The 71,646-nt window shown below is 45.4% G+C and overlaps 3 protein-coding genes across 7 annotated transcripts in view; 2 read left to right on the top strand and 1 right to left on the bottom strand.

Moving 5' to 3' along the window:
- Positions 1-6,546: 6,546 nt before the first annotated feature.
- Positions 6,547-13,026, top strand: LOC118374110 (NLR family CARD domain-containing protein 3-like). The gene is made up of 9 exons (XM_052492511.1): positions 6,547-7,031; positions 7,190-7,354; positions 7,463-7,540; positions 7,845-9,627; positions 9,717-9,890; positions 10,032-10,205; positions 10,344-10,517; positions 10,600-10,646; positions 10,825-13,026. The coding sequence occupies exons 1-9, from the start codon at positions 6,761-6,763 to the stop codon at positions 11,352-11,354; spliced, it is 3,396 nt and encodes a 1,131-aa protein (XP_052348471.1). The 5' UTR covers positions 6,547-6,760; the 3' UTR covers positions 11,355-13,026.
- A 4,429-nt stretch (positions 13,027-17,455) lies between these two features.
- Positions 17,456-51,153, bottom strand: LOC118374116 (protein transport protein Sec24C-like). 5 transcript variants are annotated; one of them, XM_052492525.1, is made up of 21 exons: positions 50,992-51,153; positions 43,806-43,981; positions 43,424-43,504; positions 42,392-42,509; positions 42,117-42,283; positions 37,955-38,563; positions 37,666-37,805; positions 31,751-31,990; positions 31,503-31,641; positions 31,291-31,406; positions 30,987-31,111; positions 28,192-28,383; positions 26,324-26,534; positions 25,995-26,165; positions 25,805-25,901; positions 25,436-25,720; positions 24,896-25,014; positions 19,636-19,815; positions 19,325-19,510; positions 19,138-19,227; positions 17,456-19,019 (listed from the first exon to the last, which is right to left on the bottom strand). In XM_052492525.1, the coding sequence occupies exons 2-21, from the start codon at positions 43,960-43,962 to the stop codon at positions 18,879-18,881; spliced, it is 3,564 nt and encodes a 1,187-aa protein (XP_052348485.1). In that variant the 5' UTR covers positions 43,963-43,981; positions 50,992-51,153; the 3' UTR covers positions 17,456-18,878. The 5 variants fall into 5 exon arrangements, with proteins under 5 accessions (XP_052348485.1, XP_052348472.1, XP_052348480.1 ...); XM_052492512.1 differs by having other exon boundaries at positions 24,863-25,014; XM_052492520.1 differs by lacking the exon at positions 50,992-51,153 and adding an exon at positions 50,440-50,575 and having other exon boundaries at positions 24,863-25,014.
- A 4,916-nt stretch (positions 51,154-56,069) lies between these two features.
- The window catches only part of LOC118374111 (synaptopodin 2-like protein), a 20,019-nt gene continuing 4,442 nt past the window's right edge, over positions 56,070-71,646 (top strand). The window contains exons 1-5 of the mRNA XM_052492536.1: positions 56,070-56,312; positions 61,818-61,969; positions 63,243-63,467; positions 63,568-64,016; positions 70,978-71,646. The exon at positions 70,978-71,646 is cut by the window's right edge and continues 4,442 nt beyond it. Coding sequence (XP_052348496.1) covers positions 56,211-56,312; positions 61,818-61,969; positions 63,243-63,467; positions 63,568-64,016; positions 70,978-71,646 — 1,597 coding nt within the window. The 5' untranslated portion in view covers positions 56,070-56,210. The remainder of the gene's footprint in view (positions 56,313-61,817; positions 61,970-63,242; positions 63,468-63,567; positions 64,017-70,977) is intronic.

Genomic DNA, 71,646 nt, shown 5'->3' on the forward strand with positions numbered 1-71,646 from the left:
ACCTCTACTAGGCAATTAGTACCGGGTGGTGGACTATTCACCTCTGCTAGGCAATTAGTACCGGGTGGTGGGCTATTCACCTCTACTAGGCAATTCGTACCGGGTGGTGGGCTATTCACCTCTACTAGGCAATTAGTACCGGGTGGTGGGCTATTCACCTCTACTAGGCAATTCGTACCGGGTGGTGGGCTATTCACCTCTACTAGGCAATTAGTACCGGGTGGTGGGCTATTCACCTCTACTAGGCAATTAGTACCGGGTGGTGGGCTATTCACCTCTACTAGGCAATTAGTACCGGGTGGTGGGCTATTCACCTCTACTAGGCAATTAGTACCGGGTGGTGGGCTATTCACCTCTACTAGGCAATTAGTACCGGGTGGTGGGCTATTCACCTCTACTAGGCAATTAGTACCGGGTGGTGGGCTATTCACCTCTACTAGGCAATTAGTACCGGGTGGTGGGCTATTCACCTCTACTAGGCAATTCACAATTAGTGTCAGTACTTCAGTCTGCCCTGTTTTCTCATGACTGAAAATAAGACGGTTCTGTCAAGTTATTCGATGAAGGAAACAGAGGAAGACTCCACACCATTATTCGATGAAGGAAACAGAGGAAGACTCCACACCACTCTCTCACTTTAGCATCTTACCTAGCTATTTTCTCCTCTCATTTTGCTCTTTTGTAGCTCTGTGAACGAAGTGTGTTTTCTGTACCTGTTCGCTCCTCTCCCTGCTTTACAGACGCTCCCCGCACCTTGGCTGCAAACCTTCTAATTTGGTGTCCCCTGCGAGCACAACCCATGTGGAATTCTGGGTCTCCGGCGGCGTTTGGAACTGCAGATCTGCGGTCAAGTACTCTGTGTTCATCTCAACCTCTGCTGCCCTTCAATCCCTTGACTTTTTGTCCCTGACGGAGACATGGATCACCCCAGAGAACACTGCTGCTCACTCTTAACCAGACTACTTGTTCTCTCATAGTCCAAGAGCATCTGGTCATTGAGGTGGTGACACAGGGCTACTAATTTCTCCTAAGTGGAGATGTTCTCTTTTCTCCCTCTCTCACCTGTCCATCTGCTCATATGAATTCTATGCTGTCACTTGCCCACTCAAGTTTAACATTGTTGTCATTTATCGTCCACCAGGTGCCCTTAGAGTTCCTCAATGACATTGACCCGTTGATAAGCTCATACTAGGCGACTTCAACTTCCCGGTGTCTGCCTTCAAGTAATTTCTTTCCAGCTCTTTGCCTCTTTTGACCTCACCCTTTTCCAGTCCCCTTCCAATCACAAGGCAATACGCTTGACCTCATCTTTAACGCCCCTCCAGATCACTACTTCATTTCCTTTTCTGTCTCCCTCTCCTCCAACCATACCCACTCAGCCCCTATCCAGATGGTAATGCGCCGTCGTAATCTCTCTCTCTCTCTCTCTCTCTCTCTCCCACTACTCCCACTCACACTACCTCTTCTGTCCTATCAGCTGTCCCTTCTGTTAGATCCTTCTGTCTCCTGATTCTACCTCTCCTCTCCTCCCCTATCCTATCACCCTTCTGACTCCTGATGCTGCCTCTCCTCCCCTATCCTATCACCCTCCTGACTCCTGATGCTGCCTCTCCTCCCTTATCCTATCACCCTCCTGACTCCTGATGCTGCCTCTCCTCCCTTATCCTATCACCCTCCTCCCTCCTGACTCCTGATGCTGCCTCTCCTCCCTTATCCTATCACCCTCCTGACTCCTGATGCTGCCTCTCCTCCCTTATCCTATCACCCTCCTCCCTCATGACTCCTGATGCTGCCTCTCCTCCCCTATCCTATCACCCTTCTCCCTCCTAACTCCTGATGCTGCCTCTCCTCCCCTATCCTATCACCCTCCTCCCTCCTGACTCCTGATGCTGCCTCTCCTCCCTTATCCTATCACCCTTCTCCCTCCTGACTCCTGATGCTGCCTCTCCTCCCCTATCCTATCACCCTCCTCCCTCCTGACTCCTGATGCTGCCTCTCCTCCCTTATCCTATCACCCTCCTGACTCCTGATGCTGCCTCTCCTCCCTTATCCTATCACCCTCCTCCCTCATGACTCCTGATGCTGCCTCTCCTCCCCTATCCTATCACCCTTCTCCCTCCTAACTCCTGATGCTGCCTCTCCTCCCCTATCCTATCACCCTTCTCCCTCCTGACTCCTGATGCTGCCTCTCCTCCCCTATCCTATCACCCTTCTCCCTCCTGACTCCTGATGCTGCCTCTCCTCCCTTATCCTATCACCCTCCTCCCTCCTGACTCCTGATGCTGCCTCTCCTCCCTTATCCTATCACCCTTCTCCCTCCTGACTCCTGATGCTGCCTCTCCTCCCTTATCCTATCACCCTTCTCCCTCCTGACTCCTGATGCTGCCTCTCCTCCCCTATCCTATCACCCTTCTCCCTCCTGACTCCTGATGCTGCCTCTCCTCCCCTATCCTATCACCCTTCTCCCTCCTGACTCCTGATGCTGCCTCTCCTCCCCTATCCTATCACCCTTCTCCCTCCTAACTCCTGATGCTGCCTCTCCTCCCCTATCCTATCACCCTCCTCCCTCCTGACTCCTAATGCTGCCTCTCCTCCCCTATCCTATCACCATCCTGCTCCTTGGCTGAGTAACTCATTGCGAGCTTACAGAATGGGGCTGCCAAACTCTCTCTATTATAAACTATAGGGTTATATTATTATATTCCTCTGTGCTCTGTTAGCTGTTATAAGAGAGATGCTCCAATTTAGATGGAGATTCACACCTGACAAACAGTCACCAATCCTCCCTCCCTCCCTCCCTCCCTGCCTCCCTCCAGGTTGGTGCCCAGAGGTTTAGTGTCAACATGCCTCATAAGTTCAGAAACCACAACTACAAGGCCCCTTACCTTCTGTGACCATTGTGTATCTCTACTATGGGGACTGATGAAGCAGGTACCTGCAATGCAAGGGTGTGTGTGTGTGTGTGTGTGTGTGTGTGTGTGTGTGTGTGTGTGTGTGTGTGTGTGTGTGGTTCCTCCTCTACCTCGCAGGACAACGGAGCAGCGAAGAGGACTCTCAAAGACTTCAGCTTCATCAAGGTCTTGGGGAAAGGAAGCTTTGGAAAGGTGAGGAGAAGGAGGGAGGAGGGAAAGAGGAGGAAGGGAAAGAGCTGATGGTCGTGAGGAGGTGTAAAGTATCTCTCTTCCTCTCTCTCTCTCTGCCTCGTTCCCTCCTTCAGGTGATGTTAGCAGAGCTGAAAGGCAGTGAGGAGGTGTAAAGTATCTCTCTCTTCTCTCTCTCTGCCTCGTTCCCTCCTTCAGGTGATGTTAGCAGAGCTGAAAGGCAGTGAGGAGGTGTAAAGTATCTCTCTCTTCCTCTGACTCCCTCCCTCCTTCAGGTGATGTTAGCAGAGCTGAAAGGCAGTGAGGAGGTGTAAAGTATCTCTCTCTCCCTCTGACTCCCTCCCTCCTTCAGGTGATGTTAGCAGAGCTGAAAGGCAGTGAGGAGGTGTAAAGTATCTCTCTCTCTCTCTGACTCCCTCCCTCCTTCAGGTGATGTTAGCAGAGCTGAAAGGCAGTGAGGAGGTGTAAAGTATCTCTCTCTCTCTCTGACTCCCTCCCTCCTTCAGGTGATGTTAGCAGAGCTGAAAGGCAGTGAGGAGGTGTAAAGTATCTCTCTCTCTCTCTGACTCCCTCCCTCCTTCAGGTGATGTTAGCAGAGCTGAAAGGCAGTGAGGAGGTGTAAAGTATCTCTCTCTCTCTCTGACTCCCTCCCTCCTTCAGGTGATGTTAGCAGAGCTGAAAGGCAGTGAGGAGGTGTAAAGTATCTCTCTCTGACTCCCTCCCTCCTTCAGGTGATGTTAGCAGAGCTGAAAGGCAGTGAGGAGGTGTAAAGTATCTCTCTCTTCCTCTGACTCCCTCCCTCCTTCAGGTGATGTTAGCAGAGCTGAAAGGCAGTGAGGAGGTGTAAAGTATCTCTCTCTCTCTCTGACTCCCTCCCTCCTTCAGGTGATGTTAGCAGAGCTGAAAGGCAGTGAGGAGGTGTAAAGTATCTCTCTCTCTCTCTGACTCCCTCCCTCCTTCAGGTGATGTTAGCAGAGCTGAAAGGCAGTGAGGAGGTGTAAAGTATCTCTCTCTGACTCCCTCCCTCCTTCAGGTGATGTTAGCAGAGCTGAAAGGCAGTGAGGAGGTGTAAAGTATCTCTCTCTTCCTCTGACTCCCTCCCTCCTTCAGGTGATGTTAGCAGAGCTGAAAGGCAGTGAGGAGGTGTAAAGTATCTCTCTCTTCCTCTGACTCCCTCCCTCCTTCAGGTGATGTGAGCAGAGCTGAAAGGCAGTGAGGAGGTGTAAAGTATCTCTCTCTCTCTCTGACTCCCTCCCTCCTTCAGGTGATGTGAGCAGAGCTGAAAGGCAGTGAGGAGGTGTTTGCAGTGAAGGTGTTGAAGAAGGATGTGATCCAGCAGGATGACGATGTGGACTGCACCCTGACAGAGAAACGCATCCTGGCCCTAGCTAGGAAACACCCCTACCTCTGCCAGCTCTACTGCTGCTTCCAGACCCGGGTACACACTACACACTACACACTACACACACTACACACACACTACACACACACTACACACACACTACACACACACACACACACACACACACACACACACACACACACACACACACACACACACACACACACACACACACACACACACACACACACACACACACACACACACACACACACACACACACACACACACACACACACACACACACACACACACACACACACACACACACACAGGGTCATATACAGGTAACCTCTGCCCTCTAACCACAGTCCACATGTTCCTGTGGTTAGGGTCATATACAGGTAACCTCTGCCCTCTAACCACAGTCCACATGTTCCTGTGGTTAGGGTCATATACAGGTAACCTCTGCCCTCTAACCACAGTCCACATGTTCCTGCACCGCAACGGGGTCATATACAGGTAACCTCTGCCCTCTAAACACCTCTCTCTCTCTCTCTCTCTCTCTCTCTCTCTCTCTCTCAGGGATCTGAAGTTAGATAACATATTGTTGGATGCAGAGGGCCACTGTAAGCTAGCAGACTTTGGCATGTGTAAGGTGGGCATCATCAATGGAGTCACCACAACCACATTCTATGGCACGCCTGATTACATAGCGCCTGAGGTGAGCTGAGCTGGTGGTACTCTACTTTTTGTCCCCTAAGATTTATCTAAACTGCCCCTTGTGTCTGACGTGTGATGGCATTTGTTAAGGGAATTTTTTTATCAATAATGACTAATTATGTATACATTTCAATCAGGACTGACTAATCAGAATACTGTTATGTTACTGTATATGTACTAATCAGAATACTATTATGTTACTGTATATGTACTAATCAGAATACTATTATGTTACTGTATATGTATGAATTTTCTTTTTAATCCTAGTACTGAATATAATGTGTGTAAATATAATCAAGAATTAGAACAATGACTGTCTGTACCATGGTAGAAATGAATGAACTCATAGCCAGACTGGCTAGAATGCTTATCTACACCAGCTGTCCTAAGCTCAAGTCATATATCATCTTAATAGGGGAAGACGATGTGAGAACCATACAGCCTTTGTATTAGAGCGGAGATGGCACGGGTTGGTACTGAAACTAATGACGTCATTTTCAGTTTATAACCTGTGGTAAAATGTGTAAGGAGCAGTACTCTCGTGAATAAAAGCTGCTGTTTGACTTTAAGACTGGGCTCTGTCCATTTTTATAAAATAAGGGTCATACAAATCCTTATGAATTGACAGAGTGTTTCATTTTAATTGGGTGTTAAAACATAGAGGAATTTAATTCCTACAACAGCATTGCAGTGTTTTTAGATCCTCGGATGATAGAGATAACGAGTGTCTATCTGTCTGTCTGTCCGTCCGCCCGCCCGCCCGTCCGTCTGTCTGTCTGTTTACAATAAACACTCAACTGTCAACACAAAACGACCTCTCCCATTTTCTCTAACTGAGCGTGCTCGTGCACATGCGTGTGTGTTAGTGTTGTCGATGTGTGTGTGTGCGTGCGTGTGTGTGTTTAAAGGTGCTGTGCAGTGGTCTTGAATTCCATGTAGAAATCCTTTAATAACATCACTTATCAACCAGTGTTTGTGCAAACCACAATATGGAGCAAATGCATCATTTGTAAATTTCTCTCGCAAATAACACTTTAATTGTATAAAAATGAATTGTGCACAAATAATGACATTTTTGGGGTTACAACAGTTGCACTAACCTCAGGTACTCTCAGAGTAAGAGTACCACATGATGTGCTCTCCAGAAGTCAGAGGGGGCTCTGAGTGCATGTGAGGACATGAAGACTCACGTTTTAACAAGACATGGTCCAGTGTGATGAAATCACTGTGTGTCAGCGCGCAGACACCAACCAAACATCAAACCACAGAAAAGACAGCTTCCTGTTTTGATGTGCTGCATGCCACAAAGCAGATCACACAGGAAACTGCTGCTTCACTAGCTGGCACTGTATGACAGAGTTATAAAAGATAGAAAGAAATGAGAGAGAGAGAGAGACAGAGAGACAAGAGAGAGAGAGAGAGAGAGAGAGAGAGAGTGAGGAAAATGCAGTTATAGACATTTTGGAAGCTAGATCGAGAAATAGTTTGGCAGATGACCTCTGTCTACACACAAAGCTCACATTTGTAACATGTCAGTGTCTGATGGAAGATTTTGGTTTGATTTGATTCTTTCTGTAACTTTCGGTGACCTGAGATGGCGACATCTGTTCCTGACCTGCTACTGGCTATTCTAGAGGAGCTGGTAGGAAACGATCTGAAGACATTTCACTGGTACCTGGCTCAGAGTGTACCAGATGGCTTTCCTCTCATCCCCAAGGGCCATCTGGAGAACGCTGACAGGCAGGACACAGTGGATACGATGGTGAACATCTATGGCCACGATGTAGCTTTGAAGATCTCACTGGAGATCCTGAGGAAGATGAACCAGAAGGACCTCAGCAAGATGTTAACAGTGGATCAGCAAGGTGGATATACCATACTCACACCGACACTGCTTAGTATTACTTGAGAAAACAAATACACAGAAAAAAAATCACTTGGATTTGACAGAAAACTATATAAAATATTATGTATGAAATATATTTTTTAAATTCTCTAAAATGTTCTCTCTCTCCATTTGTAGAGGCTGAGGTTGAGGTAGCAGCTGCCTCAATTCGGGTTCCAGAATCTCCTGTCTACATCACTTGTACAGCTCAGACTGGCGGCCATGTTGTGGCCCCTTCGCTCTCCGGCTGCCACATCGGGGGTCCAGTTCACTTCAACATCAGAGTCAACTCATTAGACGAAGGTAAGTCACCTACATACTCAACACTGGACGGAATGTTGTAGTTCTCAAAATAAATCACCTTGTGTAAATGTGTAAAACTACTCTCTGTCCCTCTCCCCTTACCCCCAGATCCCATAGTTCCATCTCAAGCTACACCTGCCCAATTTACCATGTTTCCACCTGAACCTGTGAATACAGAAGACAATGGTAATACTGATAGAAGGGGTGTATGGCTGTGTTTCTGTAGATCTGTATAGAGATGGTTGTTCGGCAGTGGTAAGAACAAGGAAACGCTTCGGAACCAAAGTTGTTTTGGTAAGAAGAACCACAACTTGGCAGCGTTGTCCAGTATCCTGTAGTTTACAGAGATTAAAATTAAACAACCCTTAGTCTTCATTATTATACTGCAGTCTCTAAATAGTTTCAGTTTTTAGGATAATCCACAGAACTGTCTATTTAACATTCACATCAACCTTTGTATATCGCGTTTGTCCCTTGTTTATTTGACCAGATGAACGAATTGAGAGTTGTCAAAAGAAACTCAAACACAATCTGCACAGTAGGTTCGTCAGTGTGTTTGAGGGACTGGCCAGCCACGGGAACAGAAAACTTCTCAACCAGATCTACACAGAGCTCTACATCACAGAGGCTGGAAGTACTGAGGTCAATAGTGAACATGAGGTGAGACAGATTGAGACGGCATCCAGAAGAACAGCCATACAAGAAACACCAATCCAATGCAACGACATCTTTCAGCCCTTCCTTGATCAATCCATCAGAACTGTGCTGACGAAGGGAGTCGCTGGCATCGGGAAAACCGTCTCAGTGCAGAAGTTCATTCTGGACTGGGCAGATGGAAAAGCCAATCAAAATCTCCAGTTGATATTCCCTCTTTCATTTCGAGAGCTGAATTTGGTCAGAAAGAAAAGATGCAGTTTGATCGAACTTCTCAATGGCTTTTTTACGGAAACAAAAGAAACCGAGATATCAAACTACGACAATTATCAGGTGCTGTTTGTCTTTGATGGTCTGGATGAGTGTCGACTTCCTCTAGACTTCCAGAACAATGACATTCTGTTTAAAATAACTGAGTTAACCTCAGTGGATGTGCTGCTAACGAACCTCATCAGGGGGAATCTGCTTCCCTCCGCTCAACTTTGGGTAACCACCCGACCTGCAGCAGCCAATCAAATCCCTCCTGAGTGTGTTGACAAGGTGACAGAGGTAAGAGGGTTCAATGACCCACAGAAGGAAGAGTACTTCAGAAATAGAATCAGAGATGAGAACCTGGCCAGCAGAATCATCACACACATAAAGACATCAAGAAGCCTCTACATCATGTGCCACATTCCCGTCTTCTGTTGGATCTCGGCCATTGTTCTGGAGAGAAAGCTGGAGAAAGCAGGGAGTGGAGAGATGCCAAAGACCCTGACTCAGATGTACTCACACTTCCTGGCTTTTCAGGAGAAAGACATGGATCTCAGGCTTCAGGGAAGAGGAACACCTGACCCTGACTGGATGAGAAAGAGCATCATGTCCCTGGGAAAACTGGCTTTCCAACAACTGGAGAAAGGTAACCTGATCTTCTATGAGGAAGACCTGAGAGAGTGTGGCATACACATCGGCCAGGCATCGGTGTACTCAGGAGTGTGTACTGAGATCTTCAGTGAGGAATTGACCTTATGCCAGGGAAAGGTGTTCTGCTTTGTTCATCTCAGTATTCAGGAGTTTCTGGCTGCCCTGTATGTGTTTCTCACATTCATCAACGACAACGTGAATCTATTAGCCAAACAGCAATCATTTCTGAGACGTTTTCCATTCGGAAATTCATCCTCAAACAGCTTCTACAAAGCAGCAGTTGACAAGGCCTTACAGAGTGAGAATGGACACCTGGACCTGTTCCTCCGCTTCCTTCTGGGCCTCTCACTGGAGTCCAATCAGATTCTCCTACGAGGCTTGCTAACTCAGAAAACCAGTAGATCACAGACCAACAAGGAATCAGTCAAGTACGTGAAGGAGAAGATCAAGGAGAATCCCTCTCCAGAGAGATGCATCAATCTGTTCCACTGTCTGAATGAACTGCATGACCATTCTCTAGTGGAGGAGATCCAAAGCTACCTGGGCTCAGGAACTCTCTCTAGGGCCAAACTCTCACCTGCACAGTGGTCAGCTCTGGTCTTTGTGTTGCTGACTTCAGAAGAGGAGCTGGATGAGTTTGTGCTGAAGAAATACTCCAGATCAGAGGAGGGTCTTCTGAGACTGCTGCCAGTGGTCAAAGCATCCAGAACAGCCCTGTGAGTACAACATCAGAAATCATCAGACATACACTCTCTTCTCGCTCAGTCAGGTAAAGACTTATGTGTTTATGTATTCTATTTCCTAGACTGAATCAATGCAAACTCACAGAGAGATGCTGTGAAGCGTTGGCCTCAGCACTCAGCTCACACTCCTCACACCAGAGAGAGCTGGACCTGAGTCACAACGACCTACAGGATTCAGGAGTGAAGCTTCTCTCTGCTGGACTGGCAAGTCCACGGTGTAAACTGGAAACGTTAAGGTCAGCATTTCTGTGGTTTTACACCATGATCATTATTTTCACAATTAATGTAAAATCTGTGTTGTCTAGTATATTTTAGGAAAGCATCGATGTTTGTTTGTTATGTATGTCCCCTATTCATTTGATATATTTTCATTCTAGACTGAGGCGATGCAAACTCACAGAAATATGCTGTGAAGCGTTGGCCTCAGCTCTCAGCTCAAACTCTTCACACATGAGAGAGCTGGACCTGAGTGACAACAACCTGCAGGATTCAGGAGTCATGCTGCTCTCGGCAGGACTGGGCAGTCCGCACTGTAAACTGGAGGTTGTAAGGTGAGTATATATATGTAATAGTATATACATGTAATATATGTATAATATAATAATAATATTCATTTTAATATTGATAATATATATTCACCACTTTTAGAGGCAGCTAAATGTAAAAGGATGTTCTCTTTTCGTTTAAAGGTTGTCACTATGTAGTGTCACAGAGGAAGGCTGTGCTTTGCTAGCCTCCTCTCTCAACTCCAACCCCTCACACCTGAGAGAGCTGGACTTGAGCTATAATTACCCAGGAGACTCGGGAGTGAAGCTTCTCTCTACTGTACTGGAAGATCCACACTGTAAACTTGAGAAACTTAGGTAACAATTAATTTGGAAAACAAGGCTATTAACAGTTTGGGATTGAGTGAATCACAGCCCTGTTTTACTGCCTCTCTGACAGTGTGGAGTGCTGTGCTGAGTTCAGGATCAGACCAGGACCACAGAGATGTGAGTATGTACATTTTGTGTGTGTGTGTGTGTGTGTGTGTGTGTGTGTGTGTGTGTGTGTGTGTGTGTGTGTGTGTGTGTGTGTGTGTGTGTGTGTGTGTGTGTGTGTGTGTGTGTGTGTGTGTGTGTGTGTGTGTATGCGTGCGTTACTTTACTATGAGTTTCATAATTTTTTCAGATGCCTGTGAACTCACACTGGACCCAAACACAGCACACAAAGAGCTCTCGCTGTCTGAGGAGAACAGGAAGGTGACGCGAGGGAAAGAGCAGCCGTTTCCTGATCACCCAGAGAGATTTGACTACTGGAGGCAGGTGCTGTGTCGGGAAGGTCTGGACGGGCGCTGCTATTGGGAGGCAGAGTGTAGTGGGAGGGCCCTGATGGGAGTATCTTACAGAGGGATCAGCAGGAGAGGAGAGGGACATGACTGCTGGTTGGGACGAAACGCTGTGTCCTGGAGTCTGAACTGCTCTAATGACAGTTACACAGCCTGGCACAACGACAAGAGCACTGGCATAACCACCCCCTCTCACTCTAACAGAGTAGGAGTGTATCTGGACTGGCCGGCCGGCACTCTGTCCTTCTACAGTGTCTCCTCTAACACACTGACCCACCTGCACACGTTCCACTCCACGTTCACTGAGCCCCTCTATCCAGGGTTTAGGCTAGGCTGGGTGGACTCGTCCGTGTCCTTGTGTCAGGTAGAATAGGCTCCCTGGAGAAACACCTGAGATTTCAGGGAGATTTACACTCATGCATTTGTGTGTAACATAGTTTAGAAAGGGATTATATTAATGCAATCTTTTACAGTTGCTACATCTATTTTTAGACTTTTAAATGAGTTATATATACCCAATGATTATTGAAGATTATAAACCGGGTGGTTCGAGCACTGAATGCTGATTGGCAGAAAGCCATTGTTTATCAGACCGTAAACCACAGGTATGACAGAAAAATACTTGTTTACTGTTCTAATTACATTGGTAAGAAGTTTATAATACCAATAAGGCGGGTCTGTGGTATATGACGCAACTCCTCGTTGCGTTGTGCTTTAGAACAGCCCATAGCCATGTAATATTGGCCATATACCACACCACCTCAGGCCATATTGCTTAAATATAACTTATAGATAGATGCCTCATGAGCTTTCTTCAATTGTCAGAAACCAAGAATATGATCTTGTTTTACTCCTTTGTTTGTGAACAAATGCAAATGTAAACAAACACTGTATATCCTCAAAACGTGGTTAATACTACACTGAACAAAAATATAAACACAACATTAGTGTTGGTCCCATGTTTCATAAACTGAAATAACAAATCCCAGAAATGTTCTATGCGCACAAAAAGCTTATTTCTCTCATTTGTTTTGCACAAATTTGTTTACATCCCTGTTAGTGAGCTTTTCTCATTTGCCAAGATAATCCATCCACCTGACAGGTGTGGCATATCAAGAAGCTGAATAAACAGCATGATCATTACACAGGTGCACCTTGTGCTGGGAACAATAAAAGGCCACTTTAAAATGTGCCGTTTTGTCACACAACACAATGCCACAGATGTTTTGAGGGAGTGTGCAATTGGCATGCTGACTGGAGGGTTGTCCACCAGAGCTGTTGCCAGAGAATTGAATGTTCATTTCTCAACCATAAGCTTCCTCCAACATCGTTTTAGAGAATTTGGCAGTACGTCCAATCAGCTTCACAACCGCAGACCACGTGTAACCACGCCAGCCCAGGACCTCCATCAACCTTACTGATTTCTTTATTTGAACTGTAACTCAGTACAATCTTTTTGTTCAGTGTATCATCTTGATATCATGGATGTTCAGTCCCTGTATCCATAGCTCCTAGCCCCACCCCTCAGCTGTTTACCAAATTAGTGGTGGGATAGCCACTCTGTCTTTCAAACTGCAGATTGCCCCTTTCACTGATAACCTTTAAATCTGTATCCACATTTGTGCTTGAAGCACTCTAGACCTGACTGATAATGATTTAAGGTCCATTCAGGTGATGATGAATGTGATGATATTTATCGATACATGAATGACAATCGGATTAAAGTACAGACTTTTAAACAAGCAAGAGTAATACTTTTCTACAGTAACATTTTTTATTGGCTAGTGTTGGCTGTAGTAGCATGGGACAGCCAGCCCCGTCACCCAGCTGTCATTACCCAGGTGCCTTCAGAATGTATTCACGCTCCTTGACTTTTTCCACATTTTGTTGTGTTAAAGCCTCAATTTAAAATGGATGAAATTGAGATGTTGTGTCACTGATCTACCTACACACGACACCCCATAATGTCAAAGTGGAATTATGTTTTTTTTTATTTTTATGTTTACAAATTAATACAAAATTAAAGAAATGTCTCGAGTCAATAAGTATTCAACTCTTCTGTTATGGCCTAAATAAGTTCAGGAGTAAACATTTGCTAAACAAGCAACATAAAAAATTGAATGGACACTATGTGTGCAGTAATAGTGTTGAACATGATTTTTGAATGACTACTTCATCTCTGTACCCCACACATACAATTATCTGTAAGGTCCCTCAGTTGGGCAGTGAATTTCAAACACAGATACAACCACAAAGGCCAGGGAGGTTTTCCAATGCTTCACAAAGGTCACCTATTGGAAGATGAGTAACAAACAAAGTAGAGTATGGTGCAGTTATTAATTACACTTTGGATGGTGTATCAATACACCCAGTCACTACAAAGATACAGGCGCCCTTCCACTCAGGGATGTTATCATGAGGCCAATGGGGATTTTAAAACAGTTACAGAGTTTAATGGCTGTGATAGAAGAAAACTGAGGATGGATCAACAAGGTAGTTACTCCACAATACAAACCTAAATGACAGAGTGAAAAGAAGGAAGTCTGAACAGAATGAAAACATACTAAAACATGCATCCTGTTTGCAATAATGAACTAAAGTAATACTGCAAAAAGGGAAATAAAATAAGTTTTTGTCCTGAATACGAAGAGTTATGTTCTGGGCAAATCCAACACGACACATCACTAAGTACCACTCTTCATACTTTCAAGCATGGTGGTGGCTGCATCATGTTATGGGTATGCTTGTAAACGTCAATGACTAGGGAGTTTTTTTTAAATAAAAAGAAACAGAATAGAGCAAAGCACAGGCAAAATCCTAGAGGAAAACATGGTTCAGTCTGCTTTCCACCAGACACTTGGGAGACAAATTCACATTTCAGCACATTTCAATAACTTAAAACACAAGGCCAAATATTCACTGGAGTTGCTCACCAAGATGACATTAAATGTTCCTGAGTGGCCTAATTACAGTTTTGTCTAAAATCAACATGAGTATCTACGGTAAGACTTGAAAATGGCTGTCTAGCACTGATCAACAACTAACTTCACAGAGATGAAATAATTGTTTAAAAGAATAATGTGCAAATATGAAATATGGTACCATCCAGGTGTGCAAAGCTCTTAAAGACATGAGAAACATGAGCAATGGACCAAGAAACATGAGCAATGGACTTTAGACCAGTGGAAATATAAACCATTTAACAATCAATGTTATGGTTGGAGTATCTGTTATAAGTACTGTATCTAAGAAAGTGAATTTAAGTAGGACCCTCCGGTTATTCTCTTCATATCATCGTCTACCACACTGCTTTCATCACAACTCTGGGATCGTCGACACGGCAGACAAGCTGTCCTCAGAAGTCCACTCTTCCAGAACGAGTCAAAGAAAAACAGACAACTAAGAAGGACATTGTGACCTTTTGTGGACTATCGGAGACTTACACCTGAGAAAGAAGGAGAAGGCCACCCGAAATAAGGCCCAATTGAACCCTCCTCACCAAGCGGAACCCACGAAGGCCTGGGTCCAACAGAGATCTCCGACGATCCCTGAACGTAAATACATGTATTACTTCTTACCCGTAAGAGCGCCAGTTCGGGGCAAGGTATTAGGGTTACTGTGAGTGTAGTTCCCAAATGTATCCAAGTGTTGCTTCTCTCTCTCTTTAACTCTACATCTGTGGTAACATGTATCAAAGCATTGTAGCTGGGGATTTTAACAAGGCTAATCTGAAAACAAGACTCCCTAAATTTTATCAGCATATCGATTGCGCAACCAGGGGTGGAAAAACCTTGGATCATTGTTACTCTAACTTCCGCGACACATACAAGGCCCTGCCCCGCCCCCTTTCGGAAAAGCTGACCACACTCCATTTTGCTGATCCCTGCCTACAGACAGAAACTAAAACAAGAGGCTCCCATGCTGAGGTCTGTCCAACGCTGGTCCGACCAAGCTGACTCCACACTCCAAGACTGCTTCCATCACGTGGACTGGGATATGTTTCGTATTGCGTCAGATAACAATATTGACGAATACGCTGATTCGCTGTGCGAGTTCATTAGAACGTGCGTTGAAGATGTCGTTCCCATAGCAAAGATTAAAACATTCCCTAACCAGAAACCGTGGATTGATGGCAGCATTCGCGTGAAACTGAAAGCGCGAACCACTGCTTTTAATCAGGGCAAGGTGTCTGGTAACATGACCGAATACAAACAGTGCAGATATTCCCTCCGCAAGGCTATCAAACAAGCCAAGCGTCAGTACAGAGACAAAGTAGAATCTCAATTCAACGGCTCAGACACAAGAGGCATGTGGCAGGGTCTACAGTCAATCACGGACTACAGGAAGAAATCCAGCCCAGTCACGGACCAGGATGTCTTGCTCCCAGGCAGACTAAATAACTTTTTTGCCCGCTTTGAGGACAATACAGTGCCACTGACACGGCCTGCAACGGAAACATGCGGTCTCTCCTTCACTGCAGCCTAGGTGAGTAAGACATTTAAACGTGTTAACCCTCGCAAGGCTGCAGGCCCAGACGGCATCCCCAGCCGCGCCCTCAGAGCATGTGCAGACCAGCTGGCCAGTGTGTTTACGGACATATTCAATCAATCCCTATACCAGTCTGCTGTTCCCACATGCTTCAAGAGGGCCACCATTGTTCCTGTTCCCAAGAAAGCTAAGGTAACTGAGCTAAACGACTACCGCCCCGTAGCACTCACTTCGGTCATCATGAAGTGCTTTGAGAGACTAGTCAAGGACCATATCACCTCCACCCTACCTGACACCCTAGACCCACTCCAATTTGCTTACCACCCAAATAGGTCCACAGACGATGCAATCTCAACCACACTGCACACTGCCCTAACCCATCTGGACAAGAGGAATACCTATGTGAGAATGCTGTTCATCGACTACAGCTCGGCATTCAACACCATAGTACCCTCCAAGCTCGTCATCAAGCTCGAGACCCTGGGTCTCGACCCCGCCCTGTGCAACTGGGTACTGGACTTCCTGACGGGCCGCCCCAGGTGGTGAGGGTAGGCAACAACATCTCCTCCCCGCTGACCCTCAACACGGGGGCCCCACAAGGGTGCGTTCTGAGCCCTCTCCTGTACTCCCTGTTCACCCACGACTGCGTGGCCACGCACGCCTCCAACTCAATCATCAAGTTTGCGGACGACACAACAGTGGTAGGCTTGATTACCAACAACGACGAGACGGCCTACAGGGAGGAGGTGAGGGCCCTCGGAGTGTGGTGTCAGGAAAATAACCTCACACTCAACGTCAACAAAACTAAGGAGATGATTGTGGACTTCAGGAAACAGCAGAGGGAACACCCCCCTATCCACATCGATGGAACAGTAGTGGAGAGGGTAGCAAGTTTTAAGTTCCTCGGCATACACATCACAGACAAACTGAATTGGTCCACTCACACAGACAGCATCGTGAAGAAGGCGCAGGAGGCTGAAGAAATTTGGCTTGTCACAAAAAGCACTCACAAACTTCTACAGATGCACAATCGAGAGCATCCTGGCGGGCTGTATCACCGCCTGGTACGGCAACTGCTCCGCCCTCAACCGTAAGGCTCTCCAGAGGTTAGTGAGGTCTGCACAACGCATCACCGCGGGCAAACTACCTGCCCTCCAGGACACCTACACCACCCGATGTTACAGGAAGGCCATAAAGATCATCAAGGACATCAACCACTCGAGCCACTGCCTGTTCACCCCGCTATCATCCAGAAGGCGAGGTCAGTACAAGTGCATCAAAGCTGGGACCGAGAGACTGAAAAACAGCTTCTATCTCAAGGCCATCAGACTGTTAAACAGCCACCACTAACATTGAGTGGCTGCTGCCAACACACTGACTCAACTCCAGCCACTTTAATAATGGGAATTGATGGGAAATGATGTAAATATATCACTAGCCACTTTAAACAATGCTACCTTATGTTACTTACCCTACATTATTCATCTCATATGCATACGTATATACTGTACCGTATATCATCGACTGCATCCTTATGTAATACATGTATCACTAGCCACTTTAACTATGCCACTTTGTTTACATACTCATATGTATATACTGTTCTCGATACCATCTACTGTATCTTGCCTATGCTGCTCTGTACCATCACTCATTCATATATCTTTATGTACATATTCTTTATCCCCTTACACTGTGTATAAGACAGTAGTTTTGAAATTGTTAGTTAGATTACTGCATTGTCGGAACTAGAAGCACAAGCATTTCGCTACGCTCGCATTAACATCTGCTAACCATGTGTATGTGACAAATAAAATTTGATTTGATGATTTGACCACTGCGCCACTTTAGACTATCCCTACTTTTGACCAATCACAGACCAAGGGGCATATTCGGCTACTGACTTCAACTTGCTGACGCATCTAGAGTCTACTGTAATCGTAGTACCAACAAGCCAATAAGTACAGGGATGGGAGGAGCATGGCATTGTGATTCAACAATAACTTTATTAAGGAGTCAATGACAAATACAAAACCAAAGAAAAGGGAAACTTAAAATCCCAGTCAGAAAGAAGGGCCATTCAATAGAGACGGGTTGAGGGTAGAGGGCAACACAAAATCAGTGGTAAAGACAAGAAAATAAACAATCAGAAATGAAAATTATTCAGTGTGCACCTATCAGCAGACCCTTCTTTTCCTCTGTAGAGAAATTCACCATGATCTGCCTTCAGAAACACACACCCCCACCCCCCACCATAGACCTAAAAAAAAAAACAGGAGTGCTTTTGTGCCAAGCGTGAGTGTGAGAGAGAGTGGCAGCAACTGATTTGGACCAACAAACCACAGCATTTGAGACAGGTTTTTAAAATGGAGGCTTTAATTCTGTACTACTGTACTACTGTGCTACAGCACAGTCCTTAGGGTGACAACTCAGAGACAGCTGTATTTGGAGCATCGGGTCGTGTTCAGCAAGGGACAACATAGCAAAACGTTCTGCTACGAAAAAGAGAGAAAAACAAAAACATACTTCCTTGTTTCAAATAGTTTCTCCAGTTTCATACCTCCTGAACATGACTCCGTTATTCTCTGACTGACCTCAATATTGAGAAGCACTGCCAGTAACTCCCTCCCCCACAGACAGGACAAATACAGGCAGGAATCATTGTCAGAATGGTCTCTTATCAGATGCACACATTAGTAAAAACATGACACACACACACACACCACCAAATCGTCTGTACTGTGTGCCTGTGAGAGTCATAGTGGGACCCAACGCTGGTTGACCCTGTGAGTCTGTCAGAGGTGAAAGTTCAAACCCTCACCAGTCTGGATGATTCAATGCATAGACATTTAAATTGGGAGATGAACCTCTATCACCACAGATTCTCTTTATATACTCCTGCCCCTTCTCTCCTATTGCCTTAGTAGTGTTTCTAAAAGTCACGGAGCAGCACACACACAACATACAGGAGGAAGTGAGAATAAAGACAAATAGAAAAATTATTCTAGAGATGGAAAACAGCATTTATTTCTGTCTAGTTTGTGCCATCTTCCTTAGTTCTACTGGGTGTTTCTACCACAGGCCGGGGGGGGGAGGGGAGGGGGGTACAGCTACAACGGGCTTCAGTGCTAGACAGAACACCTAGTACAAATCCACAGCAGTGCTCTCCCTCACACACACACACTCTCTCTACCTCCTCCGTTGGCCAGTGGATTAGCTTCAGTTGTTTTAGAGCTTGATGTTTGGAATAGTTTAGAGTCATATGACACATGGAATCTGCCACGAGGCTGTGTATATGTCTCTGGCCTCTCGCTGACAGAGGGAGAGGGGTTCAGTTTATTAGGTAAATAAAAGAAAGCTCTTCGGAGGGGCGACAGGGTCAGGTTTGAAGAATCAGAGGTCAAGGGTCCTAGCTGAGCAGCTGGCGGATTTCCTTGTGCATGTGACACAGGAAGTCGACGTAGGAAGCTCCTCCGCTGGCGCTTTTGTCCTCGCATAGGAAGTGTTTAAAGATGAGCTCCGCCTTGTCCTCCTGCTTCACCACCATCAACTAGAGACAAGCAGAGAGAGATGTTAACACACATTATACTCTAACTACAACACAGAGAAATATAGAGATGGAAAGATACAAAGAACGAGAGAGAGAGCAAGAGAGGTAGTGAAGTGACCTTCATGTATCGTGATCGTTGTGATCTGAAGGAGTCGATGATCTCTCTGAGTCTCTGGGAGAACGGGTTGTCCAGCTCAGGCAGACTCGTCTGGAACGCAACGCACGCATTTAGGAGATTGCTAACACACATATTCTTAGAGGCAGGAAGATTATTTGTATGAAGTTGAGAGGTGTGTGTGTCTCACTATGTTGGGGTCTATCTGGCTGAAGGTGGGCGTGCCGAAGATGTTGCTGAGCAGCTCCTGCTGGGCATTGGCTCCCACCCACAGGAAGAGGTAGAGCCCCGTCTCCAGGAGGTAGACTCCGCCCTTTGACAGGCGCTCCTCCGAGTTACGCACTGCCATTGGCAACGACCCTCCATCCAACTTCACCTGGGATGGAAAGAGATTGGAATATACGATTTAACATTGATGTAATATGGTCTTACATGTTTGCTCATGCTTTGTCATGCAAAATGAGGCTGATTGAAGTGAAGAGCGAGAAGCGTGTGTCTCACCAGGGGAAGTAGGCGGGGATAGAAGAAGACGTGGCTCTCTGATACGTCCATACAGCCGAGCAGCTGTCTCAGGTAGGCTCTGTCGTCTACGGAGACATCAGCTCCCGGTTGCAGCACGTCGCTCTTCAACACACAGTTCAAATAGACCGGCAGCAGCTTCATACACTCTGGTAGGATCAGCTACAGGAGGAGAGAGGACAGAGGAGGGGGAAGGGTATGAGTGTGTGTAGCAGTGTCATGCCCCACTCAAATTTGTCTTGTTAACATTTTCAGATGGTAAATTAATTACTAAACTTTGGTTTTTAAGCTCATGTTTTATCAGAATTATTTATAAAAAGTTCTGTCAGTGGTATTTTGCACAGGGGGCACACTGACTGGACCAGACAAAAAGCCCCCCAGCCCTCAAGTGAGCGCACCAGAGACTGTGCAGACCGTATTGTCAGTGGAGGAATAAAAAATTAAAAAAAGAGTGTAGAGTGGCACTCAAAGCATTTCATTTCATTTTAGCTGCTGGAAGTCAGGGGGTATGTTTGTAAATTCATTTGATATACAGTACCCTTCAGAAAGTATTCACACCATGTGACTTGTTACACCTTTTGTTGTGTTACAACCTGAATTTAAAATGGATTAAATTAAGATTTGCCACAATAGTGTCGCACATGATTTTTGATTTTCTCTGTACCCCACACAGAATTATCTATACTGAACAAAAATATAAAACAAGACAACAATTTCAAAGATTTTACTGAGTTACAGTTCAAATAAGGAAATCAGTCAATTGAAATAAATGAATTAGGCCTTAATCTATGAATTTCACATGACTGTGCAGGGGCGCAGCCTGTGGTGGGCATAGGCCCACCCACAGGGGAGCCAGGCCCAGCCAATCAGAATGTGAGCAAAAACTCAGGGGCTTTATTACAGACAGAAATACTCCTGTCTCATCAGCTGTCCAGGTGGCTGGACTCAGAGGATCCCGCAGGTGAAGAAGCCGGATGTGGAGGCCCTGGGCTGGTGTGGTTACACGTGGTCTGTCGGTTGGTCGTACTGCCAAATTCTCCCAAACAACGTTGGAGGCGACGTATGATAGAGAAATTACCGTGAATTTCTCTGGCAACAGTTCTGGTGGACATTCCTGCACCCAGTATGTCAAATGCGCACTCCCTCAAAACTTGAGACATCTATGGCACTGTGTTGTGTGACAGAACTGCACATTTTAGAGTGGCCTTTTATTGTCCCCAGCACAAGGTGCACTTACGTAATGATCATGCTGTTTAATCAGCTTCTTGATATGGCACACCTGTTAGGTGGATTTTTTATTTACCTTTATTTAACTAGGCAAGTCAGTTAAGAACAAATTCTTATTTTCAATGACGGCCTAGGAACGGCCTAGGCACAGTGGGTTAACTGCCTGTTCAGGGGCAGAATGACAGATTTGTACCTTGTTAGCTCGGGGATTCAAACTTGCAGCCTTTCGGTTACTAGTCCAACGCTCTAACCACTGGGCTACCCTGCCTCTAACCACTGGGCTACCCTGCCTCTAACCACTGGGCTACCCTGCCTCTAACCACTGGGCTACCCTGCCTCTAACCACTGGGCTACCCTGCCTCTAACCACTGGGCTACCCTGCCTCTAACCACTGGGCTACCCTGCCTCTAACCACTGGGCTACCCTGCCTCTAACCACTGGGCTACCCTGCCTCTAACCACTGGGCTACCCTGCCTCTAACCACTGGGCTACCCTGCCGCCCCATGGATTATGTCGCTAAAGTAGAAATGTAAAAAATGTAAAACATTTCTGGAATATTTTATTTCTTTAAACACAGGACCAACACTTTCCATGTTTCTTTTATATTTGTGTTCAGTATATAAAGTCCCCCAGTCGAGCAGTGAATTTCAGACACATATGTAACCACATACTAGGGTGGTCTTACAATGCCTATTGGTAGATGTCTGGGTGGCTGGAGGAAACCGCTCAATGGTGACTTTAAAACAGTTTCAGAGTTCAATGGCTGTGATAGGAGAAAACGGAGGACGGATCAAGAACATTCTAGTTACTCCACAATTTTAACCTAATTGACAAGAGTGAAAAGAATGAAGCCTGTACAGAATAAAAACATTGAAAAACATGCATCCTGTTAACACTTTCTACTCAAGAGGAAAACGTTGTGTTGGGGCAAATCCAATATATTACTGAGTACCACTCTCCACATGTTCAAGCATAGTCGTGGCTGCATCATGCAATGGGAATGTTTGTAATCGTTAAGGAATGAGGAGTTCGTTTTTCAGGATGAAAAGAAACAGGGCTAAACACAGGAACAAATCCTAGAGGAAAACCTGGTTCAGTCTGCTTTCCACCAGACACTGGGAGATGAATTAACCTTTCAGCAGGACAACAACCTAAAACACAAGGCCAAATATACATTGGAGTTGCTTACCAAGATGACATTAAAATGTTCCCGAGTGGCCGAGTTACAGTTGACTTAAATCTTTGGCAAGACCTGAAAACGGTTGTCAAGCAGTGATCAACAACCAATTTGACAGCGCTTGAAGAATTTAGAAAATAATAAATAGGCAGATATTGTACAATCCAGGTATGAAAAGCTCAGAGACTCACAGCTGTAAACGCCGCCAAAGGTGATTCTACAAAGTATTGACTCAGTGGGGGTGAACTTATTTAAATTAGACTTCTGTATTTCATTATCAATATATTTGCTCAAATGCCTAAAAACACGTTTTTCACTGTCATTATGGAGTATTGTGTGTAGATGGGTGAGAAAAATGATTTAATCCATTTTGAATTCAGGCTGTAACAAAATGTGGAATAAGTCAAGGGGAATGAATACTTTCTGAAGGTACTGTATTCTTACATATGCAGAAGAATACATAGTTTAACTGTAATCTGGTACCGTACGATATGTGCCTGTGTTGATGATTAAGCTATAAGGCACACGAGGCAGTGCTGTATCATGAATGCAGTCAGAGGTAAATGGCGTTGTTCGGCCCGACGCGATAGCAGAGGCACTGCCTCGCGTGCCTTATAGCTTTTAGAAAATTGTTACAAACATATTCAAGTAACAATGAATGACATATTTTCATTACGTTATTTTGATAAGGGAATTGATAGAACTTCCTTCTTCCATCAGAAGATAGCCCTGTAAGAATGTTCTGAAGATGAAGACAACGCAGAGGTCAAGAGGTCAATAGAGTACTGATTATCAAGTGTTTTTCCTGTAATAGGGAATTATCAATGGAAATAGTGTTTTTCCTGTAATAGGGAATTATCAATGGAAATAGTGTTTTTCCTGTAATAGGGAATTATCAATGGAAATAATGTTTTTCCTGTAATAGGGAATTATCAATGAAAATAGTCTTTTTCCTGTAATAGGGAATTATCAATGAAAATAGTGTTTTTCCTGTAATAGGGAATTATCAATGGAAATAGTTGTTAATCTGTAATAAGGAATCATCAATGGAAATAGTTGTTTTTCTGTAATAGGGAATCAATGGAAATAGTGGTTTTCCTGTAATAGGGAATCAATGGAAATAGTTGTTTTTCTGTAATAGGGAATCAATGGAAATAGTGGTTTTCCTGTAATATAGGGAATCATCAATGGAAATAGTTGTTTTTCTGTAATAGGGAATCAATGGAAATAGTGGTTTTCCTGTAATAGGGAATCAATGGAAATAGTTGTTTTTCTGTAATAGGGAATCAATGGAAATAGTGGTTTTCCTGTAATATAGGGAATCATCAATGGAAATAGTTGTTTTTCTGTAATAGGGAATCAATGGAAATAGTGGTTTTCCTGTAATAGGGAATCAATGGAAATAGTTGTTTTTCTGTAATAGGGAATCAATGGAAATAGTGGTTTTCCTGTAATATAGGGAATCATCAATGGAAATAGTTGGTTTTCAGTTCAACATAATGTCAGTCTTGAACTTACAGCTACTTGTGGCACGTTCTTATTGGTCCAAATTGTTAATACATTGAATCTGAAATAGGATACTTGTTCTTTGGCTTTGGCCCAGTTTTATGATGGGCTGGGTTATAAAGTATATCCTGTCACTTTGTTCTGAGAAGAGAATCACTGGGGACAGGGGAGAACGACCATCTACTTCCAAGCATGATTTGTCCTATTTGAATAACCTATTTTCCTCCTCCTGATTTGCCTCTGGGTCTGTGTTATTAAAGAACAACATCAACTGCTAACAGTCTTTTGGTCATGTTCATTATTTTTGCTTAGTTGCTATGCAAAAGGACTGGTTGTCCATTCTAAACAAAATGGTTGCTATGAAGGCTGTATAACGTTCTTGTCACTTGCTAGCTAGCTAGCCAACTTCGGCCACGTCAAACATTGGACCTAGAATGACAGTACACTGGCTGCATTTTCCTATTGACATTTAACATGGATATGTCCAGGACCATGACGTTGATGCGTGATTTCGACTGGCTCAGTAAGTTGTCTGGTGACCGTTCACTCTACGTATGGTAGGACACAGATCAACATTCCAAAGTGAAACATTGTCTTCAGACAGGCAGACAGTGAGGTTTATATTAACCCCTGCTGTACCAAACTAAATGCTAGGCTGGAAGCAAGGGGAAATAATGGCGAGTTGAGAACAATACAAGAGTTGACTGGGACAGCAACATGATATTCTGATGAAGGCGCAGTGGTCGTTCAGATGGAACGGTTAGCAGGCATAGGTGTGTTTGTGACGGCCAATACAGAACGGCATGGAATGCTCCTCGTCCAATCAACATCCAGGATCCAAATAACCTGTTTGATAACGTGCGTTATGATCCCATGTACTGTGTTGTAATGTGGTTGTATTATCCTAGGCATGTTAGCGCAGCACATTGAGGTGTGTGATTGACAACAGAATGACACCCTCATTAAAATTACAATTGAACAAGTAAAGAGGTATGTTTAGACACATACGCAGGAAAATAGACATTTTGACAGAACTAGGCACAACGATTATGGCTGTAAATTGCAGGAAAAAGCTGTTTCAGGTGATAGAAAAATGCAAATGTAGCCAACTCCACGACAGATGGCAACGCCTTTCTCACGTACATTGTGCCCCCTCTAAAATAATGGGTGCACGATGCCACTGAGTGAGTGTGTATAAGTTGTTGTGTGTGGGGGATTTGTGTGTGTTTGAGACTGACTGTGTGTGTGGTGAGTATTTAGTGTGCGGGTGAGTGTGTGTATCATGCGTGTGTCACTGACCTGTCCAAGAGGGGGGCTGTGTGAGTGACTGACCTGTCCGGCAGACGAGGGGCTGGCACAGTTCTTGCGGTAGCAGGCCAGAATCTGGGCACACTGGTTCACCAAGGTGTCTCTCACCGTCTTGGTCGGGGTGTTCAATAGGCTGCGGTACGCTTCACACACAGAGAGAGAAAAAGCCCATTGGTATCCATTTCCAGACCATAAGTTTAAATCCTACTGATCAGACTGCTACAACGCATCCTAAGTAGAATTGGTTGTTCGTTGAGTGAACCCTTGCTGTTCTTTATACATGCTCTCTTAGAAACATAGTTAACTATTTCACTAACATACAGAAAACTTGAGCGTGCACAACTATTCACCCCCCAAAGTCAAAACTTTGTAGAGCCACCTTTTGCAGCAATTACAGCTGCAAGTCTCTCGGGGTATGTCTCCATAAGCTTGGCACATCTAGTCAATTTAAATTACAGGTTGTAATGCAACAAAGTAGGAAAAACAAAGGGGATGAATAGTTTTGCAAGGCACTGTAGAGAGGGGAACAGGGAGATAGTTGGATAGACAACGTGTGACTCCTACCATACTTGGAGAAGAAGTTGATGATTGTGTCCGTCTCACAGTTCCGGTAGAGGTCGGCGAGCTGGGAGCAGCAGTTGACCGCCATGTTGTGGACCCTCAGACGCCGCTGACCACTACAGCTGGTGTACAACACCGCGCACTGCATGAGCGCCCCGGTGTCCTCGCTGAGCTTGTCGTCGTGGCGGAATTCCACGGTGACAGTCTTGTCACAGTCCAGGCCTGCCAGCTCCACGTCTGTCGTGTTGCTCATGAAGAACGAGCCAAAGAAATCTGTCGCTCTGATACCTGGAGGAGAGAGGGAGGAGGTTATGATGGCACTGAAAAACTATTTAACGCTAGGTGAAGTGTGTGTGAGAGCGAAACACCTACCTGTGCTCGTTCGGACCCTCATGACAGCGTCAAAGCCCATCGGCTTCTGAACGTCTCGTCGCAGATCATTCAGGAACCGCTCGCGGTCCATCTCAGCCTGACACATATACAGAGTGAGTGAAGGCAGATAACAGGAGAAGGGTGGATGGGGTTTGGATCAGCGCCAGTGTGTGTATAAATGTGTGTTTACCTGGAAGTAGGTGTATTTGTAGACTGAGCCGCCAGTGGAGACTGGCACAACGCCAAGCGTTGCCACGTCGACGTACTGGTTGGGGAACAGGAAGAGGTCCACACAGCAGCCCTGTGCTACACACTCCTTAGACAGGTTACTATAGAAACCGGACTGGGGCTGGAACAGAGACTGGAGGGGGGGGCGAGACACATTGACAGAGTCAATAACTGCCCAACCAATACCAGAGAGAACACATCCTCCCTCTGTGTTGTGTCTGCCACGCTGAGTAGCCATATCAGTTTACCTTGTCCTTGTGTGTGTGTGTGTGTGTGTGTGTGTGTCTGTACCTTCTCCTTGTCTGTTCCCACCAGTTTCTTGTCCTCTCTGTTCTTCAGTTTCCCAGGAGCCTCAGCGATGGGCAGACTGGAGTGGAACAGAAACAGCTTCCCAGCACAGTCTGCAGCCTTCAGTGCCTCCAGTCCTGCCTGAATGACTGGTCCAAACACCGTCTCAGTCTCCCTGGTGTCTGCAAACATCTCCGGAATCTGGTCTAGCAAACTGACACACACACACACACACACACACACACAAATGATTCTCTGCAACAGAAACAGTTGAGAAGCCTGGACAGATAAGACTTCTGCTGTAATATAAGTGATGGATGTAAATGTCTGTATATTAGGGCTCTGCACCGCGGCCATTTAGACATTTTGCAACCCTTTGACTTGGTTGTGTTTAATTTTTCTACATGGTCACCTCAATCAAAACCCACCAATCAGTAAAGTACATTAGCCTGATGATTCCTGTAATGAAAGTTTACGCCCTGCAGCTGCCCCGGTTGTTTTTCGCTGGCGCCTGCCGCCCACTGCGGGAGGGGAGCCTGCCGCCCACTGCGGGAGGGGAGCCTGCCGCCCACTGCGGGAGGGGAGCCTGCCGCCCACTGCGGGAGGGGAGCCTGCCGCCCACTGCGGGAGGGGAGCCTGCCGCCCACTGCGGGAGTGGAGCCTGCCGCCCACTGCGGGAGGGGAGCCTGCCGCCCACTGCGGGAGGGGAGCCTGCCGCCCACTGCGGGAGGGGAGCCTGCCGCCCACTGCGGGAGGGGCCCCTTCGGGGAGCGAGCCACTCGCTCTCTCCTTTCCCGGGGTGGGTATAATTTATTTCTCAACTCTGATTACTGGGCTCAACAACCCAGATATTACATATGGCTGAGATGGGTCTGTGGAGCGCATCGGCCAATGCATCGGCATCATTGGGCAGTTTTTTAGGGCATAAAATGTACTGCTAGACTAACTTATGGATACTAGCAGTGGGTATTATATTTTGAGTTAGCGATCTAGCTCATGTTTTTGGGTTTATATTTAGAGTTCGCAATCTAGGTCATGTGTTTGGAGTTTCCACTTCGAAGGTGGTGAATTAGCCCCCCAAAAAGAAGCCCATGATATTAGTATATAAAGATTTAGGCAAATTCATCTCCATTGAACAGTAAATACAGAAATAATCTATTTGTAAATCTGAAATTCATGACAATCACTGGATTAGGTTGCACATAAAAACATTTTCTATCACAACTTGTTAGATGAAAACAAGTTATTTCTTCAATGCCATCTCAGTAGTGTATTAGACTAAAATGATTATTAGAGCCGGAATATTTAAGACATATTCAGTTAAGAGCAATATTTTCCCTTTATGTAATACACAGGATTTCCCGGCTCTATTTGGGACTCATTGGGTCTGGGTTGATGGTAACTACACTTGATACTGAATGTTATGGATTGTTCTCATATCTGTTGATAGCGACTGACGCCGGACTGAAGGTACAAGGACAGAGGACACTGTCACTGTATTCTGTACAAGCTGGTGTTGACAGAACGTCGGTGCTGTGAGATTAGAATAGAAGGACCTTCTTAGAGAAGCGGAGTTACACATTTTCTCTGCTTCTGTTCTGGAGGCGTCTCCCTGTTGCAACTTGTATTAGATCAGATGGACATCGATTGTCTGCTCTTCTCCTCACCTTGAAAAACCCTATTATATTTACATATGTTCTCTATCGCGTGATAGTGCAAGAACAAAATAGCTGTGACCAAATCATGGGCTGGTGCCACCAACTGAAAAACAGATGCACCAGCGGAAATGTTAGTCTGGAGATCTGGTGTGTGTGTGAGTGTGTGAGTGTGTGAGTGTGAGTGTGTGTGAGTGTGTGTGTGTGTATACATACCTCTCGATGACCATCCGGCTGTCGTTGACGTTGACCAGGAAGCCGTCGAGCAGAGGGAGGAACATGTCACTGACGTCACTGACCACCATCATCTGGGGCTGGGCCAGGCTGGACTTGACGTTGTAGAAGTGCAACACCTTGTTGTAGGTTACAAAACCCACACGCACCACCGAGTCTGCCTCTGGATTCTCCCTGGAGGGACAAGACACAAAATGTTATTAATTCACTGGTGTGTCTACCTGGGCAGGCGGTGTGTGTCTACCTGGGCAGGCGGTGTGTGTCTACCTGGGCAGGCAGTGTGTGTCTACCTGGGCAGGCAGTGTGTGTCTACCTGGGCAGGCAGTGTGTGTCTACCTGGGCAGGCAGTGTGTGTCTACCTGGGCAGGCAGTGTGTGTCTACCTGGGCAGGCAGTGTGTGTCTACCTGGGCAGGCAGTGTGTGTCTACCTGGGCAGGCAGTGTGTGTCTACCTGGGCAGGCAGTGTGTGTCTACCTGGGCAGGCAGTGTGTGTCTACCTGGGCAGGCAGTGTGTGTCTTCCTGGGCAGGCAGTGTGTGTCTTCCTGGGCAGGCAGTGTGTGTCTTCCTGGGCAGGCAGTGTGTGTCTTCCTGGGCAGGCAGTGTGTGTCTTCCTGGGCAGGCAGTGTGTGTCTTCCTGGGCAGGCAGTGTGTGTCTTCCTGGGCAGGCAGTGTGTGTCTTCCTGGGCAGGCAGTGTGTGTCTTCCTGGGCAGGCAGTGTGTGTCTTCCTGGGCAGGCAGTGTGTGTCTTCCTGGGCAGGCAGTGTGTGTCTTCCTGTGTGTCTTCCTGGGCAGGCAGTGTGTGTCTTCCTGGGCAGGCAGTGTGTCTTCCTGGGCAGGCAGTGTGTGTCTTCCTGGGCAGGCAGTGTGTGTCTTCCTGGGCAGGCAGTGTGTGTCTTCCTGGGTCTTCCTGGGCAGGCAGTGTGTGTCTTCCTGGGCAGGCAGTGTGTCTTCCTGGGCAGGCAGTGTGTGTCTTCCTGGGCAGGCAGTGTGTGTCTTCCTGGGCAGGCAGTGTGTGTCTTCCTGGGCAGGCAGTGTGTGTCTTCCTGGGCAGGCAGTGTGTGTCTTCCTGGGCAGGCAGTGTGTGTCTTCCTGGGCAGGCAGTGTGTGTCTTCCTGGGCAGGCAGTGTGTGTCTTCCTGGGCAGGCAGTGTGTGTCTTCCTGGGCAGGCAGTGTGTGTCTTCCTGGGCAGGCAGTGTGTGTCTTCCTGGGCAGGCAGTGTGTGTGTCTTCCTGGGCAGGCAGTGTGTGTGTCTTCCTGGGCAGGCAGTGTGTGTGTCTTCCTGGGCAGGCAGTGTGTGTGTCTTCCTGGGCAGGCAGTGTGTGTGTCTTCCTGGGCAGGCAGTGTGTGTGTCTTCCTGGGCAGGCAGTGTGTGTGTCTTCCTGGGCAGGCAGTGTGTGTGTCTTCCTGGGCAGGCAGTGTGTGTGTCTTCCTGGGCAGGCAGTGTGTGTGTCTTCCTGGGCAGGCAGTGTGTGTGTGTCTTCCTGGGCAGGCAGTGTGTGTCTTCCTGGGCAGGCAGTGTGTGTGTCTTCCTGGGCAGGCAGTGTGTGTGTCTTCCTGGGCAGGCAGTGTGTGTGTCTTCCTGGGCAGGCAGTGTGTGTGTCTTCCTGGGCAGGCAGTGTGTGTGTCTTCCTGGGCAGGCAGTGTGTGTCTTCCTGGGCAGGCAGTGTGTGTGTCTTCCTGGGCAGGCAGTGTGTGTGTCTTCCTGGGCAGGCAGTGTGTGTGTCTTCCTGGGCAGGCAGTGTGTGTGTCTTCCTGGGCAGGCAGTGTGTGTGTCTTCCTGGGCAGGCAGTGTGTGTGTCTTCCTGGGCAGGCAGTGTGTGTGTCTTCCTGGGCAGGCAGTGTGTGTGTGTTCCTGGGCAGGCAGTGTGTGTGTTCCTGGGCAGGCAGTGTGTGTGTGTTCCTGGGCAGGCAGTGTGTGTGTTCCTGGGCAGGCAGTGTGTGTGTTCCTGGGCAGGCAGTGTTCCGGCAGGCAGTGTGTGTGTTCCTGGGCAGGCAGTGTGTGTGTTCCTGGGCAGGCAGTGTGTGTGTTCCTGGGCAGGCAGTGTGTGTGTTCCTGGGCAGGCAGTGTGTGTGTTCCTGGGCAGGCAGTGTGTGTGTTCCTGGGCAGGCAGTGTGTGTGTTCCTGGGCAGGCAGTGTGTGTGTTCCTGGGCAGGCAGTGTGTGTGTTCCTGGGCAGGCAGTGTGTGTGTTCCTGGGCAGGCAGTGTGTGTGTTCCTGGGCAGGCAGTGTGTGTGTTCCTGGGCAGGCAGTGTGTGTGTTCCTGGGCAGGCAGTGTGTGTGTTCCTGGGCAGGCAGTGTGTGTGTTCCTGGGCAGGCAGTGTGTGTGTTCCTGGGCAGGCAGTGTGTGTGTTCCTGGGCAGGCAGTGTGTGTGTTCCTGGGCAGGCAGTGTGTGTGTTCCTGGGCAGGCAGTGTGTGTGTTCCTGGGCAGGCAGTGTGTGTGTTCCTGGGCAGGCAGTGTGTGTGTTCCTGGGCAGGCAGTGTGTGTGTTCCTGGGCAGGCAGTGTGTGTGTTCCTGGGCAGGCAGTGTGTGTGTTCCTGGGCAGGCAGTGTGTGTGTTCCTGGGCAGGCAGTGTGTGTGTTCCTGGGCAGGCAGTGTGTGTGTTCCTGGGCAGGCAGTGTGTGTTCCTGGGCAGGCAGTGTGTGTGTTCCTGGGCAGGCAGTGTGTGTGTTCCTGGGCAGGCAGTGTGTGTGTTCCTGGGCAGGCAGTGTGTGTGTTCCTGGGCAGGCAGTGTGTGTGTTCCTGGGCAATGTGTGTGTGTGTGTGTGTGGGTGTACCTGGGCAGGTAGTCCAGTAGAGTCTTGAGCTCCTGACAGACGATGTTAACCATGCCACTCTTCACGGCGTTGTAAGACACATCGATGAAGAAGATGAACGACGGGGGTTGGGGGAGCTTATTGTTCTGAGAGAGAGAAGAACTTAGTATTTAGACTAGACATATTGAGCATATTACATCATGAGAATCTCTGGTATTGTGCCAAGCTTGGTCCTCTCATCTGGCTCTTTGAGAAAATCTTCTGGTCCAAATGGAGAAAACGCTACAGGGCTCCAGTCTCTCAGAAAAACACAGTAGTCACCTACCTTACAGTAGTCGACGGTGGCCACAAACTCGTAGCTGCCCAGAGAGAGCTCTGGCCGGTCGCAGCAGTCCACCCTCTTCCCTGTGTGGTCCAGATGCTGGAAGTAGTGGGGAGGCACTGTGGATGGATGGATATACTTAGACCGTGTTATAACCTACAATAACGATACCACACTAACACAATATCTTCCTGCACACACACACACACACACACCGTCTGTGACGCAGCTGCAGAAGCCACACTGGAAGCGGCGTCCGCCCTCGATGAACTGCATGTAGGGACACATGTAGGCCTTGCAGCGATTACAGCGGATTGGACCGGCCTCCCCATGGTCCACCATGTACGGACGGGTCTGAGAGACAACAGGGTTGTTAAGCTCAGAGAAGTGTTAACACAACAATAAAACGAGAGCGTGAATGTGATGAGAAGACCAGAGGAGATAGCGGTGTGGTGTGTCTCACCTCGTCGGGGGGCAACATGGCTAGAGGTTTGATTACGGCTGCCAGGGGGACCTGGGACTGTTTGGCCATGTCGGCCGTGCAGGGTATGTTGTAGGCTGTACAGCGGACGAACCGCGGGCTGGCGTTGCCCTGGTCTTTCACCTGGAAGTTGGTGGTGACAAGGGGCGGAGTCTGACCTTTGACCCCCGTGGTGAACGGCTCACTGCTCTTGTTGGCCCGGTCATCCTCAATCACCTGGATCTGTAATACATAGAGAACAGCAGTTTTACAGACACACTAACGTCAATACGATAGAGAGAAGAAAATGCATGCAGAGAGAGTAAGAAAATAAAAACGTTTGAAAACAGCGATGCCATCCCATAATAAGGCTGCGTAATTAACGGAATTTACGTCAAAAGAAATCGCAATATTAACATCGCAAGAGATCTACAACGGAAGCAGTAATTTGAGACGCCGCTCTCCCTCTACTCTTGCGGCTGCGCAGACGCTGTCAGATTGTTCCAAACGAGAACGATGCGGATTCTTAATACAAATGATTATATATGTCTGATTCAAACAGTTTGTGTTTTGATGTACAGTGCATACAGAAAGTATCCACATTTTGTTACGTTACAGCCTCGTTCTAAAATTGATTCAATTGTTTTTTCCCCCATCCTATAATGACAAAGCAAAAACTGAAATAACACATTTACTTCGGTCGAGAGACTTATTCTTGGTCACCTCCCTGACCAAAGCTCTTCTCCCCTGATTGCTCAGACTAGGAAGAGTCTTCTTCCATTTAAGAAGGAAGGAGGCCACTGTGTTCTTGGGGACCTTCAATGCAGCAGACATGAATTTAGTACCCTTCGCAAGATCTGTGCCGCGCCACAATCCGGTCTCGGAGCTCTATGGACAATTCCTTCGAGCTCATGGCTTGGTTTTTGCTCTGACATGCACTGTCAACTGTGGGACCTTATATAGACAATCAATTGTGCAATCAATTGAATTTACCACAGGTGAACTCCAATCAAGTTGTAGAAACATCTAGGATGATCAATGGAAACAGGATGCACCTGAACTGAATTTCAAGTCTCATAGCAAACGGTCTGAATAGTGGAAATATTTTCAACTGTTTTCACGTTGTCATTATGGGGGTAGTGTGAAGATTGTTGAGGATTTAATAAAAAAAAAAATCCATTTTAGAATAAGGCTGTAACATAATAACAAAATGCAGAAAAAGTTAAGGGGTCTGAATACTTTCCGAATGCACTGTACATAGCAAGTCAAACTGCAATACTATGTTTTGCCCATATCGTGCAGCCCTAAATCCCATAATACTAACACAATGGCACAGCAACACTGTAGAATACAGTGAAAAACACACCAAAACCACGAAGGAAGACGTAACACAAATGTAGAATGATCATGGACAAACGGCACAATGCAAGGAATTGTGGGTGAGATACTGCAGGCTGGCATGCGAGGAGGTGGTGGTGGTGGGGGGGAGGGGGTATCAGCAGTGAGCATGGTTTATCCCCAGAGGCAAAGATGGGCTCCAGAGGGTCAGGGCAGTGTTTCTTCTGGGAAAACACTTGTAGCAGTGGGGGGGGTATCTAGGACTGAGAAGCTCACTTCTGGTGACTTAAAAAAAAAATCGAATTTCTACTCCAAAATGGATGAAAATACGGTGGGGTTTTACCTCAAGTTATGATACAATTGCCCCGTGTTACATGTATCCCCCTATGCAGTCACAGCCTGCTGTAGAGCGGTAACATACTTAACCATGCCACTGCTACAAACTCCAGGCATAAAAATGGGTGCTGTTTGTGCTATTTAGGAGGTTAAAAATAAATAAAGTAGGACTGGAAAGCTGGGAAGATCCCCCCTCTTTAACAAAGACCATTAGCAACTTGACCAAGCCTGCCCATTTCTCCTTCACCCAAATACAGATAGCTGATGTTCTGAAAGAAATGCAAAATCTGGACACCGGCAATTCAGCCGGGATAGACAATCTGGACCCTCTATTTCTAAGATCCCCAAAGATTGGAAAGCTGCTGCGGTCATCCCCCTCTTCAAAGGGGGAAGACACTCTAGACCCAAACTACTATAGACCTAGATCTATTCTACCCTGCCTATCTAAGGTCTTCGGAAGCCAATTTAACAAACAGATTACCGACCATTTCGAATCCCACCGTACCTTCTCCGCTATGCAATCTGGCTTCAGAGCTGGTCATGGGTGCACCTCAGCCACGCTCAAGGTCCTTAACGATATCATAACCGCCATCGATAAGAGAAAATACTGTGCAGCTGTATTCATCGACCTGGCCAAGGCTTTCGACTCGGTCAATCACCACATTCTTATCGGCAGACTCAACAGCCTTGGTTTCTCAAATGACTGCCTCGCCTGGTTCACCAACTACTTCTCAGACAGAGTTCAGTGTCAAATCGGAGGGCCTGTTGTCCAGACCTCTGGGAGTCTATGGGGGTGCCACAGGGTTCAATTCTCGGGCCGACTCTTTTCTCTGAATACATCAAAGATGTCGCTCTTGCTGCTGGTGATTCTCTGATCCACCTCTTACGCAGACGACACCATTCTGTATACTTCTGGCCCTTTGGACACTGTGTTAACTAACCTCCAGACGAGCTTCAATGCCATACAACTCTCCTTTCATGGCTTCCAACTGCTCTTAAATGCAAGTAAAACTAAATGCACGCTCTTCAACTGATCGCTGCCCACACCTGCCCGCCCATCCAGCATCACAACTCTGGACAACTACAAATACTTAAATGTCTGGTTAGACTGTAAACTCCCCTTCCAGACTCACAATAAGCATCTCCAATCCAAAATTAAATTTAGAATCGGCTTCCTATTTCGCAACAAAGCATCCTTAACTCATGCTGCCACACATACCCTCGTAAAACTGACTAAGGATCCTTGACTTCGGCGATGTCATCTACCAAATAGTCTCCAACACTTTACTCAGCAAATTGTATGCAGTCAATCACAGTGCCATCTGTTTTGTCACCAAAGCCCCATATACTACCCACCACTGAGACCTGTATGCTCTCGTTGGCTGGCCCTCGCCTCATATCAGTCACCAAATCCACTGGCTCCAGGTCCTCTACAAGTCTTTGCTGGGTAAAGCCTCGCCTTATCTCAGTTCACTGGTCAACATAGTAGCACCCACCCATAGCACATGCTCCAGCAGGTATATTTCACTGGTCACCCCCAAAGCCAAATCCTCCTTTGGCCCGCCTTTCCTTCCAGTTCTCTGCTGCCAATGACTGGAACAAACTGCAAAAATCACTGAAACTGGAGACTCATATCTCCCTCGCTAACTTTAAGCACCAGCTGTCAGAGCAGCTCACAGATCACAGCACCTGTACATAGCCAATCTGTAAATAGCCCATCCAACTACCTCATCCCCATACTGTTATTTATTTTGCTCCTTTGCACCCCAGTACCACTACTTGCACACTAATCTTCTGCAGATCGATCACTCCAGTGTTTAATTTGCCATACTGTAATTATCTCACCACTATGGTCTATTTATCGCCTCCCGTATCCTACCTCATTTGCACACATTGTATATAGACTTTCTCTATTGTATTATTGACGGTATGTTTATTTATTCCATGTTTAACTCTGTTGTTTGTATCGCACTGCTTTGCTTTATCTTGGCCAGGGCGCAGTTGTAAATGAGAACTTGTTCTCAACTTGCCTACCTGGTTAAATAAAGGTGTTCTCAACTAGCCTACCTGGTTAAATAGAGGTGTTCTCAACTAGCCTACCTGGTTAAATAAAGGTGAAAATAAAATAAACTTCAGTTTTTCCCACGATTGCAAGAATAGTTGTGCATTGACTGCTTGTCAGAATGTATGTTTCCCTCCCTATGGCACTTCAATACGCCTTCGAGAGGAATATTTATCTCGCATAGAACACACAAGCCAACTCAGTAAACAGATCAAATATTCTACTACGGGGTTCTGATCTCTATTGGATATCGTTTTGTTTGCAGAGGAAAGGTCAATGTGGACTGTTCCAGCATCTTTAAAGTATGCTTCAGCAGAAATACTTCCATTTTTTTCGACGGCGGCAGCAATGATTTTGACGTTGCGCAGCGCCACAGCTAAATGATAGCAGCGGAAACACTGATCACGGGGTCAGGGTTCAAAGGATCGGGTGTAGCAGTTTGTGAAGCGGAGAGGACACAGACGATCGCTGGGTTGGGGTAAGGGATTAGGGCATAGTGCAGACAGAGATAATGGGTTAAGGGGTATAGCAGAGGGGTTAGGGTATAGACAGAGGGATAATGGTTTACGGGGTAGGGCATTGGGTTAGGGTGTAGACAGGAGGATAATGATTTACGGGGTAGGGCATTGGGTTAGGTGTAGACAGGAGGATAATGATTTACGGGGTAGGGCATAGGGTTAGGTGTAGATAGGAGGATAATGGTTTACGGGGTAGGGCATTGGGTTAGGTGTAGACAAGAGGATAATGGTTTACGGGGTAGGGGATTGGGTTAGGTGTAGACAGGAGGATAATGATTTACGGGGTAGGGCATTGGGGTTAAGGTGTAGACAGGAGGATAATGATTTACGGGGTAGGGCATTGGGGTTAAGGTGTAGACAGGAGGATAATGATTTACGGGGTAGGGCATTGGGTTATGTGTAGACAGGAGGATAATGATTTACGGGGTAGGGCATTGGGGTTAAGGTGTAGACAGGAGGATAATGATTTACGGGGTAGGGCATTGGGTTAGGTGTAGACAGGAGGATAATGACTTACGGGGTAGGGCATTGGGTTAGGTGTAGACAGGAGGATAATGATTTACGGGGTAGGGCATTGGGTTAGGTGTAGACAGGAGGATAATGATTTACGAGGTAGGGCATTGGGTTAGGTGTAGACAGGAGGATAATGATTTACGGGGTAGGGCATAGGGTTAGGTGTAGATAGGAGGATAATGATTTACGGGGTAGGGCATTGGGTTAGGTGTAGACAGGAGGATAATGATTTACGGGGTAGGGCATTGGGTTAGGTGTAGACAGGAGGATAATGATTTACGGGGTAGGGCATAGGGGTTAGGTGTAGACAGGAGGATAATGATTTACGGGGTAGGGCATTGGGTTAGGTGTAGACAGGAGGATAATGATTTACGGGGTAGGGCATAGGGTTAGGTGTAGATAGGAGGATAATGATTTACGGGGTAGGGCATTGGGTTAGGTGTAGACAGGAGGATAATGATTTATGGGGTAGGGCATTGGGTTAGGTGTAGACAGGAGGATAATGATTTATGGGGTAGGGCATTGGGGTTACAAGGTAAACAGGAGACTTACTGGACTGGGGATAGCATCTGGGTCTATTCTATGTCTGAATTTCTGCACAGCCGGCAGCTCAGACACTCGCTTTACATTCACAACAGAGTTTTGTCCAGCAAATTAAATTAAACAAACCAAAAGAAGAAAAAAAAAACGGGACAAAGAGACAAGAGGATGAAAATAACTCTGTAGCAGGATTATTAAATCCCTGACTGATTGTCCAGACTGGGATTATTGGTTCTAGATTAGTCAGCGATCAGAGAGAAGGCCAGCAGATCATCAGTCTGAAGCACATGCTCAACTTGGACTGGGTTACACTGTTAAGACAGACATGCAGTTTTGTATTGCTATCCTTGAAAGAATTGATTCTCATCCAGAATCCTATTTTCTGTAACCCCCCCCCCCCAAAATAGCATTTTTTACTCATAGGGCCCGGCATGATGTACCCACTTTTCCTTGTTTTACTATCCTTGTGAGGACTGCTGGTACCCACAAGGAAATTTAAACAAAAACACACACACGGTACAATATCTAACCTCATTATCACCAACACACTAATACATCACAGGACAAAGTGTTTGTGTGTTAGCAGGATGGGGAGAGTGCGTGTGTCTTACTGGGCTGGGGATGGAGTCGGGGTCCAGTCTCTTCTGTGTGGGAGCAGGGGTGGGGGCAGGGACTGCGCCGTAGTTCTGTTGCCCAGGATACTGCGGGCCTGCATAGCCGGGCTGGGGGCCTCTGGGCTGCCCAAACGCACCTAAGGAGAAAAATATTTATCCATCTATTAGAAACTCTTCTGGTTTATTGGCTAGAAAATGGTGGACCTACCAAGACAACATTTTGTTGTCAAAAGCAAACCAGCGGTCTGGTAGAAGTTGTACAGGGGTTTGACCATGGTGAACTCACCATTCTGCTGGGTTGGGTATCCTCCCTGCATGCCAGGCTGAGGAGGCTGCTGCATGGGGCCAGGGGGAAGGGGGTTGGCCTGCTGCTGGGACATGGAGGGGGGTGGCATGGAGCATTGGGGAGGGGGGCCAGAGTGGAAGTGAGGGGGCCCGGGTTGGGACGGGGGCTGGGCGGCAGGGTACTGGGCAGGGGATGCAAAGGTAGGTGGGAAAGGGCCAGGTTGGGAGGAGGGAGGGGGGCCAGAGTACAAGGCCTGGGAGACTGGAGGAGGAGCACAGTTGGGAAAGGTTTGCTGCGCAGGGGGAGGAGGGCCAGGTGGGAAGGACTGTTGTCGAGAGACTGCAGGGGCCCGAGATTGGCTGGAAGGGGGAGGGCCCGAGTATGGAGAGGAGGAGGGGAAGGGTTGGGAGAGAGGGGGGGCGGAGGAGGGGAAGGGTTGTTGTTGAGAGGGAGGAGGGCCATCATAGTAAGGTTGGAGGGCTGCAGGCTCACTGGGAGGGGAAGGCTGGGAGGGGGCACCAGACACTGGGTGAGGAGCTTGTGTATAGGAGGGAGGGGCTGCAGCGGAGTAGGCAGCACTGATTGGAGGCTCGGAGATGGGAGGTGGAGCTGGTGAAAGAGCAGAGAACATTAAATTCAGCAAGAATCGGTAACTAGAGTTCAAAAAAATAAATAAAATCAAATTTTATTTGTCACATACACATGGTTAGCAGATGTTAAATGCGAGTGTAGCGAAATGCTTGTGCTTCTAGTTCCGACAATGCAGTGATAACCAACAAGTAATCTAACTAACAATTCCAAAACTACTGTCTTATACACAGTGTAAGGGGATAAGGAACATGTACATAAGGATATATGAATGAGTGATGGTACAGAGCAGCATACAGTAGATGGTATCGAGTACAGTATATACATATGAGATGAGTGTGTAGACAAAGTAAACAAAGTGGCATAGTTAAAGTGGCTAGTGATACATGTGTTACATAAGGATGCAGTCGATGATGTAGAGTACAGTATATACATATGCATATGAGATGAATAATGTAGGGTAAGTAACATTATATAAGGTAGCATTGTTTAAAGTGGCTAGTGATATATTTACATAATTTCCCATCAATTCCCATTATTAAAATGGCTGGAGTTGGGTCAGTGTCAATAACAGTGTGTTGGCAGCAGCCACTCAATGTTAGTGGTGGCTGTTTAACAGTCTGATGGCCTTGAGATAGAAGCTGTTTTTCAGTCTCTCGGTCCCAGCTTTGATGCACCTGTACTGACCTCGCCTTCTGGATGATAGCGGGGTGAACAGGCAGTGGTTCGGGTGGTTGATGTCCTTGATGATCTTAATGGCCTTCCTGTAACAACGGGTGGTGTAGGTGTCCTGGAGGGCAGGTAGTTTGCCCCCGGTGATGCGTTGTGCAGTCCTCACTACCCTCTGGAGAGCCTTACGGTTGAGGGCGGAGCAGTTGCCGTACCAGGCGGTGATACAGAGCCAGGATGCTCTCGATTGTGCATCTGTAGAAGTTTGTGAGTGCTTTTGGTGACAAGCCAAATTTCTTCAGCCTCCTGAGGTTGAATAGGCGCTGCTGCGCCTTCTTCACGACGCTGTCAGTGTGAGTGGACCAATTCAGTTTGTCTGTGATGTGTATGCCGAGGAACTTAAAACTAGCTACCCTCTCCACTACTGTTCCATCGATGTGGATAGGGGGGTGTTCCCTCTGCTGTTTCCTGAAGTCCACAATCATCTCGTTAGTTTTGTTGACGTTGAGTGTGAGGTTATTTTCCTGACACCACACTCCGAGGGCCCTCACCTCCTCCCTGTAGGCCGTCTCGTCGTTGTTGGTAATCAAGCCTACCACTGTTGTGTCGTCCGCAAACTTGATGATTGAGTTGGAGGCGTGCGTGGCCACGCAGTCGTGGGTGAACAGGGAGTACAGGAGAGGGCTCAGAACGCACCCTTGTGGGGCCCCCGTGTTGAGGATCAGCGGGGAGGAGATGTTGTTGCCTACCCTCACCACCTGGGGGCGGCCCGTCAGGAAGTCCAGTACCCAGTTGCACAGGGCGGGGTCGAGACCCAGGGTCTCGAGCTTGATGACGAGCTTGGAGGGTACTATGGTGTTGAATGCCGAGCTGTAGTCGATGAACAGCATTCTCACATAGGTATTCCTCTTGTCCAGGTGGGTTAGGGCAGTGTGCAGTGTGGTTGAGATTGCATCGTCTGTGGACCTATTTGGGCGGTAAGCAAATTGGAGTGGGTCTAGGGTGTCAGGTAGGGTGGAGGTGATATGGTCCTTGACTAGTCTCTCAAAGCACTTCATGATGACGGAAGTGAGTGCTACGGGCGGTAGTCGTTTAGCTCAGTTACCTTAGCTTTCTTGGGAACAGGAACAATGGTGGCCCTCTTGAAGCATGTGGGAACAGCAGACTGGTATAGGGATTGATTGAATATGTCCGTAAACACACCGGCCAGCTGGTCTGCGCATGCTCTGAGGCGCGACTGGGGATGCCGTCTGGGCCTGCAGCCTTGCGAGGGTTAACACGTTTAAATGTCTTACTCACCTCGGCTGCAGTGAAGGAGAGACCGCATGTTTCCGTTGCAGGCCGTGTCAGTGGCACTGTATTGTCCTCAAAGCGGGCAAAAAGTTATTTAGTCTGCCTGGGAGCAAGACATCCTGGTCCGTGACTGGGCTGGATTTCATCTTGTAGTCCGTGATTGACTGTAGACCCTGCCACATGCCTCTTGTGTCTGAGCCATTGAATTGAGATTCCACTTTGTCTCTGTACTGACGCTTAGCTTGTTTAATAGCCTTGCGGAGGAATAGCTGCACTGTTTGTATTCAGTCATGTTGCCAGACACCTTGCCCTGATTAAAAGCAGTGGTTCGCGCTTTCAGTTTCACGCGAATGCTGCCATCAATCCACGGTTTCTGGTTAGGGAATGTTTTTATCGTTGCTATGGGAACGACATCTTGACGCACGTTCTAATGAACTCGCACACCGAATCAGCGTATTCGTCAATATTCCCATCTGACGCAATACGAAACATGTCCCAGTCCACGTGATGGAAGCAGTCTTGGAGTGTAGAGTCAGCTTGGTCGGACCAGCGTTGGACAGACCTCAGCGTGGGAGCCTCTTGTTTTAATTTCTGCCTGTAGGCAGGGATCAGCAAAATGGAGTCGTGGTCAGCTTTTCCGAAAGGGGGGCGGGGCAGGGCCTTATATGCGTCGCGGAAGTTAGAGTAACAATGATCCAAGGTTTTACCACCCCTGGTTGCGCAATCGATGGCTTTGTTAAAATCCCCAGCTACAATGAATGCAGCCTCCGGATAAATGTTTTCCAGTTTGCAAAGAGTTAAATAAAGTTCGTTCAGAGCCATCGATGTGTCTGCTTGGGGGGGATATATACGGCTGTGATTATAATCGAAGAGAATTCTCTTGGAAGATAATGCGGTCTACATTTGATTGTGAGGAATTCTAAATCAGGTGAACAGAAGGATTTGAGTTCCTGTATGTTTCCTTCATCACACCATGTCCCGTTAGTCATGAGGCATACGCATCTTCTTACCAGAGAGATGTTTGTTTCTGTCCGCGCGATGCGTGGAGAAACCCGTTGGCTGCACCGCCCTGGATAGCGTCTTCCCAGTAAGCCATGTTTCCGTAAAGCAGAGAACGTTGCAGTCTCTGATGTCCCTCTGGAATGCCACCCTTGCTCGGATTTCATCAACCTTGTTGTCGAGAGACTGGACATTGGCAAGAAGAATACTGGGAAGTGGTGCGCGATGTGCCCTTTTTCGGAGTCTGACCAGAACACCGCCGCGTTTCCCTCTTTTTCGTAGTCGTTTCCTTGGGTCGCTGCAAGCGATCCATTCCGTTGTCCTGTTTGTAAGGCAGAACACAGGATCCGCGTCGCGGAAAACATATTCTTGGTCGTACTGATGGTGAGTTGACGCTGATCTTATATTCAGTAGTTCTTCTCGACTGTATGTAATGAAACCTAAGATGACCTGGGGTACTAATGTAAGAAATAACACGTAAAAAAACAAAAAACTGCATAGTTTCCTAGGAACGCGAAGCGAGGCGGCCATCTCAGTCGGCGCCTGCGTGTTTAGTAAGATGCAAAGTTCGGCACGAAATTCGTCAATTGATTCATTTGAAATAATTTCTTACCATATCCCGGCCCAGCAGAGGTGAGGGGGCCTAACCCGACCTGCATCCCTGACATCTGATTGGTCATCTGTTGCATGGAGGGCTGCACCCCGTACTGCTGGGGGTAAGAAGGGTGTGGCCCTGACAAGTTCATAGCACCTTGGCTATACGACTGACACACTGGCGGCCTGGACACACGTACAAAAAAAACAACTCAGTACACACACACACATAAACATCTGGACACACACCCACAACCGCTGTCTACTGGATACTCTCCATGTGTGTTGTCTGACCTGTGAGCTGACTGAGCCATAGAGTGATCCATAGGTGGGGGCCCATTCTGAATGTCTCCCTGGGCATACTGGGAGTAGGCCTGGTTGGTGGAGACTGGAGGGGGGCCCCTGGTAGATCCTGAGAGAGAGGGAGGCTGTTAGGCACCTGACTGCAATGACCACAGGGTTTGAAACACAGCGGATGCATTCTTGAAGTTACATCATCACCTATGATGAATGTTACGTCATCAACGCAAGAATGTTAAATGGAGGATTACTTCCTGCCAAAAAAAAACACATTGGTAAAGTTAGTCCTCCTAAGGTAAGGTTGGGCAGTATACTGTATACGTTGGTAAAGTTAGTCATCCTAAGGTAAGGTTGGGCAGTATACTGTATACGTTGGTAAAGTTAGTCATCCTAAGGTAAGGTTGGGCAGTATACTGTATACGTTGGTAAAGTTAGTCCTCCTAAGGTAAGGTTGGGCAGTATACCGTATACGTTGGTAAAGTTAGTCCTCCTAAGGTAAGGTTGGGCAGTATACTGTATACGTTGGTAAAGTTAGTCATCCTAAGGTAAGGTTGGGCGGTATACTGTATACGTTGGTAAAGTTAGTCCTCCTAAGGTAAGGTTGGGCAGTATACTGTATACGTTGGTAAAGTTAGTCATCCTAAGGTAAGGTTGGGCAGTATACTGTATACGTTGGTAAAGTTAGTCCTCCTACGGTAAGGATGGGCAGTATACTGTATACGTTGGTAAAGTTAGTCATCCTAAGGTAAGGTTGGGCAGTATACTGTATACGTTGGTAAAGTTAGTCCTCCTAAGGTAAGGTTGGGCAGTATACTGTATACGTTGGTAAAGTTAGTCCTCCTAAGGTAAGGTTGGGCGGTATACCGTATACGTTGGTATGTTGCATACCTTGCAGGTAAAGCCATGTGAAAAAGCTACATCTTAGATTTGGAACTTTAAGCGGTTCATTAGAACCATTGCTCTCAGACACATGACCAGCAGGCTGTAGAAGCATGTAGGTGGGAGGAGCCAAGAGGAAGCAGTTACCCAAGTCAAGAGGAGAGGGCAGGTCAGAGACTGGGTTAGCTGGCACAGCCTTAGAGGGAAAGCTGGCATAGGTAGAATAACCTGAAAGACAAGAAGAGGCAGACACCATGTACTGAGGAAAAGAAATGCTGAAAGACGGGTGAGGAGGAACACATACAAGCATTCACACTGCTCCAATCAAATACATACAAACAGGTTTTAGTTCCCTTTCTCTCTCACACAGAGACACACAGGAAAGGCAATGAACTTTGCAACAGGCACAGAGATACTCTCTACCTTGCAGAAGGCAAGCTAGCTTTAGGGAAGAACATAGACAGGAAGAAGAAGCAAGAGGGAAGAAGCAAACCAGAGGGAAAGGTTAGGAAAAGAGGGATAGACATACCTTGTGGAGCCCCAGGCTGGTAGGCTGTAGCAGGGCCGCTGTAGGGTCCATAGGGGCCGGGGTAACCGCCTCCCAAGGGAGCGTAGCTAGGCTGGCCGTAGCCAGGCTGGGGCTGGCCGTACGGAGATGCCATGGGAGGCTGCTGGTTCACATTCATCCTCAATTCATACCTAGAGCTGGGAGAAGTTAACATGCATTTAACTCCCAAGGCAGGGGTTGATTTCTAGATCAACTTCACTGCCCTGACAGTAAGTACTAGGACAACAGCGTTAATGTTTTGACGTTCCAGGTGCAGGGTTCTACAGTGCCACTATTTTACTTGCATATTTGCCTAAATATTTAGCCGTCGGAATTAGAACTTTGTTTAGGCGCACCATTGAGTCAAGAGAAATGAAGGATTCTAGCTTTATTATGTCAAATATCTTTCATTGTGTTCCTGAATTTTTTTGTTCGTCTACATTTAAAATAAGGCGCAGGTGCTCCTTGCAAAAGAGGTCAGCGTTGAGCCACACGGGACTGCCCTGCTTCATTAGGGTAGGACTCCCTGTAGTTGGAAGTGAGCCCTTGCTATCAGAGCTGAGAGAAGAAGAATGGTTTCATGCATGTTAACATTAGAAGCCTCCTCCCTAAGTTTGTTTTATTCACTGCCTTAGCACACTCTGCCAACACGGATGTCCTAGCCGTGTCTGAATCCTTGCTTAGGAAAACCACCAAAAACCCTGAAATTTCCATCCCTAACTATAACATTTTCCGACAAGATAGAACTGGCGGAGTTGCAATCTACTGCAGAGATAGCCTGTCTTACTATCCAGGTCTGTAACAAAACAATTTGAGCTTCTATTTTTTTAAATCCACCTTTCCAAAAACAAGTCTCTCACTGTTGCTATTGACCACCTTCTGTCCCGAGTTATGCCCTGGACACCATATGTGAATTGATTGCCCTCCATCTATCTTCAGAGATTGTGCTGTTAGGTGACAAACTGGGACATGCTTAACACCCCGGCCATTCTGCAATCTAAGCTAGATGCCGTCAATCTCACACAAATTATCAAATGAACCTACCAGGTATAACCCCAAATCCGTAAACACGGGCACCCTCATAGATATCATCCTAACCAACCAGCCCTCCAAATACACCTCTGCTGTCTTCAACCAGGATCTCAGCGATCACTGACTTATTGCCTGCTTCCGTAATGAGTCTGCGGTCAAACGACCACCCCTCATCACTGTCAAACGCTCCCTAAAACATTTCAGCGAGCAGGCCTTTCTAATCGACCTGGCCCGGGAATCCTGTAAGGATATTGACCTCATTCCGTCAGTAAAGGATGCCTGGTTATTCTTTAAAAAAGTGCCTTCCTCACCACCTTAAATAAGCATGCCCCATTGAAAAATGTTGAACCAGGAACAGATATAGCCCTTGGTTCACCCAAGATGTGACTGTCCATGGCAAGCACAAAAACATCCTGTGGCGTACTGCATTAGCATCGAATAGCCCCCACGATATGCAACTTTTCAGGGAAGTTAGGAACATATAGAGACAGGCAGATTGAAAAAGTTTGCCTTTGCTTTCCTAACAGAAATTTGCATCCTGTAGCACAAACTCCAAAAAGTTCTGGGACACTGTAAAGTTCATGGAGAGTAAGAGCACCTCCTCCTAGCTGCCCACTGCACTGAGGCAAGGAAACACTGTCACCATCGATAAAGCCACAATAATTGAGAATTTCAATAAGCATTTTTCTACAGCTGGCCATGCTTTCCAAAGATTGGAAAGCTGCAGAGGTCATCCCCCTCTACAAAGGGGGAGACACCTTGGACCCAAACTGTTATAGACCCATATCCATCCTGCCCTGCCTTTCTAAAAAGTCTTCGAAAGCCAAGTTAACAAACAGATCACCAACCATTTCGAATCCCACCGTACCTTCTCCGCTAAGCAATCTTGGTTCCGAACTGGTCATGGGTGCACTTCAGCCACGCTCAAGGTTCTCAACGATATCATACCCGCCATTGATAAGAGACAATACTGTGCAGCTGTATTCATCGACCTGGCCATGGCTTTCGACTCGGTCAATCACCACATTCTTATCGGCAGACTCAACAGCCTTGGTTTCTCAAATGACTGCCTCGCCTGGTTCACCAACTACTTCTCAGATAGAGTTCAGTGTGTCAAATCGGAGGGCCTGTTGTCCAGACCTCTGGCAGTCTATGTGGGTGCCACAGGGTTCAATCCTTGGGCTGACTCTTTTCTCTGTATACATCAATGATGTCGCTCTTTCGGCTGGTGATTCACTGATCCACCTCTACGCAGACGATACCATTCTGTATACTTCTGGCCCTTCTTTGGACAATGTATTAACTAACCTCCAGACAAGCTTCAATGCCATACAACTCTCCTTCCGTGGCCTCCAACTGCTCTTAAATGCATGCTCTTCAACCAATCGCTGCCCACACCTGCCTGCCCATCTAGCATCACTACTCTGGACGGTTCGGACTTAGAATATGTGGATAACTATAAATACCTAGGTGTTTGGTTAGACTGCAAACTCCTTCCAGACTCACATTAAGCATCTACAATCCAAAATTAAATCTAGAATCGGCTTCCTATTTTGCAAAAAAGCATCCTTCACTCATGCTGCCAAACATACCCTCGTAAAACTGACTATCCTACCGATCCCAGACTTTGGCGATATAATTTACAAAATAGCTTCCAACACTCTACTCAGCAAATTAGATGCAGTCAATCACAGTGCCATCCGTTTTGTCACCAAAGCCCCATATACTACCCACAACTGCGACCTGTATACTCTCGTTGGCTGGCCCTCGCTTCATATTCGTCACCAAACCCACTTGCTCCAGGTCATCTACTAGTCTTTCCTAGGTTAAAGCCATGCCTTATCTCAGCTCACTGGTCACCATAGCACCCACCCATAGCAAGCACTCCAGCAGGTATATTTCACTGGTCACCCCCAAAGCCAAATCCTCCTTTGGCTGTCTTTCCTTCCAGTTCTCTGTTGCCAATGACTGGAACAAACTGCAAAAATCACTGAAGCTGGAGACTCATATCTCCCTCACTAACTTTAAGCACCAGCTGTCAGAGCAGCTCACAGATCACAGCACCTGCGCATCTGTAAACAGCCCATCCAACGACCTCATCCCCATACGGTTATTTTGCTCATTTACACCCCCGTATTTCCACTTGCACACTCATCTTCTGCACATCTATCACTCCAGTGTCTAATTGCTATATTGTAATTATTTCACCACTATGGCCTATTTATCGCCTTACCTCCCTTATCCTACCTCATTTGCACACATTGTATATAGACTTTTTCTATTGTATTATTGACTGTGTTTGTTTATTCCATGTATAACTCTGTGTTCTTGTTTGTTGCAATGCTTTGCTTCATCTTGGCCAGGTCGCAGTTGTAAATGATGAGAACCTGTTCTCAGCTAGCCTACCTGGTTAAATAAAGGTGAAATTAAAAATTAAAAAACAAGTCAAAGTGAAAAGAGTGTGAGCAGGTTGATGTAGTAACCCACTAAGGTCACCCTACCGGGCTGCGTTCACCTGGTTCTAGGGAGAATACATGCCCACTCAGCATAACCAGGCCAGCAGCTGTGTAATGGAGTCTGTATTGTACTGCAGGACTGCAGCGAACACCTCAGACACGGGCTGCTGCATCTCAATAGTCTTCTGGTCTCCATCAATGCTGATGTAGACAATCTGGAAAGCTGAGAGAGAATTCCAAGAGGGCATCCTCCATATTTATTTTGCTCATCATTTGTTTGATCGATCAGCGCAGAGGAGAGAAAAAGCACTAGAGTTTTGAGATGCAGCCCATGGTCCTGTTTAGCTTCACACCCGCAGTCTCAAACCTAGTCAATGTGCTGGACGGCTTGGAGTTACAGTAACATGAGATGATATAGCCGGTGGCCAGCTACACGTCACTGACAGTCAGTGACATACACTTCCGGTCAAAAGTTTCAGAAAACCTACTTATTCAAGGGTTTTTATTTGACTATTTTCTACATCATAGATTAATAGTGAAGACATCAAAACTATGAAATGACATATGGAATCATGTCGTAACCAAAAAAAGAAGTGTTAAATCAAGATTGAGATTCTTCAAAGTAGCCACCCTTTGCCTTGACAGCTTTGCACACTCTTGGCATTCTCTCAACCAGCTTCATGAGGTAGTCACCTGGAATGCATTTCAATTAACAGGTGTGTCTTTCCTTCTTAATGCTTTTGAGCCAATCAGTTGTGACAAGGTAGGGGTGGTGTACAGAAGATGGTCTTTTACCAAATAGGGTTAAGTCCATATTATGTCAGGAACAGCTCAAATAAGCAAAGAGAAACGATAGTCCATCATTACTTTAAGACATGAAGGTCAGTCAATCCAGAAAATGTCAAGACTGTTGGAAAAGCATTCTAGGTGAAGGTGTTTGAGATAACTCCAAGAGTGTTCAAAGCTGTCATTAAGGCAAAGGGTGGCTACTTGAAGAATCTCAAATACATTTAGATTTGTTTAACACTTTTGGTTATTACATGATTCCACATGTGTTATTTTATAGTTGTAATGTCTTCACTATTATTCTACAATGTAGATAAATAGTAAAAATAAAAGGCCTTGAATGAGTAGGTGTTCTAAACCTTTTGACCGGTAGTGCATGTCTATAATAGCAGTCATATTCCCTGTGACACAGTTTGAAACACACCTATATCAGCTCTGTGTATCGTTTTTCTCGACCACACCTTCACAATACACCTCAGTACACACTTGGCCCGGCCTTTAGCTCATGTGAATTGGCCAATATGGATAGGGCTAAACTTAAATGTTTCTTACGGAAGAAATATGGAAAGCATATGAATAACCATGGTAGCAATTAAAAGGGAACAGTGGAGATAATGGGGAAATTAGAAAGAAGATGACTACAGTTCAACAGACTGAATCCAAACATTACACTGTTGATTTTGTGCATTTTACATTTATCGTACTTTTTGCCTCATTTGTTCATAACAAACCCTGAAAACTCTGGATACACTCATTATTCCTGGAAAATTTGGGGTAGTTGCAACATAGGAACAAAAAAATGACAAAGGTTTGAGAGAGAGGTCTAACTCATGTCTCCAAGTGGCCACACACACATCTCTCCAAAGTGTGCACGGATCCCAAGTCATTTCAATGCACTTTTATGTCTAAAAATAATTATCTTCAACTACAAGGTGCTTTTTTTGCGCTCTCCTAGCTGTGCCATTAAGGAACTAGACCAAGGACACGTGTTTTTGTTTGGAACATCACCCATTCCCAGTCTTTACACAATTACTGTTGATCACACAATCCAAAAACGGTCCATTAGAAATCACGATCGGGTTCAGATGGGCACGATTTGAAAGTGTGTTCAATTGCCAACATGACTAGCTAAATTATAATATACGATCTTACAGTGTTAGGCTTTCATAAGGCAATTCAGAGAAGCAGATGGTCATTTCGGTGCGCATAGAAGGGAGTCATGAGTGCATTCAGATGTGTGGTTCATGGAACAATTTTCTTCCAATTTCAAACCGGATACAGGTACGAGCATAAAGGGTTAATTATCCTACAACAGACCTGACATGGTATTGAGTTTAGCAAACAGGAGGATGACGTTTCCCCACTTCATTTTCTTTTAAACACAACAAACTTCTTTGTGAGCCACCAACATAACCCTACCTATATACAACACAAGTAGGACCAACCTCTGATCAATCAGACCTTGTTGAACCATACTGCTCAATCAAACGTCATGTGCTAGGCTGACAGGCAGCCATACAATCACAGAGTTAGTGTCCTGTCCTGTCTGAACACTGAAAGTAGGCCTAACTAACGTTACACCCACCACCTAACGTTACTTGTCAACAAGACTGTTCGCATACTAGTAGCTGAGAGTAACTGGCTATTGAGCATTCATTCACTTACCTTACATGTCTTTCCTAAAAGGTTAAACGAGCAGGTTTAAAGGCACAAGAAAGACTGGACCATGATATTGAAATAGATGTAACTCATTGCCTATAGTAGCTAGCTAGTCTCGTCCAATGGAATTCGCATCGGTTAGTTAACTACTACCGTTACCGGGTTACATTGGCTGGCTTGTTAGCTGATGTAGCAATATTATCTTATGACAAACACGGGTTTATCCAACGCAGCTCGTTCAATAATTCAAAGTAGTAGTTGCCACGGTTAGAAATACAATACCATTGGATCAGTGTATCTATTAGCGTGACAGGCCTGTTGAAAGACTCATATTTTGCCGTGTCGGCTTTGGCAAAAAAACAAGTCGAACGTGCTATAACATCACGACTGGCTATCTAATTAGCTAGCTAAATCTGTTTAGAAACTGATTCTCGTTCATAATGCTTAGATTACTTGGTCAATACAACCCACGAGAGTATATTGAACACTTCAAAGAACAACGTAGCAGAGCTATGTGGTTAGCCAGGCAAGAGTAGCTAGCGGGGTCGGTTAGCTAACCTCAGCAACCAATGTCGCATTTGACCTAGCTAGCTAAATTATTATTCATGGTCCAGACCAGGCAGAGAATCAATCATATTTGTTTCTATACACGGAGTCTTCAGTCGAAACTTAAAATCACGAACCTTTGACAGCTAGTTGAGAGTTTGGGCCTAATTTACACACTAGTTTTAATCGTGGAAATACGAATCAGCTGTGGCTCTCCTGTTAGCTATGTAGCTAGTTAAAATAGCATGTAGTTAGAAGAACCAGACCTCTGGCTCTAACGTCCAGAAAGCTCAGATTCAAACTCTACAAGCGTTGTCATGTCAAAATACGTCCGTTGATCAGCAAATATAGAGTTCTGCTGAGCAACCATCTAAATGTAATCACGGTATGTACTTCCAAAAAAGGTCCAACGTTAAATTAAAATGTACAAACAACTAAAAGAGGCATTTAAAAAACATTTTTCTTATACTTTTTTCAATTAAAAAAAAAGTACATACCGGCCGTAACGAGAGTAAATTACGATAGTATTTTTTTTTTACAAAACGCTTAAAGAGCTGTTGAATGAGTTTGAATTGGGGCGTTAGAGAGGTCTGGTTCATTAACTAGTTAGCACCACCACGGAATCCCAATCCTATGTTTTCTTTCAAGGAATGTCACACACTGCACCACCGTACAACTCGACAACCCACCTTCAACCGGGTAAAATAACAAGTTAGCCAAGCAGACGTTTGTTTCCTGTTCAGAACCAGTTCCGAAGCCCTTTGGCCGTCAATACTTCAAAGCGATGACTTCCAGGGATTGATTGATGTTCTGCTAATCCTTTCTCTGGTTTCTCTCCAAGCAGACATTCGCACCGGAAGTGTCGTGACTGTCTGCCACGTCCACATCCGGACAGGGGTTGGGATATGAATTATGTAAAATTGTGTTCATAACAAAGTGGGAATTTACCACCATAGAGTTAGCTAGAGGACTATAGATGGGAAAAAAACTGTTTTGACATGGATATTGCTATTTAGGGATTCATCATTTTAAAATAGTGAAATGGTTGGGCCTTTCCTTGGGTGAAGGAAGGATCATATGATTCCATCTGGGTCACCAGGAGGGATCAGACAATGAATTATACTTGTGAGCAAACATACCATAACTATAGGTGGCAGTAAAACACCATCCTTGTCTTTATACCTGTTCAAACAACACTCTAGAGTCTAGACTCTGTTCTAGATGGCAGTATGCACCCTTTCAGTTTGTTATGCCTGTTTACTCCTCAGGTTGTCATTCCTTCCTTTCCGCAGATCCAGCACCAATCCATATCCCGGGTTCCAGTACCAGTCCCAGGCCCAGCACCAGACGAGGCACAGAGGAGGGAGCAGACCACAGGTAAGTACTACCGTCCCTTGTGTGTCTGATTCCTCCTCAGGTTGTCATTCCTCCCCTCTACAGACCCAGATCCCGACCCAGAACCTGCAGCAGCCCCAGTTCGCGGTTTCTGTTTTCTCCCAGTCCCGGCCACAGCACCAACACCAACACGGTTCCCAGTTTCCAGCCCAGACACCAACTGTTCTTCACCTCCAATAAAAGGACACAGACAGACCGGCAGCCACTCCACCAGACCAACCACTCAAGAAAAAACGTCAAAACTCAAACAGGTGAAATCTCCTTTCCAACAAACACTATCAAATGAAGACGGACGGACGGATTGTAATAGTTTGAATTTTGTTTTTGTCCTTTTCTAAATGAGGCTTTTTTTCTTTTCATTTAATAACTGACTGATTTATTAACTTAGCATTTATTGAATTGATTGAATATCTTGTTTTCAACTTTTGAACTTGAATACCATTTGAATTATGTATGACTTATGCATAACCAAATAAACAACCTTGAATGGTTCAGCGTTTGCCCTGTAGTCACTGCCAGTTTAAGTTTCAAGTTTTAAGGTCACATGCACAAGTACAATGAAATACCTTTCTTGCAAGCTCTAACCCCAACAAGGCAGTAATCAATAACAATGTAGTACTAAAATCAGCAAGGTAGAACAAAAACAAAATATAAAAATAAGAAATGAGAACACAATAAAGTAAGTAAGCATGCTATATACATGGGCATTTCCAGTACTATATTTACCATGTGGCGGGATACTGAATCCGTAGAGGTAGATGTGTATAGGAGTACGGTGACGAGGCATCAGGAAATATGATAAATGGAATAGCAGCAGCGTATATGATGATTGGGTGTGCGTGTGTGTAGAGTCCGTATACATTTTTGTACATATTATGTGTGTGTGTGAGCAAATGATGGAGTGTTTGTATGCGTGTTGGCGTGTCAGTGTGTGTAAGTGTGTAGGGCCCTTTGAGAGTTTATAGAGAATAAGAATAAAATACAAGGGTCAACTCAGATAGTCTGCGCAGCCATTTTGTTAGCGATATAGTTAAATATTTAGCAGTCTTATGGCATGGGGATAGAAGCTGTTCAGGAGCCTGTTGGTGTCAGACTTGATGTACTGGTACAGCTTGCCATACGGAAGCAGAGAGAACAGTTTATGGCTTGGGTGGTTGGAGTCTTTAATGATTTTCCCTTTTGCAATTATGGTATCACAGCTGAAAACTGTTGTGCACTAATGTACTTGTCCTCTTGCTCAGTTGTGCACTGCATTCTCCCACTCCTCTTTCTATTATGGTGAGAGAGTTTGCACTGTTCTGTGAAGGGAGTAGTGTAACAGTATAACTTTAGACCGTCCCCTCGCCCATAGGGACCCTCTGCACACATCACGAACCCCACAAAGCATCGTTACCCATCGCTCCACAAAAGCCGCGGCCATTGCAGAGCAAGGGGAACCACTACTTCAAGGTCTCAGAGCAAGTGACGTCACCGATTGAAACGCTATTTAGCGCGCACCACCGCCAACTAAGCTAGCGTTTCACATCCGTTACAGTAGTACACAGAGTTGTATGAGATATTCAGTTTCTTGGGAATTTCTCGCATGGAATAGCCTTCATTTCTCAGAACAAGAATAGACTGACGAGTTTCAGAAGATAGTGCTTTGTTTCTGGACATTTTGAGCCTGTAGTTGAACCCACAAATGTTGATGCTCCAGATACTCAACTAGTCTAAAGAAGGACAGTTTTATTGCTTCTTTAATCAGAACACAACATTTTTCAGCTGTGCTAACATAATTGCAAAAGGGTTTTCTAATGATCAATTCGCCTTTTAAAATTATAAACTTGGATTAGCTAATACAACGTGCCATTGGAACACAGGAGTGATGGTTGCTGATAATGGACCTCTGTACGGCTATGTAGATATTCTCATAAAAATCCGTAAATTCCAGCTACAATAGTAATTTACAATGTCTACACTGTACTTCTAATCAATTTGATGTTATTTTAAATTCATGGACAAAAAAATGTGCTTTTCTTTCAAAAACAAGGACATTTCTAAGTGACCCCAAACTTTTGAATGGCAGTGTACATATTACCTCAATTACCTCTACTATTTTTTATTTATTTTTTTATTTCACCTTTATTTAACCAGGTAGGCTAGTTGAGAACAAGTTCTCATTTACAACTGTGACCTGGCCAAGATAAAACAAAGCATTGCGACACAAACAACAACATAGAGTTACACATGGAATGAACAAACATACAGTCAATAATACAATAGAGAAAGTCTATATACAATGTGTGCAAATGAGGTAGGATACGGGAGGCGATAAATAGACCATAGTGGTGAGATAATTACAGTATGGCAAAAACATTGGGGTGATCGATGTGCAGAAGATCAGTGTGCAAGTAGCGGTACTGGGGTGCAAAGGAGCAAAATAAATAACAGTATGGGGATGAGGTAGCTGGATGGGCTATTTACAGATTTAATTAGTACTTTCAAGTATTTTAACTTAAGTACTTTACACCACTGCCTCACAGGCAGAGTCAAGACATGGTGCAGATCGAGTGAGCTGGACATCAGCTGAGGACCAAGTGTGACGAGCACCCTGGTGGAGGTGTGACTGCAGGAGTGGCAGTGCTCAACAACCGACTCCTCGTCTGACCTACACTGCCCTCTGTCACATCACTAGTAGAACTGCACAGGAGGACGGCTGGAGAAACGTCGAAGCGCTTTGACCACAGAGAAAATTGTTGCTCATCATCTTTTGAGGATGTTTCTTTTAGACTTTCCTCCGGTTTTTACTGTAAAATCAAACGTGTGTTGTTGTAGCTTGTGGAGGTCAGGAACGAGCCTGACGGAGGAAGAGAAGCTGTGTGCGGACACTGAAGTCTTACTGTCGCAATAGATTTGAATCGCTGCTCCGGTAGACTTAAACAGAGACAAGCAATTCATGTCAAACAGAAAATACAGGACTATTATTATTTCAGACCAAAAAGTGTGTAGTATTCTAGATATTGTACAATCAAACTGAAAATGTGATTCCATCATGAAATAATAGAACACTTGTGGGTTGCGGACGGGACAGTAATTAATATGAACAGCACTGCATTACCCAAGCTGGGATCACATGTCGCATTTCCATTGAGGATTTATCCCAGTGTTTTACCCAAAAGGCTCAGATTTTTCTGTTTCATCTACACGGACCGGCACCCATGTCTCACTGGGCCGTGGGTCCGGCGGACTTTGTGCCAAGGCAAGACCCTGAATACTTTTAACCTTTCATTTACACAACAATGACTAACTGTGAACTTTAACACCTCACAAAGCAACAGTCTTTCATGATGCAGAGGTTGTTGATTCTGCTCACCCCAAGTCTTTATTAATGTCAAACTCCTGATGGAAAAACAGTAACACTGGAGCTTACACATCAACATAAAACACTGTCGGGAAAAGTCTCATTGGAAAAGCACCGTTAGTAGACGATACAACTTTCTGGTGTTATCATGGAAGCAGTCTAATAGCTCCCCAAAGCAATACTGACCCGCTGTGACAGGGTGGTGTTAGCTCACTCTGTGAATGTGAATCACAACAAGTAGGCATATGCTCTTAAAAATATCCCTCCCTCCCCCCCTCCCGTCTCTTCTCCTTCTCCCACTCCCTCTCCCCTCCCTCTCCTCTCCTCTCCTCTCCTCTCCTCTCCTCTCCTCTCCTCTCCTCTCCTCTCCTCTCCTCTCCTCTCCTCTCCTCTCCTCTCCTCTCCTCTCCTCCTCCTCTCCTCTCCTCTCCTCTCCTCTCCTCTCCCCCTCCTTCTCCTCTCCCCCCCTCTCCCTCTCCCCCTCCTTCTCCTCACCCCTCCTGCTCCTCTCCTCTCCTCTCCCCTCCTTTCCCACTCCCTCTTCCAACTCTCCTAGCCACCTCCCTCTCCTCTCCTCTCCCTTCTCCTCTCCCTCTCCCCCTCCCCTCCCCTTCCCCCTCCCTCTCCTCTCCTCTCCTCTCTCACTCCCTCTTCCCCTCCTATCCCTCTCCCCCTCCCTTCTCCTCTTGTGGCAGTTTGAGACAAAGCCTTGGAGAGGGCTGGATTGGTGGTCAGGACAGTGTGCGAGGGGGCCAGAGGGTTATTTTGGGAGGATCTATCAGCATCCCTGGCTGGAGCTGCAGAGTGTCATGACACGTGTGGTGGATATAAAACACACACACACACTCTTCTGCCCCCTTCCAGCCGACACAGCATTCCACTATTAGCAAACGGAAACCAGTCCCCCTCCCCATCTCTTTCTCTCTCTCTCTCTCTCTCTCTCTCTCTCTCTCTCTCTCTCTCTCTCTCTCTCTCTCTCTCTCTCTCTCTCTCTACCCCCTTCCCTCTCAAACCCCCCTCTCTCTGGGTGGAGTAAGTGGGCGGGGTCACAGAGGAAGCATGTCAGACCAGTGAGACATACACATACAAATACACAGAGCAGTTGGAAGAAGCAGAGAGACATACACTCCGTGTGCAGTGTGATTCAGCGTGTATGTGTGTTACTGAGTAGTGATGGTAGCAGAGGAGGTGGTGGTCACTCTCTCAGGAGGGGCTCCATGGGGCTTCAGACTGCAAGGAGGAGTAGAGCACCAAACACCACTACAGGTGGCCAAGGTACAACGTGTGTGTGTGTGTGTGTGTGTGTGTGTGTGTGTGTGTGTGTGTGTGTGTGTGTGTGTGTGTGTGTGTGTGTGTGTGTGTGTGTGTGTGTGTGTGTGTGTGTGTGTGTGTGTGTGTGTGCGTGCGTGCGTGCGTGCGTGCGTGCGTGCGTGCGTGTGTGTGTGCGTGCGTGTGTGTGTGTGTAATATAGAGTGGGGTATGGGCAGATCCTGGAGTAACAATTGCAGGAACAGCTGTTGTATATAAATGGTGGTGTGTTCTCTCCATGTTGTATGTTTCTTGGTGTTCATGTGTGTTTCATCTCTGTGTTTTAATGTGTGTGTGTGATAGGAATTATTACAGTATGTTATCTCTCTCAGTGTAGTATACCATTAAGACAAGATAAAACCACTCTAAGAGCAGAGGAATTGACGGCATGCTCTCTAAGTGGACACACACACTCACAGAGACACGTTGGTGTTGACATGGCAGAATGCATTTAATCTAATCAGAAAATATATTGTAGAAATCTGGGCTGCATGTAGGGCTCCCGCGTGGCACAGTGGTCTAAGACACTGTATCTCAGTGCTAGAGGAGTCACTACAGTCCCTGGTTCGATTCCACTCTGTATCACCACCGGCCTTGATTGTAATTCCCATAAGGCGGAGCACAATTGGCCCAGTTTGGCCGGGGTTGGCCATCATCGTAAATAAGAATATGTTCTTAATTAACTGACTTGCCTAGTCAAAAAGGTAAAATAAAAATGTGACCTCTCTCAAATTGGCTTAGTTGTTAACAGGCAATTAACCCACTGTTCCTAGGCTGTCATTGAAAATAAGAATTTGTTCTTAACTGACTTGCCTAGTAAAATAAAGGTACATTTTAAGTACTGGGTTCGATAAATGGATCATTCACAGCTCCAAACCTCAGGGCTGATGGATCAATGCTGTTGGCATCCAGATTATCCTTGCAGCTCAGTTACTTGTGCTGAAGACACCAGGGTGTGGGCTTGATTCCCGGGACCACTTACACATAAAATCATTACATTTTATTTGACATTACATTTCTCTGTAAGTCGCTTTGCAAAAAAGCATCTGCTAAATGGCATATATTATATTATTGCCGAGATACCCGTGAATCTTTTAACCCCTAAACTGCTCTGCAGCTGACACTGAACTACCAGCTTGTCGCATGTGTGCTATTCTATTCTATTCTCTTCTACTATATTATATTTTATTTTATTCTATTCTCTTCTATTCTCTTCTATTTTCTCCTACTATGTTATATTTTCTTCTATTCTCTTCTACTCTCTTCTATTCTATTCTCTTCTATTTTCTCCTACTATATTAGATTTTCTTCTATTCTCTTATATTCTATTCTCTTCTACTATAATATATTTTCTTCTATTCTATTCTATTCCCTTCTATTCTATTCTCTTCTATTTTCTCCTACTATATTAGATTTTCTTCTATTCTATTCTCTTCTATTCTCTTCTGTTTTCTCCTACTATATTAGATTTTCTTCTATTCTCTTCTATTATATTCACTTCTATTCTATTCTCTTCTATTTTCTCCTACTATGTTATATTTTCTTCTATTCTCTTCTACTCTCTTCTATTCTATTATCTTCTATTTTCTCCTACTATATTAGATGTTCTTCTATTCTCTTCTACTATAATATATTTTATTCTATTCTATTCTCTTCTATTTTCTCCTACTATATTAGATTTTCTTCTATTCTCTTCTACTATAATATATTTTCTTCTATTCTATTCTCTTCTATTTTCTCCTACTATATTATATTTTCTTCTATTCTCTTCTATTCTATTCTCTTCTATTTTCACCTACTATATTAGATTTTCTTCTATTCTCTTCTATTTTCTTCTATTCTCTTCTCTTCTCTTCTATTCTATTATAGTCTCTTCTATTCTAATCTATTCTCTTCTCTTCCATTCTATTCTCTTCTCTTCTATTCTATTCTCTTCTATTTTCACCTACTATATTAGATTTTCTTCTATTCTCTTCTATTTTCTTCTATTCTCTTCTCGTCTCTTCTATTCTATTCTATTCTCTTCTATTCTAATCTATTCTCTTCTCTTCTCTTCCATTCTATTCTCTTCTCTTCTATTCTCTTCTATTTTCACCTACTATATTAGATTTTCTTCTATTCTCTTCTATTCTCTTCTTTTCTCTTCTATTCTCTTCTACTCTATTCTCTTCTATTCACTTTTATTATATTCTCTTCTCTTCTATCCTCTTTGATTCTCTTCTCTTCTGTTCTATTATCTTCTACTCTATCCTATCCTCTTCTCTTCTATCCTATTCTCTTCTCTTCTATTCTCTTCTATTATATTCTCTTCTATTCTATTATCTTCTACTCTATCCTCTTCTCTTCTCTTCTGTTCTATTCTCTTCTATTATATTCTCTTCTATTCTATTATCTTCTACTCTATCCTCTTCTCTTCTGTTCTATTCTCTTCTATTCTATTATCTTCTACTCTATCCTCTTCTCTTCTCTTCTGTTCTATTCTCTTCTATTATATTCTCTTCTATTCTATTATCTTCTACTCTATCCTCTTCTCTTCTGTTCTATTCTCTTCTATTCTATTATCTTCTACTCTATCCTCTTCTCTTCTGTTCTATTCTCTTCTATTATATTCTCTTCTATTCTATTATCTTCTACTCTATCCTCTTCTCTTCTCTTCTATTATATTCTCTTCTATTCTATTATCTTCTACTCTATCCTCTTCTCTTCTCTTCTGTTCTATTCTCTTCTATTATATTCTCTTCTATTCTATTATCTTCTACTCTATCCTCTTCTCTTCTGTTCTATTCTCTTCTATTATATTCTCTTCTATTCTATTATCTTCTACTCTATCCTCTTCTCTTCTGTTCTATTCTCTTCTATTATATTCTCTTCTATTCTATTATCTTCTACTCTATCCTCTTCTCTTCTCTTCTATTATATTCTCTTCTATTCTATTATCTTCTACTCTATCCTCTTCTCTTCTCTTCTGTTCTATTCTCTTCTATTATATTCTCTTCTATTCTATTATCTTCTACTCTATCCTCTTCTATTCTCTTCTATTATATTCTCTTCTATTCTATTATCTTCTACTCTATCCTCTTCTCTTCTCTTTTATTATATTCTATTCTATTCTCTTTTATTATATTCTCTTCTATTCTAGTCTCCTATATTCCATTCTCTTCTTTTATATTCTCTTATATTCTATTCTATTCTCTTCACTTCTCTTCTATTCTCTTCTCTTCTATTTTCTTCTCTTATATTATATTCTATTATTTTCTCTTCTACTCTATCCTCTTCGATTCCCTTCCCTTCTCTTCTATTCTCTTCTACTCTATCCTCTTCTATTATATTCTCTTCTACTCTATCCTCTTCTCTTATATTCTCTTCTATTTTCTTCTCTTCTATTATATTATCTCTCTCCTCTACTCTCTCCTCTTCTATTCTCTTCTACTCTAGCCTCTTCTATTCTCTTCTCTTCTACTCTATCATCTTCTCTTCTATTCTCTTCTCTTCTACTCTATCCGCTTCTATTCTCTTCTCTTCTACTCTATCCTCTTCTCTTCTGTTCTATTCTCTTCTATTCTCTTATCTTCTACTCTATCCTCTTCTCTTCTCTTCTACTCTATCCTATTCTCTTCTCTTCTATGCTCTTCTATTCTCTTCTATTCTAGTCTGTTTTATTAGATTATATCCTTTGGTGTTCTCTTCTATTCTAGTCTCTTCTATTCTCTTCTATTCTCTTCTATTCTAGTCTATTTTATTATATTCTCTTCTATTCTTAATGTTAGGGTTAGGACTTGGGTAAGGGCATTGGTAATGCTAAGGTTTAGGGTTAGGGGTTAGGAAAAATAGCATTTTGAATGGGACTGAATTGTGTGTCCCCACAAGGTTAGTTGTAGAAGACCGTGTGTGTGTGTGTGTGTGTGTGTGTGTGTGTGTGTGTGTGTGTGTGTGTGTGTGTGTGTGTGTGTGTGTGTGTGTGTGTGTGTGTGTGTGTGTGTGTGTGTGTGTGTGTGTGTGTGTGTGTGTGTGAGAGAGAGAGAGGCCATTTTTCCATGGCCTGCTCCAGCTCCTCTTAAATGAGCTATTCTCATCCTGCGGACCTCTCTACTCCCAGCTGGGCTTCTCTGAGGCATGTCTGCCCTCCACATAATCACACACACAGTCTCTGGTGCCGACCGGTAGAGGGGAAAAGCGGCGGGTAATGTACATGCTAATGCTAACCAGGCTAATTTGGCCTAACAGGTACATATTACTCACCATATAAAGTGTGTAAAAGGCGATATCCCTGGTTAGCTGCTCTGGCTGTGGGTTTGTCTAGGAATGTGGCTGGTTCTCCAGCTGGGGTTTATTTCGGGGTGTATGGGCAACACATGGTGAATGTGAGGCATGCCCTCTGCACAATGTGTGTATGGGGGGAGGCAGCTGTCAGAAATGATTCTGCTATGTGTCATCTGTCCACTGTTCTTTCTTTCTTTCCCTCACGCTATCTCTTTCTCTCTCCACCTGTATATCTCTGCACCCTCTCTCTCCATCCTGCCTATTTATCTCTCTCTCTCTCCCTTTCTCTCCACCCATACCCTCTCTCTCCCACTTTATATCTCTTCACCTCCCACCCATCTCTCTCTCTCTCTCTCTCTCTCTCTCTCTCTCTCTCTCTCTCTCTCTCTCTCTCTCTCTCTCTCTCTCTCTCTCTCCACCCACCCATCTCTCTCTCTCTCTCTCTCTCTCTCTCTCTCTCTCTCTCTCTCTCTCTCTCTCTCTCTCTCTCTCTCTCTCTCTCTCTCTCTCTCTATCCCACCTATCTCTCTCTCTCTCTATCCCACCTATCTCTCTCTCTCTCTATCCCACCTATCTCTCTCTCTCTCTCTCTCTCTCTCTCTCTCTCTCTCTCTCTCTCTCTCTCTCTCTCTCACTCTATCCCTCTCTCTCTCTCTCTCTCTCTCTCTCTCTCTCTCTCTCTCTCTCTCTCTCTCTCTCTCTCTCTCTCTCTCTCTCTCTCTCTCTCTCTCTCTCTCTCTCTCTCTCTCTCTCTCTCTATCCCACCTATCTCTCATGCTTTCTGACAGATCCATGTATGTATAGGGCTTTGCATACACCCCTCCACCCAACTTCATGACATCATTGCCTAGTTTGTACGGCCCTTCAGACTCCCCCCTCCCCTCCATAGCCCCGGACAGATGATGTCCTCATAACATAAATAGAAACTTGTGCAGGTCTTTCCCTACTGGCACTGACTTTGCTGATAGCTCCTTTATTGAGGGAAAATGTACTTCCTACGACTGTGATATGGTGTTGTCCCACCTCGCTATCTTAAGATGAATGCACCAACTGTAATTTGCTCTGGATAAGTGTCTGTTAAATGACTAAAATGTAAAACATTTAAACCTCAGAAGTGTTCAGCTTTTGTCTCCCCCTAGTGGCTCTATGACACTGCTCCCCACTCTGGGATTCCATGCTGCTGCATTGAGGCTGTGTGTGTGTGTGTTGCAGGTGCGACGGCGCAGTAAGGCGTGCCGGGCCGACCTGAGGGAGGAGGATGAGTTGGTTGCCATCGGCGACCATGTCTGTGCAGAGCTCAACCACGCTCAGGCGATGATGCTCATCGACTCCCATCGACACACCCTCAACCTCAGGGTCAAGAGGTCAGAGCATACAGACATAGACTCAACCTCAGGGTCAAGAGGTCAGAGCATACAGACCTAGACTCAACCTCAGGGTCAAGAGGTCAGAGCATACAGACCTAGACTCAACCTCAGGGTCAAGAGGTCAGAGCATACAGACATAGACTCAACCTCAGGGTCAAGAGGTCAGAGCATACAGACCTAGACTCAACCTCAGGGTCAAGAGGTCAGAGCATACAGACCTAGACTCAACCTCAGGGTCAAGAGGTCAGAGCATACAGACATAGACTCAACCTCAGGGTCAAGAGGTCAGAGCATACAGACCTAGACTCAACCTCAGGGTCAAGAGGTCAGAGCATACAGACATAGACTCAACCTCAGGGTCAAGAGGTCAGATCATACGGACATACACACCATTGCAATTCTACACAATGTCCTGCAATGTCCTGCAATCCTACACATTTTGCCATGTCTTATGCCTTGTTCTTATGTCATCTGAGTAAATCAAACAATAAAACAAACTCAACGGAGGCCCAAAGCCATGACATTTTTACAATGTTTGATTCTCCCTGACTGTCTAGTTTTTAGTGATTGTTAGTTTCTCCATTATAATTTCTACATACTTTACATCTGGTTTAAGTCTTTTTAGTTTACACTGAAAACGTTTTACCATCCGGCAAATTACCCCCCACCTCCCCCATCCAAAACGTTTTACCATCCGCAAATTACACCCCCCACCTCCCCCATCCAAAACGTTTTACCATCCGGTAAATTACCCCTCACCTCCCCCCATCCAAATCGTTTTACCATCCGGTAAATTACCCCCCCACCTCCCCCCATCCAAAACGTTTTACCATCCGGCAAATTACACCCCCCACCTCCCCCCATCCAAAACGTTTTACCATCCGGCAAATTACCCCCCACCCCCCCACCTCCCCCATCCAAAACGTTTTACCATCCGGCAAATTACACCCCCACCTCCCCCATCCAAAACGTTTTACAATCCGGCAAATTACCCCCCCACCCCCCCACCTCCCCCATCCAAAACGTTTCACCATCCGGCAAATTACCCCCCACCTCCCCCATCCAAAACGTTTATTTTCTTTTTCCACCTCAGTAGTGGCGGAGGAGGGTTTTTCAGTGGCGGCCACGATTTAGACCCGGCGGTGCGCCACTGCTAAATGCATATAGGGGATACACTGTACACATACACTAGACCTATACAAGTAGACCGTAGAATAAGCAACGCAGACACACACACAGCCTGGCTATCTCGTTCTCTTTCTGCCTCCAGGTCTGGGTTCCACTCTGTGGTCCTGCCGGGTCGGATACACACAGCCACACACACTGACGGGCCTGCCTGCTTCACCCTCACCTCCCCCCCTGACAGTGAGGCCTATTATGGAGAGACGGACAGCGATGCGGACACACACCCACACCGCCGCCAGCGACACACTCCTCCGGGTGCGCGCTCTCCCGGTCGCCAGCAGGAGGAGGAGGAGACTTCAGAGATAAGCGGGTATGAGACAAGAACAAAACAGAATCATCCCCAACCTTGTTGGTTTGTAAGATGACATCACCATGACCCGCCCAATCCCTCTCTCTCTCTCTCTCTTAAGGTATGAGAGCGCTCCAGATGGGGGGGTTTCACTGCAGGAGACCTGGGAGCAACTACCCACACTGGGAAATGGGGGGATCAAACAGTGGGAGCAACCAACGGGATCAGGAACAGGGGGGTTTCAACCTGGAGTACCACGCAGGGAGGTGGTCTACCAACCCCAAACCCAACCCCCGCAGGCCCGGCCAGAGTGGACCCATCCAGCCCGGCCCATCCTACACCATGCGCAGGGGGAGCCGGTGGTGGGAGGAGAGGTGGAGGGAGACAGTGGGTTCCAGGAGGCAGGGGGGGGTGTGGTTCTGGCCTGCTCACCCCTGGTGTCTCCAGAGCGGGCTAGAGGAGCCATGATGCTGGGCACCAGCTCTCAGATGGTTCCCATGGTGGGTGTCCAGCTGACCCCACTCAGTGATGAACTGTCTGCTACGTACAAGGAAAAGGCCCGGCAAGCCAGTGAGTACACTATACCAGATACCCTGCACACTATACACACTATAGCCTACATGTGAACTCTTCAGCTGCTCTGCAACGCCTGTGGGAATGTCTGTGAGTGTCTGTGAGTGTATGGGAGTAAATGTGTCTGGTTAAGGGCTTGTAAGTAAAGCATTTCACGGTAAAGTCTACACTTGTTGTATTCAGCGCATGTGGCAAATAAAGTTTGATTTGATTTGAGAGAGGGGGATATTTCCTGTTGCTGTCTATCTCATGAATCAAAGCGTCCCTCTCCTATTTCTGTCTCTCCTGTCAGTATTCTAAGCCCTGGTCTCATCCAGAAGATTTATGGTGGGACAGCTAGCATTCCCCTCTGGCCTTGACGGACACAGGGACACAACTGACCTCACATTTAGTGATCCCCACAGCTGAATATGCCATGGCTGATGGCTGATGGGAGGAGAGGGGTTTGGGGGGGGGCAGCAAACCTGATCAATTATTCCCTATTTATTTGAAAATCAGGTTTCAACTCCATGTCAAAAATGGCATTCTTCCCATGCAGCTAGACATAGGTATCTGACCTGCTTAGATGACTACATGAACCTATTAACTCATGAATGATGTAACTTTCCTCACAGCTGTCTACCTCATTCTGAACTATAGCAGCTGATGGTGCTCCCTGGCACGGTGTTATCCTGCTGAGCTAAAGCCTTGGCATAAGCTTCAGGAGCTGATGCAAGTCTTCAGGTTTCAGGCAAGGTTACATCTTGGACAGAGAGACAATAGTGACAGTGAGAACTGGCCTTACTCACATCACACACACACAGGTACACACACACACACACATACGCAGGCACTCATGCACACACGCACGCACACACACACACACACACACACACACACACACACACACACACACACACACACACACACACACACACACACACACACACACACACACACACACACACACACACACACACACACACACACACACACACACACACACACACACACACACACACAGCTTTGGAGCATTTACAAGGTTGTTGTATGGAAATATTTTGCAGATCTGAGTGGGTGAAGGACGGGGGAGAACCCCATGGACAGTGTGTGTGTGTGTGTGTGTGTGTGTGTGTGTGTGTGTGTGTGTGTGTGTGTGTGTGTGTGTGTGTGTGTGTGTGTGTGTGTGTGTGCCCAGACATCTGTCAGACAGACAGGAATAGGGGATGACATCATGTGTTGGTTTGGGATAGAAGAAGAGAGAGAGAATGAGAGAGTGACACAAAAGAGGAGAGTGGGGGGATGGGAAGGAAGGAGAGAGAGGAGAGGAGAGAGAGATAGGAGAGAGAGAGATAGGAGAGAGAGTTGTTATCCTACCTAGAATACAACTGGTCACTTTCCACCTACCTGAGAATGTGTGTGTGAGGGTTAGAGAACACACACACTTGGAGACATGAGGAACTTCACATCTTCAACGGGTTCGGACCCTGATGAACACTCCGTTATTCACACCATCTACGCTGGTAAGTCACACACACACACACACACACACACACACACACACACACACACACACACACACACACACACACACACACACACACACACACACACACACACACACACACACACACACACACACACACACACACACACACACACACACACACACACACACACACACACACACACACACACACACACACACACACACACTGGAGGTGCTGAAGGTGTGGTAAGATACTGTTACTGGACAGGAGGTGTTTTCTGCTGATGGTTCTGGTTGTTTTTAGTGAGAAATGAAATCTGTTTGGTGATGGTGGGTAATATTGATGGTGGGTAATATTGATGGTGGGTAATATTGATGGTGAGTAATATTGATGGTGAGTAATATTGATGGTGAGTAATATTGATGGTGGGTAATATTGATGGTGAGTAATATTGATGGTGAGTAATATTGATGGTGGGTAATATTGATGGTGGGTAATATTGATGGTGAGTAATATTGATGGTGAGTAATATTGCTGGTGGGTAATATTGATGGTGAGTAATATTGATGGTGAATAATATTGATGGTGAGTAATATTGATGGTGAGTAATATTGATGGTGGGTAATATTGCTGGTGGGTAATATTGCTGGTGGGTAATATTGATGGTGGGTAATATTGATGGTTGGGTAATATTGCTGGTTGGGTAATATTGATGGTGGGTAATATTGATGGTGGGTAATATTGATGGTTGGGTAATTTTGCTGGTTGGGTAATATTGATGGTGGGTAATATTGATGGTGGGTAATATTGATGGTTGGGTAATATTGCTGGTTGGGTAATATTGATGGTGGGTAATATTGATGGTGGGTAATATTGCTGGTGGGTAATATTGATGGTTGGGTAATATTGATGGTTGGGTAATATTGATGGTGGGTAATATTGATGGTGGGTAATATTGCTGGTGGGTAATATTGATGGTTGGGTAATATTGATGGTTGGGTAATATTGATGGTGGGTAATATTGATGGTGGGTAATATTGCTGGTGGGTAATATTGATGGTTGGGTAATATTGATGGTTGGGTAATATTGATGGTGGGTAATATTAATGGTTGGGTAATATTGATGGTGAGTAATATTGATGGTTGGGTAATATTGATGGTTGGGTAATATTGATGGTGGGTAATATTGATGGTTGGGTAATATTGCTGGTTGGGTAATATTGATGGTTGGGTAATATTGATGGTGGGTAATATTGATGGTGGGTAATATTGATGGTTGGGTAATATTGATGGTTGGGTAATATTGATGGTTGGGTAATATTGATGGTGGGTAATATTGATGGTGGGTAATATTGATGGTTGGGTAATATTGATGGTTGGGTAATATTGCTGGTGGGTAATATTAATGGTTGGGTAATATTGATGGTGAGTAATATTGATGTTTGGGTAATATTGATGGTTGGGTAATATTGATGGTGGGTAATATTGATGGTGGGTAATATTGATGGTTGGGTAATATTGATGGTGGGTAATATTGATGGTTGGGTAATATTGATGGTTGGGTAATATTGCTGGTGGGTAATATTAATGGTTGGGTAATATTGATGGTTGGGTAATATTGATGGTGGGTAATATTGATGGTGGGTAATATTGCTGGTGGGTAATATTAATGGTTGGATAATATTGATGGTTGGGTAATATTGCTGGTGGGTAATATTGATGGTGAGTAATATTGATGGTGAATAATATTGATGGTGAGTAATATTGATGGTGAGTAATATTGATGGTGGGTAATATTGCTGGTGGGTAATATTGCTGGTGGGTAATATTGCTGGTGGGTAATATTGATGGTTGGGTAATATTGATGGTGGGTAATATTGCTGGTTGGGTAATATTGCTGGTTGGGTAATATTGATGGTTGGGTAATATTGCTGGTGGGTAATATTGATGGTGGGTAATATTGATGGTGGATAATATTGCTGGTGGGTAATATTGATGGTTGGGTAATATTGATGGTTGGGTAATATTGCTGGTGGGTAATATTGATGGTTGGGTAATATTGCTGGTTGGGTAATATTAATGGTTGGGTAATATTGATGGTGAGTAATATTGATGGTTGGGTAATATTGATGGTTGGGTAATATTGATGGTTGGGTAATATTGATGGTTGGGTAATATTGCTGGTTGGGTAATATTGCTGGTGGGTAATATTGCTGGTTGGGTAATATTGCTGGTTGGGTAATATTAATGGTTGGGTAATATTGCTGGTGGGTAATATTGATGGTGGGTAATATTGATGGTGGGTAATATTGCTGGTGGGTAATATTGATGGTTGGGTAATATTGCTGGTTGGGTAATATTGATGGTGGGTAATATTAATGGTTGGGTAATATTGCTGGTGGGTAATATTGATGGTGGGTAATATTGCTGGTGGGTAATATTGATGGTGGGTAATATTGCTGGTTGGGTAATATTGCTGGTTGGGTAATATTAATGGTTGGGTAATATTGCTGGTGGGTAATATTGATGGTGGGTAATATTGATGGTGGGTAATATTGCTGGTGGGTAATATTGATGGTGGGTAATATTGATGGTGAGTAATATTGCTGGTGGGTAATATTGATGGTGGGTAATATTGATGGTGGGTAATATTGATGGTGGGTAATATTGATGGTGGGTAATATTGATGGTGAGTAATATTGATGGTGGGTAATATTGATGGTGGGTAATATTGATGGTGGGTAATATTGATGGTGGGTAATATTGATGGTGAGTAATATTGATGGTGGGTAATATTGATGGTGAGTAATATTGATGGTGAGTAATATTGCTGGTGGGTAATATTGATGGTGGGTAATATTGATGGTGAGTAATATTGATGGTGAGTAATATTGATGGTGGGTAATATTGATGGTGGGTAATATTGATGGTGAGTAATATTGATGGTGAGTAATATTGATGGTGGGTAATATTGATGGTGAGTAATATTGATGGTGAGTAATATTGCTGGTGGGTAATATTGATGGTGAGTAATATTGATGGTGGGTAATATTGCTGGTGGGTAATATTGATGGTGAGTAATATTGATGGTGGGTAATATTGATGGTGGGTAATATTGATGGTGAGTAATATTGATGGTGAGTAATATTGATGGTGGGTAATATTGATGGTGGGTAATATTGATGGTGAGTAATATTGATGGTGAGTAATATTGATGGTGGGTAATATTGATGGTGAGTAATATTGATGGTGAGTAATATTGATGGTGGGTAATATTGATGGTGAGTAATATTGATGGTGGGTAATATTGATGGTGGGTAATATTGATGGTGAGTAATATTGATGGTGGGTAATATTGATGGTGGGTAATATTGATGGTGAGTAATATTGATGGTGGGTAATATTGATGGTGGGTAATATTGATGGTGAGTAATATTGATGGTGAGTAATATTGATGGTGGGTAATATTGATGGTGGGTAATATTGATGGTGGGTAATATTGATGGTGAGTAATATTGCTGGTGGGTAATATTGATGGTGGGTAATATTGATGGTGGGTAATATTGATGGTGGGTAATATTGATGGTGGGTAATATTGATGGTGGGTAATATTGATGGTGAGTAATATTGATGGTGGGTAATATTGATGGTGGGTAATATTGATGGTGAGTAATATTGATGGTGAGTAATATTGATGGTGAGTAATATTGATGGTGGGTAATATTGATGGTGGGTAATATTGATGTGAGTAATATTGATGGTGGGTAATATTGATGGTGAGTAATATTGATGGTGAGTAATATTGATGGTGAGTAATATTGATGGTGGGTAATATTGATGGTGGGTAATATTGATGGTGGGTAATATTGATGGTGGGTAATATTGATGGTGAGTAATATTGCTGGTGGGTAATATTGATGGTGAGTAATATTGATGGTGGGTAATATTGATGGTGAGTAATATTGATGGTGGGTAATATTGATGGTGGGTAATATTGATGGTGGGTAATATTGATGGTGGGTAATATTGATGGTGAGTAATATTGATGGTGGGTAATATTGATGGTGGGTAATATTGATGTGAGTAATATTGATGGTGGGTAATATTGATGGTGAGTAATATTGATGGTGAGTAATATTGATGGTGGGTAATATTGATGGTGAGTAATATTGATGGTGGGTAATATTGATGGTGGGTAATATTGATGTGAGTAATATTGATGGTGGGTAATATTGATGGTGAGTAATATTGATGGTGAGTAATATTGATGGTGAGTAATATTGATGGTGGGTAATATTGATGGTGGGTAATATTGATGGTGGGTAATATTGATGGTGGGTAATATTGATGGTGGGTAATATTGATGGTGGGTAATATTGATGGTGAGTAATATTGATGGTGGGTAATATTGATGGTGGGTAATATTGATGGTGGGTAATATTGATGGTGGGTAATATTGATGGTGGGTAATATTGATGGTGGGTAATATTGATGGTGGGTAATATTGATGGTTAGTAATATTGCTGGTTGCTGCTGGTCGACTCTGTCTTTGTGTTTCTGCCAGTCAAGGCTGCTGTGTGTCTCTCCTGCACTGTATATTTTTTCTGTTACTGATGTCGCCTAATCTGTGGTTGGATAAGAGAAACCTGGACTGATTCCTCTCTTCAGATACAGTAGATGCGTTATGAGCTGTGAGGTTTCAGTTAGACTGTGATTCCTGTCACTGTTTGAGTAGATGCACCAGCCTCATAGACACCTCACCTTATCCCCTGATCCCTTCACTGGTGTATGTGTGTGTGTGTGTGTGTGTGTGTGTGTGTGTGTGTGTGTGTGTGTGTGTGTGTGTGTGTGTGTGTGTGTGTGTGTGTGTGTGTGTGTGTGTGTGTGTGTGTGTGTGTGTGTGTGTGTGTGTGTGTGTGTGTGGCTGTTAGTCATACTAACAGTATTTGTGTGAGGCTATTTCTGAGGGCTGAGTTCATTTATAAAACGGCTGAAATATCTTCATCTCATACACCAAATACATACACTGATATGGAGACAGACAGACAGACAGACAGACAGACAGACAGACAGACAGGCAGACAGGCAGACAGGCAGGCAGGCAGGCAGGCAGGCAGACAGCAGACAGACAGACAGAGACAGACAGACAGACAGACAGACAGACAGACAGACAGACAGACAGACAGACAGACATACTATCTGGGTGCTGCTCAACTGGAGAGTATGGGGAAATCAGAGCTTTGAGCCCCCAGCACACTCTCCTGTCTGTCAGGGTTGAGCCCTGCCCTCACTGGCTGATGGTGTCACCCATCATGGTGTCATCATGGATTTGAGTGACATTCCAGATGCTGTCAATCACTCCCAAACAGGCTTTTATGTTTCTAACCAGAATTTTCTTATTCATTACAGTTACTTATGTAATCCTCTGTTCTCTCGTTCTCTCTCCCCCACTTCTCCCCCTTCCTCCCGTCCCTCCCTCTGTCTACCAGAGCTGCAGAGAGGAGAGAGTGTGGTAGACAGGCAGGTGAAAGAGGCTCGTACTAAATGTCGTTCAATCGCCTCCCTGCTCACCGACGCTCCAAACTCCAACTCCAAAGGAGTTCTCATGTTCAAGAAGAGACGCCAGCGTGCCAAGAAGTTCACCCTCACCTGTTTTGGCCGCGCGGAGGGGGAGGTGGGTGCTGAGACTGGGGGAGAGACGGAGGGGGAGGTGGGTCCTGAGACTGGGGGAGAGACGGAGGGAGAGGAGGAGGAGGGGAGTTCCTTCCCCTCTGGTTCAGAGGTGGATGAAGAGGGCTTTGCTGGAACCTTTGACCCCACCTGGGACAGCGAATACCTGGACATGCTGGATAGGAGGAGTTCTGCCTGCCCCTCCACCTATAACTCAAGGCCCCAAACACCAACTAATCAGAGCTCAGGGTTAGATTCCTTGGCCTATCAGAGCCCAGAGATGAACATGTCATTCAATCAGGGGTCTGAGATGAATGCCCCAGCCTATCAGAGCCCCGGGCTGGACTACATAGCCTATCAGGGGAAAGAGACAAAGCAGTATGAGCAGCAAAGGAAATTGGCCACTCCTGTCACCTACAACTCTGCCCCTAACACCTCCCTGACTGCAAGTTTGTCCAATGGGGGCTCAGCAGGGATGAGTCAGGCCA

This window comes from Oncorhynchus keta, chromosome 3 (assembly GCF_023373465.1).
Source record: "Oncorhynchus keta strain PuntledgeMale-10-30-2019 chromosome 3, Oket_V2, whole genome shotgun sequence".
NCBI classification, from domain to species: domain Eukaryota; kingdom Metazoa; phylum Chordata; class Actinopteri; order Salmoniformes; family Salmonidae; genus Oncorhynchus; species Oncorhynchus keta.

Excerpts from the sequence above, each read along its gene's own strand:
- LOC118374110 (XM_052492511.1), top strand. The coding sequence starts at position 6,761 with ATGGCGACATCTGTTCCTGACCTGCTACTGGCTATTCTAGAGGAGCTG. Across the intron at positions 9,891-10,031 it reads TGTAAACTGGAAACGTTAAG|ACTGAGGCGATGCAAACTCA; the intron begins GTCAGCATTTCT and ends TTTTCATTCTAG. Across the intron at positions 10,647-10,824 it reads CAGACCAGGACCACAGAGAT|ATGCCTGTGAACTCACACTG; the intron begins GTGAGTATGTAC and ends TAATTTTTTCAG.
- LOC118374116 (XM_052492512.1), bottom strand. The coding sequence starts at position 43,962 with ATGAATGTGAACCAGCAGCCTCCCATGGCATCTCCGTACGGCCAGCCC. Across the intron at positions 28,384-30,986 it reads CTACTGGACTACCTGCCCAG|GGAGAATCCAGAGGCAGACT; the intron begins GTACACCCACAC and ends TTGTCCCTCCAG. Across the intron at positions 26,535-28,191 it reads AGCCGGATGGTCATCGAGAG|TTTGCTAGACCAGATTCCGG; the intron begins GTATGTATACAC and ends TGTGTGTGTCAG.